Genomic DNA, 72089 nt, shown 5'->3' with positions numbered 1-72089 from the left:
GAGCACCATTATATATGCTTTGCTGACAGGGATGGATTAACCCTTTCTGTTGCCTTGAATCAAAACTGAAAATATTGCCCTCTGGCCCACTCTACTAAGGGCAACAAATACATATAAATAAATAAATAAAAATGCTCCCATGATATGTATCTTTTGGGGGTAAATAAGAAATCAATAGCAAGGAAAAAAGTTTGTATTTGAAGAACATAATTAAACCTTAGAGATTAACAAATTTATCTGAGCATAAGCTTTCGTGAGCTACAGCTCACAGCTCATGAAAGCTTATGCTCAAATAAATTTGTTAGTCTCTAAGGTGCTACAAGTACTCCTTTTCTTTTTGCGAATACAGACTAACACAGCTGCTACTCTGAAACCTATAATTAAACCTGCATGCCAATAAATACTATGTCAAGTAATGTTCTGCATTATGACTACACACTATTAACTATTCACATGTTTTGTTTTGAACACAATGCACACTGTATCCAATATACATTTCAGTTCTTATATTAGGGTTTTTTTTCTAGACTATAAATTAGAAAATGAATGCACAGCATCATCAAAAACAAGGCTCTATTGAAAATACCAAAAGTGAATTTAATCTATTCTAGGTCATCTGCTTCTTATTATAGACAGAGCTGGTAGCATAGCCTATAGCTAAGGTTGCCGGATACTTCCCATTATAAATCCTGTTTTCAATTGCTTGTAACTTTGCCAAGGTTTTACCACTGGTGAATCTGGTGGTTTAATCATTGGTTACCTGGCATAGGTTCTGGAATTGGGGGTGCTGCTGCACCCCCTGGCTAGAAGTGGTTTCCTTTATATACAGGGTTTACAGTTTGGTTCAATGCCTCTCAGAAGCCCAACTATGCAAAATGTTCCAGCATCCCGTTACCTGGGCAACCTTAACTCAAGCATTTCTTAATTTTTGAGCGTTTAACTTTGCAACCTTATCATCCCTTCAGTATAGTGGGGTTTTTTTACATAATTAATAATGTATAGCCTGTTTACTACTCCTCATGGTCAAAACACTGTACAAACATTATCTAATTAAATCTCACAACTTCCAGGTTGGAGAAACTGAGCCAGAGATGTTAAGTGACTTGTTCAAGACCGCAAGAAGCATTAGGACTCAGAAATCCGAGATTCCCAGCCTCATGCTCAATCCACTAGAACACGCCTTTCTATTAAATGTAATTCTTAAATCTGATTTTGTTCTCTTTGTTTTCCATAGTATTCATGTGAAGCAATGACCATTTTGCTGAGGTCACAGTGAAGTGTTATGTGGAAGCTTGTTTTCTGCTCCAAAACTGAAGTTTATAGACAAAGTTAATGAAACCAGTATCAGAGCTGTACCATCAGTTTCACAGCATAAAAGAGCAGAATAAACCATTTAGGATCAAATTTACCTGTGCAGCAGTTAGGTTTTCTATAGAGCCCCTCACTACAATACCTAACATAAAAAGATCTTCCTGAATCACCCATGTATTTATTATTACTAGAATATCTAATCCCCCCACAGACATTCTATGAATTTCCCCCCATAACACGCCTGGGAACCATTAGCTCCATTTTATATATATGAGGAAACTGAGGCACTGAGCATTTACATGATTTGCCCAAAGTCACACAGCAAGGCTGCAGAAACAGAATCCAGATATCCTGAGCTTTAACCAGAAGAATGTCCTTTTTCACCAACTGCAGTGCCTAGGGTACACCAGAAAAATAAAATTTTCCTGCTAAGGAAAGCTGTAATAGCAAAAAAAGGCATGGCTGTGAAGCTGCTCTACCTTTGTTAGAACCTCAAAACCCCCAGAAATGATTAGCAGCAGATAGAAAATTAGCATGTGCTGACATTTAATGATCTGCTGCCATATCTCATTCACAGAAAAGAACAGCTACAAAAAAGGTTCTTTTTCAGAGTGTACCCACTTGGAAGCAATTATACCTTTGCCGATATATTATATTCAAGATATTTGTTCTACTGATGAGGCCACTATACCAAAATGGATTCTAGATAGAGGATTGCAGCAGCATCTGGAAGGTCACTAGGATTTGGTAAGGCACAAATCACTAGTACAGCAATATAAACATATGTTCCCTGGCCCTATCAGGTAACTGTAGGTCACTGTTTCAGAGTAGCAGCCGTGTTAGTCTGTATTCGCAAAAAGAAAAGGAGGACTAGTGGCACCTTAGAGACTAACCAATTTATTTGAGCATAAGCTTTTGTGAGCTACAGCTCACTTCATCGGATGCATGTCCTTGTAGGATCAAAATGTATGTCCCTCATCCACAGTTCTGTACAGCACTTATAATAGTTAAATATGCAGATAGTTATGAAGCACTCAGATATAACTGCACACAATACTCTGTTTAGGAATGTACAATAACTAATATATTAGGAACAGTAAGTTTCAGAACATATCAAATTTGCACTTTCAGAAGTAGGATTATATCATGCAAGAATCTCACTCAGTATATACATATATGGATTTAGAGGATGCCATTACTGCTTATAATTTCAGGTCAAAATATCTTCTCAATTATGTGCCCTACCTGTATATTAGTGGGTGATATACAATATTTCATATAGCACTTATCTGTGAAAAGTGCTTTGAGATCGATGATAAGTAAGCATTACTGTCCCCATTTTACAGAAGAGTGAATGGATGCAGAGAGAAGTTAAATGATGTGCCTAGGCTCACACAGTGAGTCAGTGGCTAAAATGGAATAGAAGGCAAGATCTTCCCCTATTGTAAATCAGCACAGCACCATTTATGTTAATGGTGCAACACCAATTTGGCCCAGATTGAGGATCTGGTCAAGAATCCTGACTCCTAGTCTGCTCTCTTATCCACTATATTATATTGCCTCCAAACTGTTGGGGTCTAATCACTCATTTTAGTGCTCTCAAAAATGCATGTACCATAGTCTGTAAATGTGTAGCTCACTTGCACTTCCGTACATCCTTCAGAGCCATGTATATTTGCAACTACATGTATATTTTTTTAAAAGAACCCTCTTCAAATAAACCACATATGCTCACTCCCAGAACAACGTGTTTAACATATGTTTCACACACACTTTGGGGTTGGAAACACATTTGACAGAATAGGAAGTGATGTTCTGCTCATGCATTTACAGATGTGGCTTTTTATGGTCTGCATAGAATAGATTACCCTGTTTGTAGGAGATCCATTACATCCAGACCCCTTCTCCTCATTCAGGCCTTATAGAACCTCTTTACCTTATGATTGAACTGATCTTATGCCTTTAGTCACCTCATTTTCCTTAACTATCTACTAGATGTTCATGAACAAGGTACCTGTCAACCATAAAAGGATACTTACTATATCACACAATGCCCCATAATAGAATCATATATAATTTACCTATATTACCACTAGAGGTCAGACAATATAGCATGACGAGATGTAGTATCTATATATGTCCAAATACATCTAGCAAGAAAAGTATATTACAGGTGTAATGCATATATAAGAAGAAAAAGACTTCCTTTTCCCATCAAAAAACAAAATTGTATTCTTGAAACCTCATAACATTAGATACCAATATAGTGGTTAAGCAAACACAATTCTATAAAATATAAAGCCTATATGCAGTCGAGTATGGATCTTCTTTGAAGGTATAAACTAGCACAGCAAAGGTCCCAATCCTCAAAGTGCCTCAGATCTATCCAAAATTGAAAGAGTTAACCAATCATGGATTGCCATCACTATTGAGGTAATATTTTACTGGAATACCTTCCTTATACATTTAGCACAAGAAAACAAAATCTTCTGACATTTTTGTCTCAATGAGAAATGCAGCCCCAACCTTGGGGTATACATATGGAAGGTATCAAATTCTAATAATATCTGAAATCATGAACAGCTACTTCCCTGAAATACATTCTTAGGTTACATACTATCATACACTGCACACAAAGTGAAAAGAAGGGAAATATTTTTTTAAAATTTGGTACCAACTTCTTAATATGTACAGTTTCCTGTGGGCTCCTTGGTCTCTGGTTCTTGAATATTGCTTAATATCTGTAACTGATAACTCTGCCAAAACACAGCAGATAGATTTGTCTGCTATGAAGGTGATGTATGGTTTTAGTTAAGGCAAACCCTTATAAGGGTTCTCTATCCACTGTGTAATGAATCAGTTATGTTTTAACCAGGTTTTAACTTTAGTGGTTATTAGGCATACCAATGTATTACAAAGGAAATTTAGGTTTACTTATAATTACATAAGATGTAAAATAATAAGCAAAAGACCTGTGTATAAATGCTCAGTTCACATACATATATTACCAGTGATAAGACAGGCTAGTGACTTATTAATACTTGTGAGCTAGCCTTCATAATCTTGTTCCTCCTTAAACATTTCTAATACCTACCAAAGCGTAGGCCTTACATATTCCATATGGCTGCTCTAGATGTTAGAAATAGCATCAACTGTAGCAGGGGAATCACAAGACCCAACAATTCTGAACTTGTATCTGAACAGATAAACAAAAAGGAAGGCCTAAATGTAAATGCTGTGGTCCTGCCCCTGCACCCTGAATAGTAGTTGCTTGTATGAATAGCAATATGCAGTCACTGGTGAATAAGGATTGTAGAATTAGGCCCAGCATTTACAGTAAAAATCTTGTTTTGAAATGCTGCAGAATACACATCTGTTCTGTTCAGGTACTCTCTTATTCTTTTCAGAGTAGCAGCCGTGTTAGTCTGTATTCGCAAAAAGAAAAGGAGGACTTGTGGCACCTTAGAGACTAACAAATTTATTTGAGCATAAGCTTTTGTGAGCTACAGCTCACTTCATCGGAAAACCACTGAATGCACCCGATGAAGTGAGCTGTAGCTCACGAAAGCTTATGCTCAAATAAATTGGTTAGTCTCTAAGGTGCCACAAGTACTCCTTTTCTTTTCTCTTATTCTTGTGTTCCTTGATAGATGTTTCACATACACTGCATTGCAGTTTTATCAAAGCCAAGTCATGTGCACACAGCAAATGTCTCTGTAATGTTAATCCTCCTTGAATTCCTCCAAGGAAACCACCAGGTAAGGCCAAATGATTGGCAGTTTCCATGGAGAGATGCAAGCAGATGTCAAGCCGTAGTGAAACACACAGTTTGTCACTTGCCTTTGTCACCACCTCCACTGTGAAACCGCGCTGAGTTTGACACTGCACAGCAGTTTCTAGTTGGAGAGTAACACCTGGTGGATAGAAAGAGAAGCAAGGATTACAAAGTTTTGTGTAGGAAAATGCAAGCTTAATTATTAGCATATACAAATGTGACCTGAAATCAAATTTTAAAAGTGAACTGTGATTAATACTACTAACAGTCAGTTTGCTGCTCTGGGCTCCTGCAGAATAACGGAAGACACAACAACAACAAAAGAATGGCTATGCAATAAGACATGCACAACAAGTGGCCAGTATATGTCTATTTACCCTTTTATGGCATAGCCATGCCGCTTCTATACTCTTTCCACCCAGAGAGAAGTAGGTCCCTTGTTTTTAAAGTAAACTCATACAACTATAGTGACACAGTAACTTAGCATATTGATCTATGTGAACCAAGCATGAATGACAGGAACCTTCATCACTTCATAGTGGATGAGCAGCCAGTATTGTACAGAGTCATCCTTCTAGAGGAAATCTGGATACACGACCCCTCTGTGCCCCACTGAGCCCTCAATATCTCAAGGCTCTGCTGAGAAATTTTAAAAATGGCATTAGTTAACTATTACGGGCATATTTCTAAATATTTAGAAATAGGAAGAAAAAGCAGAATATGTTAACTGTACCAACGGCTCTTTATTGTAGGTTAGTGTACTTACTGCCACAAACGCGATGTCCCCAGCTTGTTGGGCATCATCCATGGTGAGGCCATAAGTGATCTGACAGAACACATTGCACATTCTTTGGCCATTCTGTTATTGTTGTAAGGCTCTTGACCTACTCTCATATAGAATATGGACATTATTGCTGTGTGAGGCTCTGCAATAGCGTTCCCAAGATATCATTTCACCAAGAGGTGTAAATTAGAGAATAATTTATTTAGCCCCAAGATTGTTTAGGATACAGCAGAGGTTCTCAAACTATGGTCCATGGACCACCAGCGGATAGTTCCCTCTAAGGTGTGCGCCTGGGTGGCCGCACACAAGAGAATGAAGGGCCACCCACCTAATTAGGTGCCTGGATCCTGGAGAAGACGCACATGTAAGGTGAGCTGGTGGCCTTGGGGGGGAATAGGGGGTAGGTGGGAGGGGGCCGTGGGGTGAGAAGAGGGGGTGGGGGGAATTTGGGATGTGCAGGGCTGTGGCAGTGAGAGAAAGAAGAGACTTTTCCCAGCTCCAGGGCTGCGGATACCAGGGAGAGATGGCCCTCCTCCTGAGCCTCAGCTCTGTGGCTGCTGTGGCAGGGGAGAGACAACCCCCCCCTCGTTCCCAGCCCCAGCTCAGGGGCTGTCATGGTGGGTGAGAGAGGGAAAGACCCCCACCCTCCTTCCCAGACCTAGCTCAAGGGCCTCCGCAGTGGGGCAGAGAGGGCACATCCATCGCATTAGAAAGGTAAGACTACTGACATTAAAATAGGAGTTGTGTGCTTTTATTTGTAGAACAAAAAAGGTTAATTATTATTAAGTTTCTTTATATAGCACTTTTATCCAAAGCGCTTTACAATAGTTAGCTACCGGTACAAACAACATTTGGAAAGATCATTAAGTGGTCCGCCGAGACCCTCAGCAATTTTCAAGTGGTCCACACACAAAAAAAAAAATTAAAAAAAAAAAAATTGAGAACCACTGGGCTACAGCATGACCATATTTGGCTAGAATGGAGGAGGCAGCATAGCATATGAAACAGCCCCAGAAAGATCTATGACTGGAGAGCATCACCAAATGTCCAGCAATGCCTGTGTAATCTGCACAGCCCACGTCATGAGCACACATGTACACCTACTCAGAAAAGCTATTCCCCTCTTCAAGAGTGTGAAAGGCGAACCCAGCCTATGCCGTGTATATATATATAGAGAGAGAGAGAGAGAGAGATGATGGTGAGAGCATTATAACAGCTCTGCCTCGGCTAACAGGGAGCACAGCCAATGCATTAAATAACAAGCAGCCTAGGAGAGTGGGAAAACTAAGGAAAGGAGGAAAACATATCAAGGAAGACAAAAATAAATAGGATATTTGAAGCCAGCATTTGAAGCCAGCAAAAGTTGCTGATTAAAAACTAACACCTGCTACTTAAAGTGACACTTGTGCTTGTGATATATTAGGATAGAAACTTCATGCTGAGAGAAATGAATGTTATAGCAACAATTTAGATTCCATCTCCTGTCCACATTCATACCACAAAGAGAGAAATATAAACAGAAAGGTTTGTAATAAAAAATTATGTAGACTCGGGGACAACAGTTGTGAAAGCACTGGATGAAATTCTGTTAGAATAGAAAAAAATTTCTAAATGCTCTATCAACAGCAAAAAGACATCTATGGGTTTGGCTAAGAACTCTCTTGACTTGTATATTTTCATATATGTTGTCCTTAGACATGAATGTTCTTCAACAGCAGAATACATTCTATTTTGGAAGCTAATTCTCCTTTCGCAAACATATTCTGACACATCTCTATACAACTTTTTCTCCAAAGATCAGTAGTAGTAATAATAACTGATTCTCCACTCCTAGAACTCAAGTATCTTGGCATATGACTGCCAGCATCTCCTATGTCACCCCTGCATTAATATTACTTTTCACTTACATAGCACCTTTCATCTGAGACTTATAAAGCACTTTACAACAGTGGGGAAGTATCATCATCCTCAGATTGCTAATGGGGAAACTAAGCCATGGAAAGGTAAGGTTGGAGAACAAAGTCTCCCTGGGGTATTGTGACTGATTGTTATTATTATTATGTATTGATTGTTAAATGCCAACAGTGTGATCCTCAGTGTCAAAAACACAAAGGAAGATATGGTCCCTGCCTTGAGGGACTTACAGTCAAAGATCCAATCATGTCAAAACACCTAAGTATATACATAATAACGTTTCTCACATAAGTAAACTGTTCAAGTAAGCAAAGTTATTCATATGCTTAAATGCTAGGCAGGATTGGGGTTTATGGGTCCTAATTCTGCATGAGGTTCTGCTAGTACAGATCCCCTGAACATGTGCAGCGGCCCATTGAAGTCATGGGTGTAAGAGTCCCTGCTATCAGGTTTGGATGCAGAATAGGGAGCATGGGAGAGGATGTTAGGCCCCTGCAGTTTTGCCAGAAATGTTCCTCATATATGACTCAGAAGTCTGTGCTTACTGGGACAATCGAAACACACAGTAGACATTCAAACTTGTAAAAGCATAGGCCAGGCGACTGTATTTGACAGAAATGCTCACAGCTAGATCCCTAAATATACTTCCAGAAAACTCAAAAGGCTGAAGACAATATAAATTCCTCTGCTAATATAGGGTCAAATTCAGGGGTGACATAAATGTTGTGTGTAACATATAAGCTAATCAGCCTGTCACACATTGAGTGCATGGAAGTGGGGGGTGTCTGGCAGGAAACACAACCAGCAGCAGGATATTAGATGATGTTGGAGAAAGCAAGCTTGACACTGGCTTATCTTGCACTTCTTTACACCCTTCTTTCAGTTTCTTTTTCTGCTAAAACCCACCCTTCCATTCTCTTATCATGTAAGTTACACCAACTTGCCCTCACTTTTCAAAGTGCAACTTTCACCACCATTTAGGCTTCCTCTGAATAAAGTGCACAAGGATGTGTCAACATTTTTCTCTTTGGCATTTTTTTCTACAAAAGGGCAGAATTTCGGCCATAATATTTTAGCATTTGGAATTCCTACTGAGCAATGTCAGTACTATAAAGTGTATTTTAATTTTTAAAAAACCCATATCTGGACTGTGTCTTAAGGTTAGCAGTTAGATGTTGATCCAGATATTGCTTTAAGTGTGGTGATGGTGAAAAGACTTATTGTGAAAATATCATCTTGTTACTTTACACATGTGTATAATCTTGTTACATTCCCTATGTGTCCAAGTCTTATTTGCTTACTGGCAAAGGATTTCACCATAGTCAGAATGGCAAAGCCAACAGAGCTGTGAAAAAGAGAGCTGCATTCTATTCCAACTCATTCATTATCAGCAAAACTATGAGCTAAATTCTTCTGAGTGTTACTTTCAGCTACACTGAACAATCACACACTTTACGATCAGACCTCTATCTCTCTGATGCAAGCCTGAGGCTACCTGATATTTAACTTTAATAACAACAACAACAGTGTTATAGCCAATTTAAAGAAATTATTCTGCAGACTGTATTGTACTTTCTTCCCTTTTCCATTTCAGAGAGGTAGCTCAGTGGACTAAGCCTCAGATTTTAAATACTTAGGTTTTATCTACCTTAGGTATTTGCCTTGATTCTACCAGTCAGTAAATAGTTACCAATATAGATGCATTGGTGCAAACCCTTAGTGCACAATTTGTAATAGTTGAGCTCATCTTGGTTTTGAGCAGGGGTAAGCTTCATTGGTGCAAGTCACAACTTTGTTTACACATGTGGTTTGCATTGATGCAATTACGCCAGTGCCTGGCCACTGATCACTGAAACCTGGGTAAATTCCCAATGCAGACAAGGTCTTATACATCCTGAATAATGCTTGTTTAACTCATTCCAGGGTCAAGTGATTTCTTCATTTTTCCAAGATAGATAAACTCATGGAGAATATATAATTCCCTATATGTATTCTTTTACTGGAATTTGTAGTACAGGAGTTTCCTTGGTGCAACCTTCCCCAAAAATGAAAGTCTCAAGGAATCCACTGGAAGAAAGAGCCATTCACACAGAGGCCCTGTGCCACATTGGTTCTTAGGAAACCCTATCTCCTCCAAAGACTTCATCCAGGAACGCTCACACTGGCTGCGGTACCTGGAAGTTCCCTCATCCCACTGTGGTTTCCACAGCACAGAGAGGCGAGGCACAAAAGTTAATACTGCTCTGTCATTACTAATTTTAATTTGGAGCCTTGGTTCCCCAAACCTTCCATGTGCAGATTCCGAACTCCTTGGAGGGGCTTCCATGAGGTGTTGGAGAAATGGAAAATTATGTCAAAGAAGCAGGACTTCCTCTTCCAGACTCCTTGGGTGAAGGCCTAAGCGGTTTTAGCACTTTCTACCCACAGAGATGGAAAAGACAATTTGGACCTGTGCTTTTGTAAACCTGAAATAGTCAAAGCAGTCTATCGAGCATATTGGCATCTACAAATGATATTGATACAGAAGAGAATCCAAGGCTGCAAGAATACTTGTTTCATGAGACGGTGGGTAAGCCCACCATAATGATTTAGGGTTTGATCCTGCAAACGCTTACTCACGTGAGTAGTCTCATTGATCTTACTGAGACTAATTATGTGAGTATTGATACACTCAATTTGCAGAATCAGGCTCTTATTTAGTAACTGCTTCACTAAGTGATATGTTATGGGGCATTAGGCATTGCCAAGGATTACAGGCAGTGAGAAGTAGCACCAGCCCAGGGAGGCACATGGACGTATTCGTTTCTATTTCAAGGAAGCAGAATACCATTCTTCTCTGCTGCAGGAGGGGAGCACAACTACTCTTACACTTCTTTATAGGGTGCAGCCCCTTACTTAGGGATTCATGGGCCAGTGCAGAGAGGGTGGGGCCATGGCCTCATCTCATTCTGGTCCCCTTTGTTGTGCCAGACACCCTTGTGGGAATAGAGTGAACAGTTCTTGACCCTCCAAATGCAATTCTGCTCTCAGAAAAGTGAGGAGAGGAGAACATTGTATACCCCCTCCTTCCCTCTCTCTATGCATATTATATTAGGGCCAAGCAAAATTGGACCCTATGAGTTTATTTCTAAAATGATTTAGATGAGGGGAGTGAATTTCCAAAGGATAAGATAAATTTATTTCCAACAGCAACAAACTCTATTCAATCATGTCATCAAAGATTCATGCAGCTGAAGAAAGGATTTATTTCCATTTTCTATGCTGATAAATTATGGGTTCAAATTAGTGGGAGAAAAAAAGTCTTTGTTCTGACCATGATGAGGTAAAACAATTGCTTGATGCACAAAGTGCAGAGAATACTTCCGCATTTCCTCTCCAGTGATTTTAATGGGGGACAAAGTGTGTCAAATCCGTTAGAAACGTAGCAAACTACCGAACGAAAATAATTATGTTCCCCAGTTTTCACACCTGTCAATCCTAGAACTCCGGTAACATTTTAATAACCGTACTGAATTTAGAGTGGTGTTAAGAGTTTAGCGTATTATTTCCTGAGATGGTTTGATTTCTCTCTCTTGAGAAAAGGATTTTACATGAGATTGTATTTTGCATTTATGTTTGCTTATTACCTCTTATATAACTATTGTCTTTAATGAATTCTATGGTGCTATGGCTCTAGGTAGTATATGGTAGGTTTCTTCCTTGACCAAACAGATGTAGTTCTCCCTTGAGCAAACAGGGCTTTTAAAATAAAGCATGGAGGGTACAAATAAGTGCCTGTGTCTCCTGCTTGTTTTTTTTAATTGGATAATTAAAACAGTTGGATAATCTTTGATTCTAGAAAATTTGAATAATTTATTGTGCTTATTTTATTCCTTCCTACCTTTATGATTTATTTATTTGTTGAAACATATTATTGCCCTTTTTTGACCTGAGCAGCTAGTCATCATTTCAGGGCCCTTGGGGTGTTCTGGTTGGAAGAAGAAATTGATGGAGTCTGGTATTTTCTTTGATATACTTTTATTTACAGAGAATGTGCAAAATCCTGTCTCTGAACGAATCAAACAGCAGGAAACAGTTTCAGTTGCTTAGAGCACCAAAAGCACCCTTTTCAGCCTGCACCCTGAACCAAAAACCTCTCCCCAGGTTTCTTCCAGGTTCAACCATTGTGCTTTAAGCTGCTCCTTTAGGTAGTCAGTCGCTCTCTCTCTCTCTCTCAGAGTTATTCTGTTCTGCCTTCCTTCCCACCCCACATACCCCCTTCCTACCCAAAATAATACTCAGCCAATGCTCCTGGGCAGGTTCACGAACTCCTTTTGTCTTAGGTGAGAATTTTCACTCAACTCATAACAGGGCTCCACTCAGCTCATGACAATATAAAGAAAAAAAGTTATTTAAGCTAGATATTTATATTTAACGAAAGTGAAATTCACTCTTGTGCAGAGGCCTTTGCACCACTTAAGTAACCACGGAAGCCCTCAAAAAAGGGTGTGAGTGGGAGACATAGCACAAGGATGAATTTAATCTCATCAGAAGTAATGGGGCTGGAAGCAGAGCAGCGTTAACTCTTGGCACAGCGACTTACCAACCTTCTTATGCCTGGCCTCAGCACCTTTCTGCTGCCTCCTCCAGTCTCATGGGGGATATATGAGAATTTCCCATGCTTCTTCCACATAGTCAACCTGCTACAGTCCCACTAATCCGTGCTCCCCAATTCTTATCTACCTGAAGTACATACACAGAGTAGGGAATGGCATTCAGATTAGATAAATGAGTGTAAGTGAACTGTTGTGTCTGCCTCATCATCTCATGCAAACGAAGCAGAGCTTCCAATTCTCTGTCTTTTGCATGGATTTTCTCTTTTTTTGCCCATTTTATAACAAAGTTGCTGTTTTAAAATATCTACACTTTTCCACGCGATAGCTGGAGAAGGTGCACTTGAAATATTTCTGGTTTCAAAAGTGCAATCTCCATATGGCACTGTTTGCTATATCAGGCTAGAAAGGGATGACTGATAAGAGGTAGGGACTGCCTCAAACACCACCTTATAAATATAAACTACAGTACTTGATTTCAAAAATCAGTTACATTTACAAAGTGACAATTTATCACGTCATTTCTAAAACACAAGCACTTACATTGTGTTCAGTGGTGTGGAAGGTAGTTTCTATAACCGGTAGACATCATCCCAGTCTATAAAGAGTTTAAAATCCATGAGTCAGATTCTGTAGATCTGGGCTGTCCCACACACTCTGTCATGGGCAGAACCCTAAGCCACGTGGGTCCACTTGCAGGATCCTGCCCTAAATTTTAGACTGGAAGCAACAATTGAGGGACAAAAGAAATTGGGGGGGGAGGGGGCTGAACGAGGATGTAAATATGATGTTGGTGTCACTCTGTGCACGATTTTAGCCACTTTATTTTAGTTTACATTTTAAATGGTTCACTTTTCTGGTTTTGTGCCAAGTATCTAGGAGTCCCTTGGACGAGGTTTAGGACAGTGGCTTGGCTGAGCAGGTGTTTGGAGTCTGTTCCAGATACCGGGGCAGCCTAGAAAAGAGCGAATTGGGTTTCATTTGCTGCTACTTGGATTTTATGAACTTCAGTTGCCTACAGAGTCTCTTTAGGGAAATCGGGCCTATAAGTCCGGGTTTTCTAGCAACAACAAAAGAGATTAGCATCCTTCTTTATTTAAAAAAATAACCAGGGCAGGGGCCGAGGTAGAGTTACAAGGGAGCAAGCACCGAGGCGGGGAGCCCGCGGGAGAGCGGCGCTTAAGAGCCCTTGAGCCAGGCACAGCCGGGCGGCAAGCGCTCCTTCCCTCGGCCTCCGGAGGCGCATGCTCAGTGAGACAAGCGAGAGTCGCCGGGAGGCGCATGCGTAGTTTAGTGGTCTTTCTCTGCTTAGGGTGGAAGGGGCCGGGCTCGGGCTGACCGAATGAAAACCGGAAGCGGAAAGGCTGCGTGTAAAACCGCTTTTCCCTTCCGTTAGGCGGATTCCCCTCCCCCGCCTCTGTTCCCGGCGCAGAGCGAGAGCTGCAGGCCCGGAACGTTGTGTTATAACCGCCCTAACTGCCGCCCGCCTGTGTCCCCTCCCTTGGCAGAGCGAGAGCCGGCCCGAGAAGGCTCCCTCCCCGCGCCCTGAGCCGCGCTGCCCCACCTGCCCCTCTCCGTGTGGGTGCTGGGCCCTCGCCGCTCCCGCGTCTCTGTCCGGCGGCCGCGATGTCTGACAAGGAGTTTATGTGGGCCCTCAAAAATGGAGACCTGGATGAGGTGAAGGACTATGTGGCTAAGGTAAGAGTCGGGCGGGGCCCTGGTGGGGGGCAGCGCCTTGACTGTGGGCTTGGGTGTAGTGGCGTGTGTGTGTGTGTGAGAGAGAATAGGCCTCCTCTAGCCCCACGTTGCCGGGGGCCAGGCTGGGCGCTTGCAGGGGTGACCGCGCTGTGGGGGGCGGCGAGGATGGAGCGGGGCTGGGAGCTGTTTGCAGCCGGGGGCGCGCCGCGCCCAGAGGCGGGGCGGAGGGAGGGAGCGAGCATCGGGGCACGCGCGCGGGTGGGGAGGTGTCCGTGCCTGGGGGGTTGCGCCCGCCCCCGGTAGTGGCCGTAAGTCCTGCACAGGAAGCTGAGGGCTAGCTCGGTGCTGGGCTCTCCTGACTTACCAGGACTGTCTCTACGGCTTTGGGCTGGTCACGCTCCTTTCCTGAGGATCGGGACCCCCAACAGTATAGAGGGGGTAATTCTAATCTACCGGGCATGTCTCTTAGATCTAGGAGAATGGTAATAAACATCTGTGCAGTTACTGTAAGACCTTTCTGTGCGCTTCAGGGGATGAACTCTGCCCTCAGGCTGTTGCAGTACCATTGAGGATTGGGAATTGCACACGTTGGAGGTGGGGGAGGGAATTTTGCCTTGACAAATCTTCAAGATGCTGTGGGAGGTAGATATGCTCTCTGCCAAGATGGTAGAGATGATTCTAGCAGAGTTTCTCAAACTCATAGCATGGACCTGCATCTTAGTGTCTTGCAGGCCATCTTTCCTCCTGACAATTGCTTACAGTAAATACTTCCCTAATCTTACATGTATCTTTATTGTATTACAGGCAATAAGTGTTTTAATTTCTCTGAGAAAGGTAATTGTCTTGATAATTTATCTCCTCTTAACTAGAAATGGGTTGGTTTGATTTCTTTGTTTCTAGTAGCTTTTGTAGGCCTCCAGGTTCTTCTTTTCAGTGAATATCTAGGGTATCTGCAAAAGCTGTTGAAAGGAGCCAGCACTGTGTGAATAGAGAGCTCTCCATGGACCACTGTTTGAACACCTCTGAAGAATGTCAGATATACATTGATGGTACAAGATGCTTTAGCAATCTCCAACATTAGGAGCAATCTTGAAATGGAAAGTAACTAAAATGGGGGAAGACCTGTTTTTTGTTTTGCTGCTGATTGAAAGCTGTTTATTCTTCCTTTCCACCTCAATTTGAAGCCACCTTTATTTTTTTATGTTGAGTGCTTCTGATAGAGCATACTAGCTAGTGATAGAAAGACTTGACTTAATAGATGTAGTGATTCCTTCTTTCTCCCCTACCTATTAGGGGTGGCCACCGATTGTTGTGAGGAATTTTTCTTCTCCTCTCTCCGGACGCACATTCTGCCTCTTTGGTCCTCTTCCTTCTGCTTATCAAGCGTTTGTCTGCTACTGTCCATTGCTTTCCCACCACTAGCATAGTGTAGTCCTCAAGAATCTTACCAGAATCACGTAAACTTCATATTGCTGTAGCAGAGATTTCTACTCTGTATGGGAGAATGCTTTTTTCTGGCTGTGCACTCAGAAAACTGAGTACTGTTCCATTTTCCCCCTTCATCTCAATCCTGGTGACTCCCATCAGCACTTCTGAAATTCTTCCAGTTACCCTAAACAAAACCATCCTTTGTTCCAGTTTGCTGCTGTTCTAATCTTAGTTATGCACATTACCTCCAATGTTGCAGTCGTGCCCTTTCTTTTCATGTAAGGAGCCAGTCTTCTACCATGTTAATAACTGATTGGTAAATGTTTTCATGCCCTGACAGAAAACTACATATCATGAAAGACAAGTGTCAGGGCGGGCTTCACCAGTGAGGTACAGAAACAAAACCTTGCTGAGAAGCTCAGGCTTCTCTCCACTCATGGCCTTGTCAGTTTTAAAGATTCTGTACTTTGGATGTGCTGTTCTCTTTTACGTCATCCCCTGGGCTGGCTTTAAGGTGTTCAATATATCTTAAACTACACACTTTCATTTTCTGCTTAGAAGTGAGAAGGAGCCATAGGCCAATTATGTCCTTGCTGTTGTTTAGCTGAAGTGTAGCAGCACTAGAGCCACCTCTCGGCATACTTGGAAAGACAACACTACATTGGCTTATGTTGAGTTAATATTTGGAATGTTATTGGTCTAACTGTAAAGATCAGAAATGTTCATTGTTTAAAATGAAAGCTTAAATTCTGCAGAAGTTGAGGGCTTAGGCCTCTGTGTTTGCCCGTGAAAGCTTCCCATTAGCAAGTACATTTTTTAAGCCTTCCTTAGTGTTTCCTTTATGCTTAACATTGTTATGTTCAGCAACTGCAGTCTTCTATTTTGACTCTTCTATTTCGACTACCTAATTTTTACTGGAGATGGAGGAGTTGTGCTTTATTGTATAGGCCAGGGGTCGGCAACCTTTTAGAAGTGGTGTGCCGAGTCTTCCTTTATTCACTTTAATTTAAGGTTTCGCATGCCAATAATACATTTTAATGTTTTTTAGAAGGTCTCTCTCTATAAGTCTATATATTATATAACTAAACTATTGTATGTAAACAAGACTTTCAAAATGTTAAGAAGCTTCATTTAAAGTTAAATTTAAATGATGATCTTACACCGCCGGCCTGCTCAGCCCGTTGCCGGCCTGGGGTTCCGTTCACCTAGGCCGGCAGCAGGCTGAGCGGGGCCTGCGGCCGGGACCCCGGCTGGTAAGGGGCAGGCAGCCAGAACCCCGGGCAGGCAGCCAGAACCCAAGACCAGCAGTGGGCTGAGCGGGGCCGGCGGCTGGGACCTCAGACTGCAAGTGGGCTGAGCCGCTCAGCCCGCTGTTGGTCTGGGGTTCTGTTTGCCGGCTCCTGCCAGCCAGGGTCCCAGCTGCCGGCCCCAGTCAGCCCGCTGCTGGTCTGGAGTGCCGGCCCTGTCGACGTAGAATAGGCACCTACCTTCTCCCTGGTTCTCGCCATTCTCTTCCTATCTCTGCACTGAGATGAGGGTGGGAGTGTGCTGAGAACAGGGCTGGGAGTGAAGGACCAGGTTGGGGTGCAGGGTCTGGCCAGGAGCTAGAATGAGGGAGGGGGCTCAGGGTTGGGGCAGGAGGTTTGGGTGTGGAGTGCTTACCTGGGCAGCTCCCATTTGATGCGAGGGGTGCAGGTGGGAATGGGGGGTGTGTGTGCAGGAGCTCCCGTTTGGTGCTCAGAGTGGGAGTGGGGATGTGGGGGGAGCAGGAGTCAGGGTGTGGGGGGGTGCAGGAGTCAGGGCAAAGGGCTGGGGGTGTGGGCTGGGATCGTGGGAGTGCTCCCAGCCCCCTGCCCTGAGCGGCTCAAGGCAGGGGGCTGGAGGGGATATGCCCTGATTCCACCACCTTCCCCAAGGTCCCTGGAGCAGAGAGCGTGCTGTGGCTCCGCTTTTACCTCCACCTCCGTAGCAAGGGCCATCAGCCGCAGGGGCCATCAGCCGCAGGGAGGGAGAGAAGGAGGGGCAGGATCCTAGCATGCTGGGGGAAGAGGCAGGAGGAGGGGGAGGACAGCAGCGTGCCATTAAAAATTGGCTCACGTGCCACAGGTTGCCGATCCCTGGTATAGGCCATTGGATAAGAAGCAACAGCAAATTTTTACTTCTTTGCACCCTTGTTCCTTGGCTGTCTATGGCTAATCATTTCCCTTTTCCTTTTGAAAATGAATAGTGTCTATTGGCTTCAGATATGCCTTTGCTGGAGATTGTAGGATGGTAAGAATTCTGTGTGATCTCTCCTTCCCGCCTTACCCACTCAAATTCTTAAAATTCCATTACAGGAAGGCCCCATGGAATAAGGTCACTACTGTTCTGTTGGAGATGGTCCTATGTGCAGTAATGTAGAAGTGATTCTCCCTGGGCAGAAGGGAACCCAAACAGAATGGGGAAGTGGAAGGCATACATAGGGAAATAAATATGACTACTCAAAAGAAGTGAATGGGGGGTTAGCTTTCTGGCAGGGGATATACAGCTTTTACAGGGCTAGGTAACTTTCCCCCTCTCTTGAAATAAACCTTGTGTCCACACAGAAGTACTCGTGTTCCTTTAGTAAACGATTTAGGTAATGACAGGTAATTGGTTAGTCTCTAAGGTGCCACAAGTACTCCTTTTCTTTTTGATTTAGGTAATGTTGTTGAGTCTGTTATTCTAGCCTTAATCACTGGATGGGTGGAAGTACCGGTGCAAACATTTTATAATAATCTTTTGATCTATACTTATCAAAGCTTCTGTACTTTGATGGCTGAGACGGACATCCTCTCCAGGCTGGCCTGGAACATCACCCATGTTATTCCCCTCTAAAAATGCTGAAGTTTATATCCTCATTTGGCAAACCATCTAGTTTACCAGCTGTAAGACAGATCAGCAGGTAGTTTGTGAAACTGGAACTCTCAGCCAGCAAACCAGAGTTGGCTCACTGACTGAGAGTAGTGTAATGGGAAGGTTGGAGATGGGCAACATTTCTAGGTGGCATTCAACTGGTGGGCATGGCTGGTGTGGGATTCTTGGTTAGTGAACAAAGGTGGCTCAGGCTGCTGTGGAGTGCAGCTAATAGCTGTGCTTCCTCCCCCATGATGGGCATGGGTACAAAGAGGGCCTTGGATTGAATTAAGACAGTGCTAGTGAGGACAGAAGACCAGACACACAAGTCAGTGAACTTGTTTTAGGAACACTGCTTCCACCAGTTGATTACAATTGTTTGGAGCATAATATTAGGTCTTAGAACGAGCGAGAACTTGGATCTTGCTTGCTAAGGCTGTCTCGATGTGATGCAAATCTAACACAAAAAAATTGTTCTAAAGCACTGGTGGCTGGAACTATTCTTCTAACTGGTATATTTAAACTTCTAAACCAGTTAGAAGAACAGTTCCAGCCACCAGAACCTTGTCATACATGTTGATCCACCTGGTTTAAACCAAGTTAGATCCCCCCCCCCCCCCCCCCCCCCCCCCCCCGGGGTGATGGTAGGGCGTATCTACCCTGGTGAAAACAGCCAATGTTGGCAGGTTTGAGAGTTACCTTTATCCTGCTACTTTAGGCTATGGCTACACTGTGCATCTTCCAGTGTAAGTGTGTAGCCGCTCTTTATCACTGGGAGAGAGCTCTCCCAGTGACAAAATAAAACCACCCCGAACAAGGGGCAGTAGCTTCGTCAGCAGGAGAGCAGCTCCTGCCAACGAAGCGCTGTCCACACTGATGCTTTTCGTCCTTAAAACTTTTGTTGTCGGGCGTGTCTTTTTCACAGCCCTGAGCGACAAGTTTTAATGATGAAAATGCAGTATAGACAAAGTCTTATATTGCTCTCCTTAACTTCCCTTTAGTTGACTGAAAGAGTATTGTTGACAAGCTCCAGAGGGAGCAATGTCAACACTTGAACAGAGGGAGGAAGTAAAATCTCATAAGGGGCTTCTTGAGAGAGAACGAACCTTGTCAGACAGCTTCTCCAAAAACAAATTGGAAAGACTGAAGAAAAGAGCATGATTTGAAAGCAAATTTAATAGAAAAAGAGTAGCAGAAAGAAGGGTTAGGGTAGAGGGGGGTGGGAAGTAGTGGAAAGGGTTGGCAGGATTTTTTTAATTTATAAAAGTCAAGGACAAAAATGAGAATGAAGAAATTAGTTCATATTTTCAATTCTTTTGAGATTCTGCTCAATGTATCCCCCTCTTCGTTCCCAGGACAAACAGAACTTAACATCATACAAGATATTGTCCTCTCTGCCTTCTTAGCGCCACATACTTGTTACACTCGGCCCCAAGTTTCAACATCTTGTGGTCTGTAACATGAGCCAAGATTTTCTCGTGTTCAGTAGTACACTCAGTTACATCTGTACCATCCCAGTTTTCTAAGGGGATGGGGGTTGAAAAACCTTTTTCCTATTGTGTAATCATGATGGAGTCTAATATTTGTTATTCTGTGGCTTTTAATATTAAGATACATTTAATTGTACTGGGCCAATGTAAAACAATTTTCTGCAGTACACAGCATTAATCATAGTGCATAATGACAGGTCCAGCCACAACTGGTATGATGTGGAGAAGTACATGTAAGCTTGTTTATAATATGAGAAAAACAAAAGTCACTCAAAGATGGGCAGTCGTATCATTCACTTTTTCTTAAATCTGTTAGGTTGTGGATGGCGAACTTAGAGTAGGACATGAATGCAGCAGTAAGGGAACATCAAGCAAAGCCCTGCAAATGAGTGTAGGAATGGACTATAGAAAAGTTAATACTAACCAGAAAAGTCCTGACAAAAATTTAAATGAAAACACCTCCGTGGGCCAGGTGGAGATAGAATATATAGGCTAAAGGTATTAACTCAACCCTGTCACTGTTCAACAGTAAATGTTAAACAAGATCTGGGGTTTGGTATACAGAGACCACAGCCTGCTTAGTACCATGGCATACACATCATTGTATCTTTAATAAAAAGATTTTAGAAAAGAAGGAAAAATAGGTAAAGCTTTGAAATGAAAGCATTATTTAATACTTTACATTTTAGTAACATCTCTTGTTCCCTTTCTCTTTAGCTGGAGAGAGTTTTTTAAAAGGGGAAGGGGAAAACCTTGTTGACAGTCTCTTAAATGGTGGTTACTGTCCTTTTTGGGAAAAGAAAAGAAATTAGTTGGTATGAGCTGGAGCTGTTGCTGTTGAAGTCTTTTCATCCCAGTTGGTGGTTATGATTCAGTTGACGGTTATAGGGATGGTGATGTTATCTAGCTCTGTCTCTCTGGCCTGGTCTGGTCAGGATACTTCTCAGGATCAGGTTAATGAAGGCAAGGGGACCCTGGAAATGGTGGCAGTGCTGGTCATGATAGCAAAGCTTATTCCAGTAGTCTCTGTCTGTCCTTTCTGTTCTTTTGTATGTGACCCACAAAATCTTTCTTTTAAAGACCCCAAAAGAGTGTGATGATTGGAATAGCCCATCCCCTCATTATTTTGTCCACCTATTAGGCCTACTATCTGACATCAGTTTTATTTTATTAACTTGTGGCTCCATATCATTTGTTTTTAACAAGCATAATTTCAATAGTCCTTGGAGATATCAATGTTGCCTTTTTGGTTTTCACTAATTCAGTTTGTCAGTCTGGTTTTTCTTGTACCTGTTCCCATTCACATTTGCTGTTATAGGTTGTGACATTTTATTAATGTACTCACAGTTAGGGTGAATTTGTAGGCCCAGTTGCCACAACAGTGCCCAGATGTCCTAAGGTCAAAAGCATGTCCTAAGGTCAAAAGGTTTGACTTAATTCAGGGAAAGGCAAGTTCCATAGCTGAAAGACCTTCATAGATATTGCCCTGCCGGAGACCATTTTTTCCCCTCTCTCCTCCCCCCACCCCCCACCCCCCCCCCCCCCCCCCCAAAAAAAAAAAAAAAGCAAGAGGACTACAGGTCAAGTGCCTCTTCTGTCTGCAACTATCGCTGTGTCGCACAGGGAAGTTGTAGTCTCTTGGGTAGGTAGGTCCCAGGTCATTGAGTTCTTTATTATAGGTCAAAGTCAATACCTTAAATACCAACTGGAAAGCAAGAGGTGAATGATGTATATCATAGCAATATGATATGCACACAGAAGTATTTATTGATTAACAATTAGAAAGCTGAATTCTGCACCAACTTCAGTTTCAGGAAGGACTTAAGATCTCTTCTAACTCATGTAGAGTACACTGCTTCAAAAGGCATAAAATAGCAAGATCCATATCCAAAATAAAATGTTTCAACTTTCTGGTCATACAAAGGTCAGTGTTGGCCTTTGCTGCCACTTGTCTAGCGACTTTCTTATGTAGTATCTATGTATGTGATTCTTAGACCAGGTAGCTGGCTTTCATCATACTCAAGGATGTCCTTAATCAAGGATGTCTAAATAATTTCCAGTTGGCTCAGTTGTTCCCTGATGGCCTTCACCAGCCATGAAGGACATGAGTCTTGAGCATTTTAGTAACATGTACTTAGCACCTCTCATAGCTCAGATTATGAAAGAAACTCAGAGAAGACTAACACACTACTGAGGTTTATTTCACTTGTCACTTTTAATAATTAAGAAAAATCAGCAATTTGAGGTCAATCAGGTTACAGTTCTTACATGGGAAGAAGCATCTTATAGGAAGATTTAGGGTCCTGTGTGTTTTGGGGGTAAGGGGTAGGGGTACTGATCCTGTAAAGGCTGTGTCATAATGCATGTGCATAAGGGGGCAAATTTAAGATTGCACGGGCAACCTAAATTCTAGCACTTCCTAACATTCAAGTGCTCGACTTAGGTAAGCATGAATGGGGATCAAATTTATGAATTTACTGAATTTAATTTATAGCTAAATATTTTTAAAGCTGAAATCTAAGAAGTTGAATCTGCCAATTTGATAAGTATGGGTCAATATATGAATCTAATTTAATTAGGGTTGACCCCTCTTTACTGAGTGAGGAAGTGTTGGCAAACTGATCATGATGATGCTAGATTCCTTTTAGATCAGGTCTTGAACAGTATTTCTCAAATTGGGTGTTTGGCGCTCTTAACCAACCAACAGTTTAAATTGCTCAAAAGCACTTAATTATAGACTCAACAGTTTATAGATCAAGTTTAGGTACACCAAATGTTCTAGGCATGTACTGAATATGTAACAGTCTTGTGAGCAGTAGTCTTAGACTAGGGTTGAGGTACGTAGTTACACCATGTAACAAATCACCAAAATGTCTGATTACTTATCAATTCTTTAGTACCTTTAATACATTTATCACCCTTCCAGTACTTCTCCGAGCAGTAATGCTATTTTAAGGCACTGTTAGGAATGGAATCCCTGTTTGAATTGTTTGGTATGAATTGGAGAAATTTTAAGTATTAAAAGTAACTGCTTAAAGCTGTGTTTTGTGGTTCTTACAACAATTTACTTAGCCATTATTTCCCTTTTATAAACCTGTAACATTACTTACAAAAAAGTCAAAATATGATTCATTGGATTCTCATCAGACAGCATGTATACTCACCAAGAAATATTCTGTTCTTTAAAATAACTGAAAGAAAATCTCTAAAATGAAATCTCACCACTACTTCTTCTCAGGCCCGGTAACTCTTGCAGGGGGGGAGATTTGGACCTCACTTCTGCTCCAAATGTCCAGTAACATTTCTAGTTTTGCTGTAGCTTCGGTGGGTTCATCAACTGTGGGGTCCACACAGTGGCCTCAAGTTTATATACTCTGTTTCGGGGTCCATTGGAGGAGGGCAGTCCACTTATTTTCTATTGGACTCTGGTTGGGACAGTGTTCTGATTTCAGCTCTGTTTCTTTGTCATCTACTGGATACCAATGGAAGAATCAGTGTAATAAGTTTCTTCAGTTCTTTTCTTATCAGTAGAGCACTGCAAATCCATAGATATCCGCATCTGTGGACCATTTTAGTGGATTGCAGATACAAGTTTTGTATCCACGCAGGGCTTTTATTGGAGGCCTTTTATGTTTAAAGTGAGTTAAAGATTGTATTTCAGTGTTAATCAGACTATTAACTGGAATCCCCATTCATAGCAAGTACTTTTAATATTCCAAAGTTATGTCCTGGTTATCTTTCAGAGCCTCTGAGCCCTTTGGGATACATCTAAAATGCAATAAAATACCTGTGGGTGGCCTTGATCAGCTGGCTGAGGCTGCAGGGCTAAAAATATCAGTGTACGCTTTTGGACCCAACTCAAGCCCAAATGTCTGTGCTACAGTTTTATAGCCCCCAAGCCCGGCAAGCCCAAGCGAGTTGATCTGGGCTCTGAGACTGTGCTGCAAAAATTTGTTTATTGTCGTGCAGACTTACCCTGTGTGTGTGTGTTTAAAGTTGAAGGTGGAGGAAGTTTATCTAGAGGTGGTGACCTTTTTGGCCATACATGCCTTATGCAGTTACTTAGAGATACAAAATGGTGAGGTAATATCTTTTATTGGACCAGCTTCTTTTGGTGAGAGAGACAAGCTTTCAAGCCACACAGAGCTGCTCTTTAGGTCTGGCTGCAGTTACTGAGAATCAGATTTAAATCAAAGTGACTTCAATCACTACTCTTTAATCATGATGTAAATCAGCAAGCAGGAAACCTAAATTTAAATTTATTTTAACCTTGTTTTGCATTTGTACTTTAGTTTTCCCCTAAAGAGAGGTTGATTCTCATTGGTTGATAACCATTAAAACATCCATCACTAATTTAGTCTTTACACAAAAGCTGGTACTTCTTGCTAACCAGGAGTATACACAGTATCTTTACATTCATTTGAGCCATTGTATAGTTCAAGATAGTTATTTGGATTTTTTTCAGTTTTACGTTCATTGAGAAAATGATGGATGATTCATTTCTTGCATACTAGATTAATTTCTTAATAGTGATGTGTCAGGCTGTATTTGGATGGAAATTGGAATTCAATTACATTCACAAAATCAGCATTTTATAACATAGTTAAATAAAGGTTACATTAAATGTGCTGGATACATAAGAAAACTAAGTTTATCAAAACATGATTTGCATTTAAAACTCCTTTATTAAACAAAGGAAGTATTGTCTGTAGTTAGTATAAAGTGAGGTATACTAGTTTTAATCTTGAAAGAAATGATAACCAGAAACAATCAGTTCAGTTCACCAAGTTTTTATTTATAGTTGGATTGAGGAGAAAAACAAGCTTTCCTTCACGGGTCACTTGCTGGAGGATTCTCTGCTCCTTGAAGTCTTTAAACCACGATTTGAGTACTTCAGTAGCTCAGACATAGGTGAGAGGTTTTTCGCAGGAGTGGGTGGGTGAGATTCTATGGCCTGCGTTGTGCAGGAGGTCGGACTAGATGATCGTAATGGACCCTTCTGACCTTAGTATCTATGAAGCTATGAACTTCAAGGTTATGGAACTGACTGGAATAAACTAGTTGTGATGGGTTCGGTCACAGAGCTCCCCCTTGGGCCTGTCACCTGATGTGCTGGAATTACCTCTGAGCCCATTTTCCCTGCCAGCTTGGGACTCCAGAACCATGCCTTGTTAAGCCAGACACACTAGCCTGCTGCAACACAGACCCAGGTCTGGTGCACGCCCCCAAAGTTGCAGACTTTAACCAAAAACTGCCCAGCAGGTTACCTGCCTCCAGCACCCAGGCACCCAGCTACCTATGGAATCCAAACCCCAAATAAATCAGTTTTACTCTGTATAAAGCTTATACAGGGTAAACTCATAAATTGTCTGCCCTCTATAATACTGATAGAGAGATGCATGGCTTTTTGCTCCCCCAGGTATTAATCACTTACTCTGAGTTAATTAAGAAATAAGTGATTTTATTAAGTATTAAAAAGTAGGATTTAAGTGGTTTCAAGTAATAACAAAATAAAACACTCAAGTCTAAGCCTAGTATATTAAGAGACTAACTACAGGTAAATCTCACCCTCAGATGTTCCAATAAGCTTCTCTTACAGACTAGACTCCTTCCTACTCTGGGCCCAGTCCTTTCTCTTGGTACAGTCCTTGTTAGTTCCTGCTTTTCACCTAAGATACCTGCTGGAACTTTCTCATGACTGGGACCACCTCTTTGTTCTCTTCCACCCTCTTTTATATCTTTGGCACAAGGCGGGAAACTTTTCTCTCTCTGGATCCCCACCTCTCCTTCTAAATGGAAAAGCACCAGGTTTAAGATAAATTCCACCATTCTTCCTGGGCTGGCTTACAGGTACACAGGAAGGCTTGCAAGTAAACAGAGCCATTTACAACCAATTGTCCTAGTCAGCAGAGCCATCAAGATTCTAAACCATCTCCAGTGGCCCATACTTTGCATAATTACAGTATTCAGAGTAGCAGCCCTGTTAGTCTGTATCCGCAAAAAGAAAAGTAGTACTTGTGGCACCTTAGAGACTAACAAATTTATTTGAGCATAAGCTTTCGTGAGCTACAGCTCACTTCATCGGATGCATGACATAATTACAGAAGTACCTCAGAGTTCTACTTTATATTTCTAGCTTCAGATACAAGAATGATGCATACAAATAGGATGAACACACTCAGTAAATTATAAGCTTTGTAATGATACCTTACAAGAGACCTTTTGCATAAGGCATAGTCCAGTTACATCATATTTACATTCATAAGCATATTTCTATAAAACATTATGGAGTGCAATGTCACACTAGTCATTGAACTGAACTACCTGAATAAACTGAAATAAGGAATGTTCTCTTTGCTCCTGCAGAAGAGGCTATTGCAGTCAGAAGATGGTATAGTCTTCAACAAACTCTTGTTCTAGGTGCTTAGCCACTGACTTATACCAGTTCAGTGATTTGACTTTCTTTAAAACTTTGGCAGCAAGCATGTATTGCTTAATATTATTTTTATTTTATTTAAATTACTTTAATAGATTAGATATTAATATAGGTTGTCAGTTTTGAATAGGTTTATATTTAAAAAGAAAAACATAGTACATTTAAAAATTTTTTTTACTAAAAATCATAGTTTTTTTGGTTTTTTGTTTTTTAAATTCACCTTGTTGTTGGTTCCTGCTTTTGTGCTTCTACCATGAAAGCCTTGTAGGTTCCTTCATACCTGACCCAAATTGGAATATTTGGAAGTACATGGCTTTACTATATAGCTAGCCCTTCTAGTCAAGGAGGGGTGAATGTTTTACAAGAGGATGTAATCTTTTAGAGCCTTGAATGGGGGTTGTAATAAACCATTAACTCCATTTCACTTGAGATGCAGATAGCAAATTCTTGTTAACAGTAAACTTTATTGCAAGATTTTATTGGAAAATTGATATTGTACATACAACAAATATATTAAACAAGCAAAATGACCTTTCTTAAAAAAAAAAAAGTTTCCCATATGAGTTCAGACCTGAAAATTGTACTCTTTCAGTTATTGTGAATGGTAGTAAAGTCCATAGTCAAACCCTTTCTTATATTCACACCTGGTTATCTGTTTTCAGTACCGAACTCTGATGAAGCTTAAGTAGTTTCTTGTGGATTTTCTATCTATATATTAATATTAAGCTGTGATACGATGATAAATTTTCTAAACTACTTAAACACGCCTGAGACATTGCTGTAAAACTGAATTCTCTAATTGGTTACATCAAATGTCTACTTTGGATAAAAGCTAGTATTATTTGGATATTACTGTTTGTATTGCCCACGTTGTTTGTTTCCTAAACTGGAATGGGGTTCAACATTAACTGTGTAGACCCAAAAAGAAAAGGAGTACTTGTGGCACCTTAGAGACTAACAAATTTATTTGAGCATAAGCTTTCGTGAGACCCAGGAATTTGTTTTTGTGAATAGCTTTTTCATTTCATTCTGTCTTCATATGATTCCATGCATGTAGTCACACTGAAATTTAATTCCCCATCTGTGAGCATTAATCTCGCTGAGGAATAGTGATAATTCAATACTGTGAATAATCCCTTTGTTATTGGTAACACCAGGGAATACCCACATGAGATTTAAAAACAAAACCAAAAAATTCCAAAATCTCTTGACAAATGTAGAGGACAATATGCATATTAACTAAAAACCGGTATAATTCACTTCTGGATCACACTGTTCTCTAACTTTTACCTGGTGTTTGGATTTGAGGTACCAGTGGAATATTTTAAAGGGTGAGTAAGATCCAAGGAGTCTTGACTCAGGTACAATTTTGGATAACAAGGAAAAGTCGTCATAAATTGAACGTACTACTATCACTCAAGGAGTAAATTCCTAGAGAATGGAGAAGTGAAGAGTAGAGAAGCTTTTATAAGGGATTATATTCCAGAATATTAAGATACTGTATTTTTTCACGTTGCTCAGATTTGGTAATTTACTAAATCATGTTGAGAAACTTGTTATTGATATAGTCATTTATATTTACATGTTTCCCATGTGGTACAACTCCTCCCCGCCCGCCAGAAGTCTGACATTATTCTTAGATAGACACTTAATAGTTTTTTTTAAGAAGAAACAGAGTTCAAAGATAAGTGAAATCATTAGCTTTGTCTGGGACCATACTGATTTGTGTTTGGACAATTAAAAGGCATGCATTTTCTAATTCTCATTATAACCAGACATTTGTTTGCCACACTGCTATCTGATGTAGTTTCCCATACATTTTTGTGAAAATGGCAGGGGAGCTAACTTTCTGTAGACAAGAAGGCTACTTTTCCATACTGGTAGGCTGGGAACAGATCAGTAACGCTGATACTGGAGCTAGCTTGCTCAGATCTCAGCTGCTTCCTGCCTCAAATATGTCTGTCTGCCCTCTGGGCTTGGAGAATTTTACTAAATTGTCATCTGGCACCCAGGTGGACTGAAATATCATTTTCCACTTAGTATGTCTCTGCAGGGATAAACGGTCCAAAGCTGCAACAGTGCTTGGTTTTTGGTTACATTCTGTGCTAACTTTGGACAGCCACATCACTAGCATATAGAATTACCAGATGGGCAGCTCAGGGTTGTCAAAGAGAATGGGAACTGCAGTATGCTCAGCTGATATGTCAGGTGTGAAGATTTTCTTCCCCATTCCTCAAAAATGTTCAGTTATGATACTGTTAGATTCAGAAAAAAGTTCATGGCTTACAGAAAGTTTACATGTAGCCACCTCTAGTAACTGCACTTCAGAATCTTATTTGTTGCTCTACTTCTGATACTCAGAATTATTTTAGCTTGTTTCTATTCTGCTTTCTGTTGCTCTTCCTGTTTCACCCAAAGAGTGATACTTTAGTTCTTTTGAATTCTCAATCTCCTCTCTAACTCAGAAGAAAGTCTATGATAACAAGGTTTATTGGACAAAGGATTAAATGGGAATCCTTGAGTTAAGACATATCTTTAAGTAGCTTGAGAGAAGCTAGGCCACTGGTCCATGGATTCCCATGTCTTACCCAGGCATTTAAGTTCCAGGTGATCTTCTGTCACACGGAATCAAAAGAAGAAATGGGGTAACTGTCATTCTTCTACACTGTACAGTTGCTGGGGGTGGGCTGTTTTGAGACTTTGGCTATCAATTCAACAAACTATTTAATTGGTAATCAGATTTCTTGAACAGTCTTTCCCAACAGTAAGTCATTCCTTTTCTCTCCCTCACCCTCTCCCTCTCCCTCCTCCTCCTCCTCCTTTTCCCCTTATTTATTTTGGTCAGTGTTTCATTCCTCAGTCTATTGATGCTTCTCTTAAATATGGCTCAGGGAATGAGAGACCATGCTTGGGCTTAACTGTTATCACTAGGCCACCTCTTTTGGCTTGCTCCTTTTTCTGTTCCTGAACGCAACACTTACCTAGAAATGCCAGAATAAAATCTATGATAACCTGGTCAGTCTCACCCTGTTCCTGCTGTGCCACAGAGGAAGCACCATATGCAGGAGAAGTATAAGGATGTTCCACTTTTGTCAGATCTCATTTTTCCTCTAAATCACATTATTTTCTTGTTGCATATTGTTTCCTAGCAGGAGTGAAAAATGTAAAATTGACCAAGTTAGTATTTCACTCCATAATTGCACTGCAGGGAAAAATATTATATGCAGGAATGAACTTGAGTGGGGACTCAAAATTGGGGGTAAGGGGAAAAATACATGATGTCTGTAGTGTTCCAAACAATTTAAGCCCTTACCCATGTATTGGGCACACACATAGGGCTTGTCTAAATTAGCAATGTTAAAGCGCTGCCATGGCAGCACTTTAACATGGCTTGTGTAGTCCCCTCTAAAAAAACCACCTCCATGAGGGGTGTAGCTACCAGTGCTGGGGGCATAGCTGCCGGTGCTGGTGCACCGTCTACACTGGCTCTTTACAGCGCTGAAACTTGCTGCGCTCAGGGGGGTGTTTTCTTCATACCCCTGAGCGAGAAAGTTGCAGCGCTGTAAAGTGCCAGTGTAGACAAGCCCATAATCTTTTGCAAACTGAGTAGTTTTCATTGCAGTTTAAGATGGGTGCCAGTCACTTGCATAGTAACATGAAAAAACCAAATTACCCTCTACTAATTTGATTATCCCATACTTATCAAATCTTTGTAACAACTGGTGATCTAAAGGTGATGCATTGTATCTTAGCTATACTGATATAACCCCATAGTATAGATGTAGCCTACAGCAATTGAAAGGGTATTTTTGTTGCAACAGTAACACCATTTCTCTGAGTGACAGTAGCTAGGTCGATGAAAGCATTCTTCCATTGACCTAGCTGTGTCTATGCCAGGGGTTAGGCCAGTATAACTACGGCGCTTGGGGGTGGATTTTTCACATCCTGGCATGCAAAAGATATGTCAACCTAAATTTTTAACTGTATACCAGGCCTTACTTTTCTGGCTTGCAAATGTAGTGTGACAGGTTTCAGAGTAGCAGCCGTGTTAGTCTGTATTCGCAAAAAGAAAAGGAGTCCTTGTGGCACCTTAGAGACTAACCAATTTATTTGAGCATCCGATGAAGTGAGCTGTAGCTCACTAAAGCTTATGCTCAAATAAATTGGTTAGTCTCTAAGGTTCCACAAGGACTCCTTTTCTTTTTGTAAATGTAGTGTATTCAGTGCAGCTGAGAGGCTGAGAATGTTGCCACAAAGGAAACTTACTGGGGGACTTAATTTCACGCTTTACTTTAAACAGTCTTGTTATCGGCTAATCAGACATGAATAATAGATTTATGTTGCTATTCCAGCCAATACTTTAAACTTTGAGCCTGTGTTCATTGCGGCTCTTTATTTATCAATAAAATGTTGTTAATAATTGACTGAGTGGTACTAATTAGGTATCTATTTAAGATTTATTCCCTTGGAAGTATTTCACTAAATATTCTAACCAGGTGAGTTTCAATTTGCACTCAACACCAATGCTTAAAGTGTATGGGCTTTATTTTCATTTTTGAATTATGTGTGTGTAAAATTTCTACTTTGTTTTCTGAAGTCAGGAGAGCGGGACAAGCTTCTAGAAGCTCTCACTAGAAAATGTAGAGTTCATCCTTGTTCTATAGAAATACTCAAATGCTTTGCAGGGGTTTTTTTGTCTAAAAATGCTGATACAACAGCCAAAACACAGATGGCTCAGTGGTTCAGTTTATTTAGCAGTTTGTTTCTTTAGGTTGATACAAAGGGTTTCAGATTACATTTGATTAGAGTTGGGTAAATTGGATATTTGTTTACCATTGACATTACAGCCACCAAAGTAGACCTTTTGTTCTCATAAATCAACAGAAGTGTAATAGTGCTTAGTACTTGTATAGTACTTTCAAAGCCTCTTTACGTGCTTTTTTTTTTTATAACAAACTATCTCAAGATTTATTAACCAGGAAAAGGCAATAAGAGAGTTATTTACAAAGTTGAAGCAGATAAACATACTCATACAACTGAGTTACACTCAGGTTTCAAAAGGTAATAAAAGCTTCTATGATAACCAAGCTCTATATGTCCTTTAGGGCAAACCCATGCCAGGTACTGGGAATCTTTGGGGAAGCTTAGTAATCCTTGTCCCTCAGAGTCCAAGCAGCATAAAATATAAAGTTTTTCCTTCTTAGGGCCTTTTATTCCTCTCCCCCTTCTAATTCAAGTTGCATATTCAACCTTTGGGAGGAATTCAGTTGCATGTCTCCTCTTAGTGGAAGGAAGTGGGGTAGGGGGAGCAAACAACAAAGTATTTTGTCCTCTGATGTTCCACAATGGTTCCTCTGGTGTTGATGGACCACCTTTTGTTGGGCAGGAGAGAACACCTCCTGTGCCAAATTAGTATTTCACACTTGGTAATGCTTCTCTCCTGACTGGTGGTCTACAGTTACAGATCAAACACTTACAGATCAAACACTTAAATATTACCTTATGACACGGGATACAGATATTATAAGCGAGATTATTGCATTGCAGTAATTTACAAGCATTCCATAAAGTCTAAACACTAAAATATTTTATAACATACCTATTTTAACAGTACTAACACACAAGTGAACCAAACTGGCTCAAGCTATGTATTTGTGAGTGTTCAGTTGAGGCCTAGGCGCCTTGGCATTAGTAGGCACCTGGTCTGCTAGGCCAAGTAATTTTAACTTGTCAATTTTCCTGGGAATTCAAGGCCTTGTATTGTCTTGTTTTATGCTATGCCTGTTTTCCAGGCAAGGCATAAGTGCGAGGCTAGACATGGGTCTTACTTGCTTCTGACATAATAAAAATGCCTTACACATGAGTACTAGCACTTATACTGATGCTACACCATGTGAAGATTTGGTATGTTGTTTGCAAATAGGTATGCAATCTTCCTGTATGGATGTACTCTAGGAGTTCCTGGCTCCCAGCCCTGTCCTCAGTCACCTCGACTGCACTGCCTAGTGAAACTAATTGGAGAAAACAGGCTCTGAATCTACCCCAATAAACACTTGTCTGTATTCACCTTTTCACTGCCAAAAATACATTTCTTGACTCTCCATATCAGAACAGGTTTCAGAGTAACAGCCGTGTTAGTCTGTATTCGCAAAAAGAAAAGGAGTACTTGTGGCACCTTAGAGACTAACCAATTTATTTGAGCATAAGCTTTTGTGAGCTACAGCTCACTTCATCGGATCCTTTTCTTTTTGCATATCTGAACAGTCTCCTCTCACCCCTTGTCTGTCTGCTCAGTTAATCTTTTGAGCCTGCCCTACAAGAACTCTGTGCCTTGTGGTAGAGGCTGCTACTATTTTCACGTCTATTCTTTCCTCCTATGGAAGGTAGAGAGTCTGTCCAAAGTATTACTCCTGGAGGAATTCTGTCCCATTGTGCATGTGCAGAATTCATGTCCCACGCAGACTTTGCTTCCCCACAGAAAAATGACTTTCTGACAGGGAAGAAAATGGAAGCTGCAAGAGTGATCACGCACCACTCCCTAGCAGTACAGGTACATTGTTTCAGGCACCTGGCACAGCTGGCGGAGAGGTAAATCACCGTGGGGCTCGGGAATCACCCCAGCCAGTAGCTCCTACCCAGTGCCAGGATCAGCTGCTTGTCCTGGCTGGGCTGGAGGTGGGAGAACACTGGACAACTTCTTCCCCTGCAAGGAGTGGCTGGGGCTGTGTCAGACTCACCCCCAGAAACCTCTCCCAGCTGCAGGAAGCTCACCATTCTCCCCTGCTTCCTGCCCCCATCACTCCTTAGCTGCAGGGTAAGGGGTCACTGTATGGGTAGCTGCTCCACCATCTGCCCAACCCTGGTGCATCCAGACTTCCCATACCCAGACACCCCTGCCAAGCCTCATCCCGTACACCCAGAACCCCCCTAGCTCTTCATACCTGAACCCCACCTCACTGAACCTCAACCCCTGCATCTGGAACCCCCTGCTTCCAGACCCCCAGACCTGCACCCAGATCACCCCCCACTGAACCCCCTGTACTCAAGCCCCCACCCTGAAGAGCCTCACCCCCCCGCACCACCCTGAGCCCCCCATCCAGACCCCCATGCCAATGACCCCTAATTAGCTGCATCCAGCCCCCCACCCCATCAAGTCCCACTCCCCAAGAATCCCACCCTCCCTGAGCCCCAACCACTTTAACCTGGAAGTCCCTGCATCTGAAACCCTCCCACAACAAGCCTCTGCATCCAGATTGCCCCCACAACTAACCCCCACCCCCAGCTGAGCTGCCTACACCCAGAATGTCCCACACAGAACCCTCTCACCCACACCTGGATTCCCCACACTCTGAGCCCCATCACACTTGGAGCCTGCCTGGTTGAGACTCCCTGCCCCACACCTGGTACGCCTTGCGCAGAGGGGCAGGGCCCCAGGGTGTTTGTGGGGCAGGCCCTGGCCTTTGCTGTGTCAGGGTCAAGTGCAGCTTCACTGCTGAGTTCATGTCCCGGGGGTGGGGCTTCAGGATGATCTCCCACCTCCATGTAGCCAATGGTCTGTGCTCCCCACTGCCATGCTGGAGCCTCCACATTTATTTATTGACAAATAAAACTTGCAGAATTTTTTTTGACACAGAATGCCCTCAGGAGTAAAAGTATTTCTCAAGCCATAGGTGGAGGAGGGAAGGAGCACCTGGGTAGAAGAGGAAGTAAGCAGGGGTGGGGGGGACCAACCTCCTGTATTACTCATAGTTCGTTCTTTCTACTCCAACTTGAAACTAAGCTGATTTTGTCAGTGTCATTGCTTCCTTCCTTCCTTGCCTTGCTCCACCCTACCCACAAGACACAAGAATCAGAGATCAGTGAAAACTGACTCGACCAGCCAGTTTTCACTCTGTTGTAGCATGTGGAACCACTGAGCAGCAACACAAACAATGGATATTTTTAAAATGCACACGTAAGCGACGTCTACAACCACAAGTGCTACAGCAGTACAACCATAGCATCATAGTTATGCTTGTGTCATACCATAGTGTAGATTAGTGGTGCGCAAACTTTTCCAGTTGCGCCACTCCCCTGTACCATTAACAAAATCTGTTCGTGCCCCCGTTTATTACTGCACAGCCAAGGCTTCCCCCAGCTCCACTACTGAGGAAGAGCGGGACCAGGACCGTAATGGGGTTGGGGAAGGAGCTGATCTGGGAGTGGGGCTGGAAGCATGGTGCTCCCCCCCATGTCCCCCCCCACCCCACCTCCATCCCCTCAAGGGTGCTGGCCTGGAGGCAGAGCAGGACTGGGGGCTGAATGGGGTTGGGGGAGGAGCATGGCTGGGGGCGGAGTAGTGCTGGAAGCATGGCGCTCCCTCCCCATCCCCCATGGGGGCTGGCTCAGGCCCCGCCACGCACCCACCAAACATTTTAGTGGGGCGTGACCCACAATTTAGGGGCCACTGGTGTAGATACACACTACTGTGATAGAAGGCGTTTTTCTGTAACTGTAGTAAGTCTGTGTCCCTGAGTGATGGTAGCTAGGTTGATGGAAACATTCTTCCATTGACTTGTCTGCACTTAAACCGCAAGTTTAGGTCAGCTTGGCAGTGGTGCTTACGGGTGTGGATTTGTTCCCATGGACTCAAGGTCATCCTTTCCTAGACATCACTCTACTCTAAATCCCCATCAGAGTGCTGTTCTTTGTACCGACACCAGTAGCTGAGGCATCTTATCCCTCCAGAATCTGACCCTCCTGTTACAGATGTTCAGCAGACAACGGAGCAGACGGACTCTATATTGCCTCCTCTCAACACTTACTCTGCACCAGATGAGGCCACTGTCTTGGAACCATCCTCCCCAGTACTAGATGTTACAAAATGTACCAGGAATTTATGAAAAGGTAGCCACTTCCGTACATATTCAGATTGAACTGGTTCAGGATAATCCACACAAATTAGTGGATATTTTGCATTCTGCAGGACGTACTAGAGTGGCTATGCCTATTAAAGAGGCCACTTAGTCCATGAAAATTCTTTGGCAAACTCCCTATTCTGACACCCACTTCCAAGAGAACAGATAAGAGGTGCCAAGTTCCCCCACAGGACATGAGGTTTTTTTATTCACATGAATGCTGTGTAGGTGACCGTTCCCATTTTTAGGCAAAATTGATTTATTCTTTTGTTGCTGGCATGTGTGATCCTCTTTGTATGGGGCGGGGAGCCTACCAATATCCCACAATGAAACAAAGCTAAGACACCGGATGTACCCTCAACTCTCTTACCCACACCTCACCATTCCTGCACCCACTGTACACTGCAGACTGGCCGCACCACATTTTCAACATACAAAATTCCACATTTGCTGCTGCTCCACTCAGAGTCTAAATTTGTCATCAATAAATGTCTTTTATTTTTCTCTCATGCTCGGTCAAGGGGGAACATATGGTTTGTAGTTCTTTGCGATACTAATAGAAACTATCATCGGGGGTGGGTGTGTGTGAGATAGATATAGAGAGATAGCATATAGCATAAAACCAACTAATGTATAACTGGGAATTCAGAGAAATGGCAGAGGAAAAACATTTTGATATAACCTGTAGCTTTAATTTATTTCTTATAGTTCCTGTTGGACAAAGTGCACCCTAATCAAAAGTTTGAAGTACTCAGGGTTTCTTACTTAGCTTTTACATTAGAGATCTCAAAGGTTTTAGGTGCCAATTTTAAAATCAAATATCCAAAGTTAATCCAATATTTACCAAATATTACTGCCCCTTGGCCTTCTTGATATAGTCATCTGTTGAGAGTGGAAAAAGAGTTGGAAATACAGCTCAACTTCAGTGTTTAGCACTGAAAGCTTTCCTTGAAATTTTATTTCATTGGATATCTAACAGATTAAACAAAGATCTGTGAAGAAGATTTAAAATTTTCTAATCTTGACTGGGAATTTTTGGGGAACATATAAATTAGAATTTATTACCCATGGTTTCCTCTCAAATTTCTTTCTGTAGAGAAGTCTCATTTAATTAAGAAAAAGAGCTGTTCTTACTCTGAAGGTACATCAGTGAAGTCATATTACTTCCTTGAAGTGACTAGTTTATCCAGTAATCTAAATCATGCCATTCCTGTCACCAGGGATCTTGTTGCATTTGATGATTATTAGTGAGAAATGGAAGAGGTGGTATGTGGAGGCGAACTGGTACTGCTTTTTAGGATTTGAACAGGTAACCCAGAATCCAAAAAAAATATCCTTTAATTACTTCAGGAGGGGTTGGATGTTCGTGTTAAGACATTTCTTCAGTTTTATTCAAGATCACAGCTTCCAAATAAACAGTCTTTTAGTTGCACAGTGGTGACATTTTAAAGGGCACTGAGCCAAAATGGAAAGACACTAGTCTAGTATGGTTTAATAGGTTAGTAGGAAAATAATAAGATTTTAAATTATCACTTAATTGTGTTACTTGGAATTTATAATTTATCATTAAACTTACTCATTGTGCCTTCTTAATGGGCTGTTGTCACACTGAATTGTAGGGACAAAGACAAAATCTAATTTACTTCTACAATTTGAGCTGCAAAAGAACTGAAGAATTAAATTAAATGATTGGACTTAATCAGAAAATTATTCAAGCACAGATACGACAAGCCTGTCCTGGGAGCCTTTCAGTTCTAACAAATGAAAGAATGGGTGCTGGAACTGTTAAATTCCCAAACTGCCTAGTACATTTCAGAACCTTGTCCAAAACTGAAAATCTCAACCTAACCTCACTTATTTTCCCCTCAAGGATGTATTGTTAAACAGTTTTAATAAGCATACTGTTGGCCCACATTCTTGTCAATGAATAAACAATCTGAAATATATTTTGATAATGAATTGCCACATTCCAGAAACCTGCTGGCTGCTGTTGTCAAAGAATGGAGAACTGTAAAATGAGACCTGTTAACTTTGAAAAATTGGAATGATTTCTGAAAGAACTTGATTATTTGTTTAGTTTTGAACAGAGGCTTTCAGGAGTCCTGTCGGGGAAGGGAGGGGCACAATGAAGGATAGAGTACTTGAACTATAAAATGTTCAGTATTAATATAATTTTAAAAGGTTACCAAGGTTGTAATAACCTTATATTGACAAGTTGCTTATGAAGTTCTCCTAATTCTTGTACCAGAAGAACAATTTTACTTGAACTTTTTCCAGCGGGTTTACCAATTTCTCTGAAAAGTCTATGAATATATAAAAGGAGCAGATCTGAAGGTGAGTAGTGTGTTGACATTGGTGAGTGGGTTTTATTGCTATTCCTTGTGCATCAACAAAATTGTTTAGTGCATTTGAGTTGGTTATACTTATGTGTATAATCATAATCAATAAATCAGTAAATGTTAAGGTAGAGACAAGTCAATATATGGCAGGTTATTACAAATGGAAGGTGTGGCACAACAATGTAAACTAATGGCACCTTATGCTACCATTTATAGTTAAATTTATGTGGGTAATATCAGCTCTAATCTAGCATTCGCCTAAAAAGTGGAATTATATCGGATTATTTGTTCCCGATTAACTACGTGTGTACAAGTTTTCATTCCAGAAAAAGTGTGTCATCCCAAATTAGCCTCTTCTAAAGTTACTCTAATGCCAAAAATACAAAGGCATTCACTACATTGTTTTATAATGGCGTGGGAATGAGAGATACAAAGGTGAACGGACAGAGCTTAACTTTCTCTGTTTTGGAGGATCCTAGTTATTTGCATACCTTTCTAACCATGAATATTTATGCTGAGTTAGCCAAAACTGGCAGCAATCTGGCTAATTTATATTCACTATGGAACCTACTAAGCCATTGACATATCCAGAGTAATGATTCTCCATGAAGTTAGTTGCCTAAACTTTCCAAGGGAAAGATAAGGGAGGAGAAAATATCCTTGTCTCATGCTATATTGAGTATAAAGTGCACTCTTATTTTATCCATAAACAATCAGTTTAGAGTGCCTGAAGATGCATGTGTCCAGAATACTCCAGCTGTAATTATGGCACAGCATCAGGTGTCCATAAGTAAGGTTGCAACTGGTTCCATTACAAGCCCAATTTTGGCCACCTTTTAAAATTTACAAATTCCGTTGGCCTTAAAATGGGCAAACTGGGACAGAAATACAACTTATTTTTACCAAATTCCAAGCAAATTTGACAACGCTTTCAGAAATAACTCTCTAAAAATTGTTTGTTTCAGACAACTCTTCCATTTTCCACTCTATAACCAAAACCGCACAAGAGTGAGAATTTTGTTTGCTGGACTCCCCATGAATGAGAGTTAATGTACAGAACCAAAATTTTAGTCAATATTTGAGTTAGAAATTTTGATCAACTCTTGAATTTAAATACAGCTTTAAATTAGTGACAAAGCAATGTTTAACTTGATCTCTGGAACTCCTAGGCCAACGTGGTGGTGGTGCCGAGGTCCAGCGGACTTCCGCTGGAAGCAGAACAAGTTGGGGCATGCTTTTGTGAACATCATGAGATTTGCATGGTGGGAGTAGAGACTGGCAGGGAATTTTAATGGAACCTTGAATTGCTGCTGCTTTTGAAGTATCTTTTTGTGAACACCTGAAGGACTTACACAGCAAGGCTGTAAAAGCCACTATCTTCCCTTAAGCGCTAAATTCATTTGCACACTGATTCACTTAACACATGGTACCTGTCAGTGTTCAGAGGCTAAAGCTTTCAGTTGTTGCTAGGTGACAATGACCTGGTTTTATTTTGGGTGGTGTACATCAGCTGAGGGAGGTACAGCTGGTATATTGCAATAATTAGTTTTTTGTTTGTGTTCATCTAGTGAATTCACAGGTGAATACTAACCTTGGTCCTGTTAAAGGAGTAGCATTAATTATCCCTTTTCTTTCACCCTGATTTGGTTGGCTGTTTTCAGTACATCCTTAAGTTTACAGAAAATGAAAGATACTTCAAAAACTGCCATTTAGGTTTTAGATTGGTGTTGATCATATGATGCTGACTCTCTTCTGCAGGTGTCCAGGCTCCTCATTATAAAGAGCCTGAAGACCTGTAAAAGCTGCTAGAAACAAGCAGAACAAGTTAGCCTAGCTATCTCTATTGGTTAGTGGGGGTCATTGGTATGGTAGCTGCCATACGAAAGGAAAAGGGGGTGGAAATAAGAGCCATTCTTGGCTGTTACTGGAGCTGCCATCCACCAACAGAAGAATGCCCAGAAAAGGAGAAAATGAGGCAGCTAAGCAGCATGTACAGTAGGGTTAGAAGGCTGCACAGTTGGTTTAGAGGAAAATGGAATCGAGCTGCATGAAAATATGTTCAGAGGGAGGGGAGCAAAGGGAGATGGGGATGATAAAATGAGAGACTGACTATCTTCAAAGAACAAACGTTTATTGGATTACATATGTCTTAAAAATACCCAATACTTAACTTCCTAAGTAAGCAGTTGTTGTATTTGACATACAGATGTTGTTCAGTCACGAGAAGGGAGGTAGACTGCAAGGCAATCTCTGGAATGTTGTCTACATCTGAAAAAGCAGAGGGGCTCCAGTCTCTTGGGTTTTTTCTTGAGTGGTAACTCAATGTTTTCTGAGATGTTGGACCTTCTTTTTTCTTTTTTTAAAGGATATTGCATAAATAAGGAAATCTGACATGTTTTACTTTGTTTTTTATAAGGGTGAAGATGTCAACCGGACACTGGAAGGTGGGAGGAAACCTCTTCACTATGCAGCAGATTGTGGGCAGCTTGAGATTCTGGAATTTCTGCTATTAAAAGGAGCTGATATTAATGTATGTTTAGCAAATTGCAGGCAGACTTTGACTTACATTGTGTGCCTTGTGTAATTGTTTGGGTTAGATGTGTAAAGAGCTTTTTGTGAAAGACTCATTGTGAAAGACTGAGGCAAATGTATCAAATGAAATATATCAATTTCATATAATAGATCACTGAGTGAAATGTTTTAAGAACAAAACAGAGGCTTGAAGCTTAAACTGACATTTACATATACATTTTATAGCATGTAAATTACACACAGTGCAGAAATCAAGTTCCATTTGCTAGTTTCCATTAAAAATACAGATTGTCTGGTCAGTGAAAACCAGGATTCAGCAGTCTCATCTGGCCTTTTTGAGAGTTTAAGATATCGTGAAGTTGTTATACATTGCTATACTGGGAGAAGATTCTTGTTTAAACTTAAATTATGACAGAGTGGTGTCTGAGGCAAACTTTTATCTCCTATTCAGCCAGAGATTTGTGAGGACTACAGCTAGCACCTGTAAACAGTACACTTCAATCATTCTGCACACTTTAAAACCCCCAAACTTTAGAAAGTTGTTTGGAATTGACCAGTTAACTTACAAGTCTCTCTTCTTTGTTTCTTTGTGTTGGGGAGAGGTGGACACTTCCTTTTCGCTTGTGTTCTCTTTTCTGCTTTCCTTTTTGTTCTCTTATATCTTGCTGTGAACCTGTAGCTATTCTGTATAGTTTGGCATTAATATATCTCTAACTATTCCCCTTTCACCCTGGGGGGACCTAAATGGACTTTCCAGCAAGACACACAAAACAAATTTGGTGTTTTGTAGTCAAGCTGTTGTGGAGATATGAGCCAAGAAAGTTTTCCAGAAAGTTATCAGTCTGCAACAGGAAAATCCTTTTAAAACAGTAACTTTGAAATTCCTGACTTTTATTGTTTGTTTTTTCAGGAGGGTGGGCACATTTAAAAAATCAGCTTAGTTTTTTGTTAACTTTTCATTATAGTAAAAATCAATGTACATAACGTAAAGGCTGAAATGTTACCTTTTTAAATACAAGTGTGAACTTGTGCTTCAATAATTGCCTTGGTTCCTGTCTTTACAGGCTCCAGATAAACATCATATCACACCACTTCTATCAGCAGTCTATGAGGGTCATGTCACTTGTGTGAAATTGCTTCTGTCAAAGGTGAGACTTAAATAAATGTTTACCCAATGCTTGCTCTTATAACTTGCTCATTGATGAAGTTCAGTACTCTGACTTTAACAGTAACAAGGTGGAACAAAAAGAAAAGGAGGACTTGTGGCACCTTAGAGACTAACCAATTTATTTGAGCATAAGCTTTCGTGAGCTAGAGCTCACTTCATCGGATGCATTCAGTGGAACAAGTGGGTTCAAAATAACTGAACAGGATAGTCATTCATGTTATCAGACCAGAGGCTGGCACTTCATTATGCAGAAACCAATATTTGGTGCTGCTGCTTACTTGCTGCACATGGGCTAAGGGAGCAGGTTAAAAAAAAAAGTGATTGTCTGCTCATTTTATGTAAGATTACCATTTGGCATTTCGTATTTTGGTAGATGCAACACTTGGTTGCTTTTTCAGAGTCCAGCATATTTGCTGGAAGGGTGACCAGGGAAAAGTCCTATTTAAAAATTTCCCTTTTCTCTAACTGTTTTTAATTCTGAAATGTCTTTTGATCCCCCTACTCTTATTTGGGCACAGTTATCCAGAGCCCCACAGTCTGTATTGGTTGCAATAGAAATAGAAAATCTATTTAGTCAGTAGAATTTAGTTTATAATGAGAAGTGATTTTACTGAACCTTTAAGATCACTGTCAAAATGGAGTACAACTTTCTCAGTTGAATGACTTGCAGGTGTAGATGTACTGTCAGGCTTAGCATCTTTGCTGACATCCCACAGTTTCTGTAACTTCATTATTACAGAACTGATGTACTTTCAGAAACTATTAAATGCATAAATTAAGATTGCTCTAAATTTATTCCTGATACCAACTTAATGAATGAAATCTGAAATCAGTGCTATTATGATCTCCCCCTTCCTGGTGCATACCTTGTTCAACACTAGTTCAGCCTTTTACCCCTTAGCTTCCTCTCAGGACACATGCCTGTAAAATATCAGGTGATCTTGGCTGCTTTTCCTAACTCTATTTGGAGGCCCTGCAGATCTCTTCAAAACCTCATCAGTTAATTCCACCTTCAACTTCTGGATTTGAAAAACTATCAAATTTGTAATTACTTTTATTAAACACAATAGCTTTCACTAATCCTTCTACTACTTACTCCACTAGGGAAAGCGTAATCTTATAAGAGCCCAGCAATGCTTCCTTTCCTGATCACAGTCCAGCTCCCTACCTCGTCTATGATCCATCTTCTTCAGGAACCAACCGACAATCCTTCAAATTCAAAACCCGCAAAGTTCCGAACAGGCAGTCTGGGTGGAGCTTCCATTCAGGAGTCCGAGCTCCTGTGTTTTTGTGCACCCAGCTGCATATATTCTTTTTTGGTCTTTGTTCCACAACTTACCATGGTTTACAATTTTGCTTAATGCTTATCTGCAGCATCTCACTATACAATTTCTATTCTTTGGGGAATTTGCGCAGAATTCATGTCCCCCACGGATTTCTTTGCTTCCCTGCAGAAAAATGACTTTCTGACAGGGAAGCAAAGGAAAGCTGCAAGAACAGTTACGCACCACTCCCTAGCTGCGCAGGTACATCGTTTCAGGCACCCAGAGGAGCTGGCAGAGAGGTAAATCACCGCAGGGCTGGGGACACCCCACCCAGTGGCTCCTACCCCTGAGCCAGGATCATCTGCTAGTCCTGGCTGGGCTGGAGGCAGGGGAGGACGGGATTTCCTCTTCCCCTGCTAGAGTGGCTGTGTCAGACCCACCCTCAAAAACCTCCCCCAGCTGCAGGAATCTCCGTATCCTCTCCTGCTTCCTGCCTCCATCACTCCTCAGCTGTGGGGATAGGGGTCACTGTATGGGGAGCTGCTCCCCCATCCACCCAGTCCCCATTCATCTGGACCTCCCATACCCAGACACCCCTGCCAAGCATCACCCCGTAAACCCAGAGTCCCCCAGCCCTCCATACCCAAGCCCGCCCCACTGAATCTCAACCCCTACAATTAGAGCATCTCTGCACCCAGGTCTCCAGACCCCCACCCCTGCACCCAGACCATCTCCCCTCATACCCCCACCCTGACAAGCCTCACCCCCATGCACCACCCTGAGCCCCCACATCTAGATCACTACACCATTGACCCCCAAATAGCTGCACCATGGCAAGTATGATCACAGCTAATGGAATATGAATTCTAAAAGAATACATGAATATTAAGACTACACGTCTTTGGTTTTTATCACAGTAGTACTGCCTAGTTAATTTCCTTTTTAAACTTTTCTGATGTGGTGAAGTAATATAGCATTTCTCATATACAAGTTACGGAAATGCAGTCTCAATGAAATTACTATAAGGTGAGTGCACAACAAGTTGAAAAATGGTACTCAAAATAGTTATCAATGGTTCGCTGTCAAACTGGGAGAGCAGATATATTGTGGTTCTGCAGGGGTCAGTCCTGGATCTGCTACTATTCAATATTAATATTAGACTTGGATGATGGAGTGGAGAGTATCCTTTAAAAAAAAAAATCTGCAGATGACACAAATCTGGGAGGGGTTGCAAGCACTTTGGAGGACGGGATTAGAATTCAAAACAAGCATGACAAATTGGAGGATTAGTCTGAATTCAACAAGATGAAATTCATTAAAAACAAATGCAGAGTATTATACTTAGGAAGAAAAAATCAAATACCCAACTACAAAATGGGGAATAACTAGCTAGGGGTAGTACTGCAAAAAGGAATATGGTAGTTTATAGTCATTTGCAATTTGAGTAGTCAGTGTGATGTAGTTGTGAAAAAGGCAAGTGTTGTTCTGAAGTGTATTGACAGGAGTGTTGTATGTGAGACGCGAAGGTAATTGTCCCACTCTACTTGGCACTGGTAAGACCTCAACTGAAGTATTGTGTCCAGTTCAGAGGAGAGCAACAAAAATAATAAAATTTCAAAAATCTGACCTATGAGAGAAAGTTAAAACCTGGTAATATTTCCTTTTGAGAAAAAGGAGAATGAGGGGGGATCTGATAAGCCTTCAAATATGTTAAGGGCTGCTATAAAGAGGATTGTGATTAGAGGACACAGAGATCAACCAAAGATAGGACAAGAAGTAATCAAGTTAATCTTCAGCAAAGGTTAGATATTAGGAAAACTTTCTGACTAAAGGGTAGTTGGTCTCTGAAGTAGACTTCCAAAGTAGGTTGTGGAAGCCTCATCAGTGGGGATTTTTAAGAACAGGTTGGACAAAAACCTGTCGGGGATGGTCTAGGTTTACTTGTCCAGCCTGAGCTGAGACAGGACCGTGATGACTTTTTGAGGTCCCTTCCAGCCTTGCATTATTGTGATTCTGGAAGGGGTGTGAGATTTTCCTTAATTAGCCAAAAGCTTCAGGTGCATTTTATCCAAGTTAAACATTGACCCTCACTGTTGTCCGAGTCAGGCTTTTTCATAAATATATCACTGTCCACCTGGTGGATGATAGAGTTGTGACTATACGTTTAGAGTCCTGAAAGCAAATGTCAACCAGTTCTTACACAGTAACAGATAACCTGAATGCTGGATATGGCCATAATGCCGTTACAACCTTGTATGTGTACCTCCAGATTAATTATAAATCTGCAGTACCAACTTTGTGTAAACAGCAAGTTTACCGTGAAACTCATTCACCGAAGCTTACTGCGCTCTGTTTTGCCCAACACAATGCAGACACTGGTTTTCATCAGCCATTGTTAGCTCATGACTTAAAAGAACTTCATATTTTATGACCAAATGTCTTAAATAGTATGTTTTTCAATACACCAAATCCGCCTAAGATTTTTCTGGCTGTTCGTGTGAAATGCTTACATTCTAATAAACAAGCCCAAGGCAACCAAGTAATTCAGGGAAAGTAGCACCAGTTTTCTAATTCTTCAGGCAGAGTTTAGTGTTGCCACTGTTCCCTATTCCCTCAATTAGCTAATACCAATGGAAGCAATGGATTCAAATGTTGCATTTACTGGGACTCAGCTGAAGTTGAATTTTCTGACCAGATCAGTTAAATGTCTGAGGCGGTGTTCTCTGTGATCAGACAGACCTGTTCAATGTATTAAACACCTTAGGACCCTCGTCCAAGTGACACATTGCCATGGTTTGTCTGTTCTGTGGTCTGAATTACTCATGCTCTTGAAGTGTAGTTACTTAAACTGTGAAACGATCTTAAAATGTAGTAAAGTCTGCATGTGACTAACTTAAAGCTAAATAATTTATATTTTGAAAAATGACTGGAGGAGGGAAGGCCATTTTACAGGCTATAGATCAAGCAGAGAATCAAGAATATATAGGAGTTGTGAAATGGGAGACTTCATACTGGGGTTTAGAGTGTGCAAAGCAGAGTTTCCAGCTTAATAATGGCTGGATCTGACACTGTGTGTTAAGTTTATTTTGAAACACTTCTAAAAGACTTCACATCAGAGCCCACAGAGGACTGACTGCTTAGCTTTTGTGTGTGGCTAAACAAGACTGTCACGTTCATTACGAATCCAACTTTTATTTTGGTTGTGTAATATTTTCTCTTGCGAAAGAGATCCTTTGATACGATTCTCCTGTGTCCCTACCATCAAATCTTTCAGGGTTGTGAGCTGGAGTTGTATTTAACTGCCTCTGCAAAAATAGTGAAGTAATGTTGAAGAAAGAAAGTAAAAGAGCTTAAATAATTCCAAATATAGTAAAGAAGTGGATTTAGAGTTTGTAAAAAAAAAAAAAAAAAAAAATACAATGGGAGGGAATCCATTCTACCCTGTCTGAAGATCAAATGTTCTGTCAAAGCTATAAGTGGCAAATAGGTCGCTATACAAACGGTGTTCAGAACCTGTTATTCTGTTGGAAATAGACATAAGGTTAGCTTTTGAGATGGAGGGCCTCTTTTTCAGCTGTCAGCTTGAACATAAGAGAACACTTTCACAAAAAATGAATTTTTGTCTGGTAATCCTATGTAATTAATGGATTCCTTTTCCTTGGGTGAGCTGAAGGAAGTTAGGTCAAGACCTTTGAAGACACCAGGGGGTAGAATTGATGCTGTCCCAGATAACCCAGCGGGGGATGGTTCTTCCAGAATAGTATAAATGTCAGCTGGAAGACCAATAAACTTGTCGCAGACTGGTGAACAATAGTGACAGATTTGCCTTCTGGGCCAGTTCTCCATAAATTTAGTAATCCTGCTGCTACGAAAGATACTATTTTAGCTGCACCCCCCACTGTCTCAGCATGCTACATTTCAGTTACTATTGCCTATTCAGGTTGAAAACGTCTCTTCTGTTGCTTGATTTTTGAATCCCAGCTGACTCAATCCCTAGAACTTGATATTCCCTACCCCTTTCTCCACACACATTCAATATCAGCCCTATTGTCAAATACATAATTGGAGGGGAGAGGATCAGAACTTAAACATTATTTAACAAGGTAGTTATTTTCAAGATGAGGACATTCTAAAATGTTAACTTATGCACTTCCTGACTTCTTTGCTCTGAGCTGTGCTACCTTAACATTGCATAACTAATGTTTTTGCATTTAATAATGTGTCTAAGTGGATAGTTGATATAAGTAAAGGAACATAACGGTTTAGTGAAGTAAGAAGAATATAGGCCACTTTCATACCTGTACCTGAATTGTGGTAATTAAAATAGAATAAGAAATCCAGTGAAGAATAACTAGGAAGTATCTAGTAAGTGAAAAGATGCTGAAGCATGTGACCTATAAATGCCCCCATACCAATTAATTTCCTACCACTTGCTGCAGTATGTGGGTACTCAAGATTTTATTTAAAACCAGAGGTTTTTACTGTGTCAGTACATTACTTTTTATATAAGACTCTGAGAAGACCTTGGTTAGAGTATGTTCTGTGCACCAAGAACTGCTCAAAGAGAGTGCAAAATGTATGCTACTATGAAAGTGTAGTTTATAAAGAAGAAAGTTAGGCTTAGTCAAGGTGACCTACAGTAATCGAAAGCTTTAAAAATTCTGGAGGAGAATGATTTAACCGGTGCAGGAAAACTGTTTGCTCTTACACAGAGCATAAAAACAGAGCTTTAAAGATTACTCTATTTGGCAGCAGTAAAAGCATTTAGGCACAACTTATTCGCATAGGCTACTAAATGTATAGAAGAAGTTAAGGTCCATTGAAGCAAGAAGCTGTCAAGCTGTGATCCATCAAGATGAGATCGTAACTGCAAAAATGTTGACCGCCTCTTGAAATTGCAGGACAAAAAGTCTGGACCATTTGGTTTTTAATACTTCACAGTTAATCAAACTACAGTGTCGAAACGTTGGGAGACATCAAAAGAAACCTTGAGCCTTGCAAAGTTTGTAGTTAGTGTATGCAGGTAAGACCCAATTATATCAAATGCAGAGTTATCCAAAACTATCTTGGCCCTCATAATTGAGACTTCTGTAAAATTTGTACTGCAGCCTACATGTGTATACATAACTCTGAAGTCTAATTGGGGTTTATCTGTAATATTTAGCTATGTATTGGAAATCTGAGCTTGTCTGTGGCATTCACCGATGTAAAAATTCCTGTACATCATAGCTGACTGCTTCCGATACAGTCTTAATTAGAATTTTATTTGGCCTCTGTTAAAATAGGGTTTCTCCAAATTGTCCAGTTCGTGTTGGCTCTCTCACTAACAGTCATTGTGGGTGGGTTTTTTTAACTCCTAAAATTAGGAGAATGCTTACTTAGTTTTTGGATCTAGTCCCTTTTGAACATTTATAACATGGACATCTGTCCATTAATTCACCTTCTGGAGGCATCTGGCATTGATCGATAAAAATCAGGGAAACTAACTTGAGGCTGAATGTTTATCCTTCACCTGCCTTGTTAGAGTCAATAAGACACGTACAAATAATTGTTTGGTATTGCCTTCAATAACTGGACACAAGGGGGAAGATGGAGGGTTTTAAGTGAAATTTAATTTTTACCTCTGAATTTTCTACCTCTTGCTGTTTTTCAACCCAGCCCTTTGAAAGTTTTAAAAGGCATGAAAGTTTTACTTTTTTTTTTAATGAAAATATTATGTGAGGTACAATTTCTTTAGTGGGTAATGTATGAGAGTCTACATTTTAAACTTCTCCTGATTAGACATGGTGTACCCCTTTAAAGCTGTCACGTATCTTGGCAAAACTCAGTATAACCTCTGGAGGGACAAAATAGATAAGAATATCTACAGAAGTTGTGAATCAGAATTGCGTTGTACTGCTGCGTGTGAAATTTACATAGCAACTGTCCAGTCTTATCTGCTCTTATTGTTAGATGTACAAAATATTACAATAAGCTGAATGTAAATAGGGTTAACAAATGTGCAAGACAACATAACTAAAATACTAGTTACTGCAAAAAACACTTTTTTAAAACAGCTTACCTCATTCACTATGCTAATGCTAATGATGTAGCTCTTGGCTCACTTCATATACTCTAGGTGGCAATGGCAATATAATAGTGTACCAAGTTTTAAAGATGGCTAGCCCAGATTAAAAATTTCTAACTATTAGACATTTACCTACCTACAGGCAGCCACTGCTGGCTCTGCTTTGTCCTCTCTTCCAGTTAAATAAGGGGCTCCATTTCTTTGCCTCTCATCTGCTGCAGGAGAATCATTTTCCTGGCCCTCCCTAAAATTCTACAGCCAGCACTGGTCCTGTGATCAGAAGTCTGGTGTATTGCACTTTTTGAATAGGCAGAAGTCTGCTTGCTATGCCTATAACTGAATGCTACATGGTTTCTGATTCCAGATTGAATAGAGCAAATTGCTGACTTAAACTGTTCTGTACTCTGGTCCCGTTTCAGTCATGGAAAACATTTAAAAAATATATATATATTTCCAAAAGAGCATCTTGATTTAAATAAGGTATCTTACTGAATTGCTCCTACGAATGATGGAGTAACTACCCAAGAGGAAACTAAAATCTTACTCTGGAAAAAAGTCTGTAAAATCAGTGACATAAGAGTTTTTAATGTTAAATGTTTTTGTTTTTTAGTAGTGAAAGTTCTCCCTCAGTCAGTGATGGACCTAAATCCTAAAGCATCTGGGAACCTGACTGAACCGTAAAACTCAAACTCAATATGATGGGGACATAAGTGATCAGTTCATGAATGTTTTTTTGTTTTGTTTTTTTCTGGGCAGGTGAAGGAGAGGAGGAAGGAAAGTTTATTTAAAACTTTAATTGCTTTTAACTTAATGTTCTATAGGATTCTCTTTTTTAAAACTAGACAGTTAACCACTCAATAAGTAATACCTATTCCTTATATGAGAACGTGTCCACTAGGAGACAACAGAAGGCAACACTGTGTAGAGCTGTAGCCCGCAGACTAGATTTTTAGTTTGTTTTATAGGCCCATAGATAAAATAATTGTACTATCACTTGCTGAGGAGACTGACTTCCTAATAATAATAATAAAATTGGAGGTAGTGCTGACAGCTGAAACCATAGTACTACATCCCAGAAAATACTATAACTGTCATAACCATGCCTATCTGCAAGTCTTATCTTAAGAAGCAGTGTTTTATGGAGTGACTGGTGGCAAATCCACAGGAAAAGATTGTGGCTAAGTTTCCATTAAAAGCAGAATTTTCTGCTTTCTAAAATCCATCTCCACCCCCTCTCACGTTCCATTCCACCCCACCCCCCACAAAATCTGCCCACAAAGCTGTGTAAGTCAAGAGCTAGGATAGAATTTATGGGGAAAATTCCAAGTAATTTAAACAGTCTTTTGTGAGATAAAGCACATTTTAAGTGGTTTTTTAATAGCTGGAAACTTTTTTGTAAGATCCTAGAGATAAAAATGACAATTGAGAGAAGACTTCATTTGACTAGTTTGCAGGAGATATAGTACATGGTACTGTAAAGGTCAATAATTCATGTCCTTAGGAACACCCATGGATCACGGGCAGTCCCTACTCAGCTGAACTGGTAGCTTCATTCACAACTTTGGCACAGCTCCCTGCCTGCTTCAAACCTACCAGGGTACATAGGTACAGAAAGGGGTGCTGGTCTTGAAACTCTTGACAGGAGAATAGTTAACAGTTCAGCTGCTCAAGTTAACAGACTTTCTGTAATTCAGTTAAGTCCCTGTCTGATGTACCACAGTTGGTTCATCTGACTGGAGGAAGTGGTTGGAGGAAGGAGGGAAGGGGACAGATGCATAAGCAGTATTGGAGGTTACAGTCAACGGGACCCTTTTGTAGTGTTCCTGGAACTCAGCTCTCTTAGCCCCGAGTCTTCAGTAACCTCCCTGCTGCAACTGTTGGTGGAGATGGAGATTCTAAGGAAGATTAGAAGGCAATCATCCTCATCAAATTTGAGATGTGAAGGGCAACGGACCTTCTGAGGCCCTTATCAGAATCCCATAGAGCCCTGCAAATCCACGGATATCTGTGAAGGGCTCTATCCATTTAGACACTACAAAATCACTACAGCCTTTTGGATTCTTTTTTTTTTTTTTTTTTTTTTTTTTTTTTTTTTTTTTTAACATTAAAGCAAAGTAAATGTCTTCTCCCTTAGATTACATATTTAATTATTTACATTAGGTGTTGAATACCCATATTCAGGAAAGATACAAAGAAAATAGAGCATTGAGTGCATACATCCTTAACGCTACATCGTTTCTTTTTAGAATCTGTTCATATTCATAAAGTTTAAGCTATCTCTGGGATTCTGTGTTGGCCCTGATAAGAATGGAAAAGCAATTTTGCAGCATTTGGTTGGCCTTGCAGAGTAACCATCAGTAAACTAGATGCTTGAAATTTCAGTGAACTTATATCTTTATGGACTTGAAATGCTCAGCGGAATTTCAAGTGGGGGCTAAGAGAACTTTCTGGGAGCAAAAATATGTAATTGGCAATTAGTCAAGTATGTCACTTTTAATGCTGCTGCAGTTGCTGCTTCTTATTCCTGAGGGCATTTTGCGCCAAAAAAAAGAAAAATTATGTGCACAATCTTTTAAAATTCTGCTAATTTTGTGTGTCAAATATCGAGGCTCCATCATGGCACTGAGGAGCACGGGCTACTGGCTGCACAAAGGTAGGAGATCACTGTGCAGTTTCCCCTGGGACACGGACTCAGCAGTGAGGTTGCACCCAACCCTGACACAGCACAAGGACTGGGCCTGCCCCAGAAACACCCCAGGGCCCTCCCCTCCATGACAGGTGCACCAGGTGTGGACAGGCAGGATCAGCAAGGCAGGATCCAAGTGTGGAGGGGCTTAGTGTTGAGGGATCCAGGTGTGGGTTGAGGGGGTTCTGTGTGGGACAGTCTGGGTGTGGGCAGCTCAATGGGGGATCCAGGTACAGGGGGGATTCTGGATGCACAAGGGCTTGTTGGGGGGGGGGGGGGCGGTTCGGGGGGTCTGAGTGTGGGTGGGTGAGGCTTGGCGGAGGGTCTGGGGGGGGTCTGGATGGACAGGGGTTGGGTGAATGGGGGAGCAGCACCCTGTACTAGGATCCCTCCCCCTGCAGCTGAGGGGCTATGGGTGCAGGAAGCTGTGTAGAGGGGGAGTTTGCAGAGTTTCCTTCAGCTGGGGGTGGGTCTGACCTGGCCCCAGATGCTATGCAAGGGAAGAGGAAATCCTGTCCTCCCCAGTCTAGCCAGGACTAGCAGCTGAGCCCGGTGCAGGATAGGAGTCACCATCCAGGTCTTCCCCAGTCCCGCCTCCTGCCCCACAGTGATTTACCTCTCTCCCTGCTACCCTGAGCCCCTAAAACATACTGCTGGGGAGGGCCTCATGACCACTCTTGTGGCTTCTCTTTGCTTCCCTGTCAGAAAGTCATTTTTATGGGGAGAAACAAAGAAATCTGCAGCGGACATAAATTCTGCACCAATGCAGTGGCGCAAAATTCCCCCAGGAGTAACTTCTGGTCAGTTCTTTACCAGTACTGACATTGGCTACGAGGGAGCATTCTCTCTCAGGCTTTGATCTACTAATGTAGTTGCACTGAAGTTCCTGGGGGAATGAAAATATAGAATAAAATTTACTATAGTGGTTTTGTACTTACCTTTTAAGAAGTGCAAAAATGTTTTTCATGTGTTATGGAAGCATGGCCTTTTGCTTAAGGTATTTGAACTTTTGGTTTAATACATCAATATATCTTAAGATGGTGATATTCTACAAGTACAAGCATTTTCATGTGATATGAAAGTCAAATGTAATCAATAATTAAGTAATAAATAATCTATCCAAGAGGCAAAACATTTACATTTCTTTAATGTGCAAAATAAAATACAAAAGAACCTACTGATATTTAGCATGAGATTTGTGAGTGATTCAGTATAAAGCTGATAAGACTCTCGCATAAGGCTTATGGCACTGAGACACTTGTCTCCTGAAGTGCATGGTTTCTGTTCCCTTTCTGCATGGTTTCCCCAAGCCACATGCTTCTGCAAAAGTTAGGGGTGTCTGTTTCTCATAGTCGTAGCCCTTTAGAACTCCTGCATCAGTGGAAACACTCGACTGTGTTTCCATTCAGACTTTTTTCTCAAAAAAGTAAAAATTGATTTGCTCAGTTTGATTTATTACTTGCAGCAAAGTGAGGTTTATTTGGAAAATTTTGAGATTGCAGGTGATTGAGTGTTCTCAGGCATTGCTGTCACACTAATCATAGTGATTGTCTGCAGTCTATTACAGGCATGATTTTGACAGATTGGGTTCATTAAATGTTTTCACATCAGTTGTCTTTTTCTGATGGTTCAGGCCTGTCTGATATCACCTAAACCACAAGCACTGATAAACCATCAGGAAGTTGCCAAGCTGAACCTGAGGGACAAAAGTAACATTTTCTTTGGGATTACTGGTAGATAGGGCCGAGAACCCTTCCGAATTGTGTTAACCCTAAAACCTTTAAGGGTCAAAACTCACTAACTCTTGTTTAGTGTTTCTAGCCCCTCTGTTTGCAACTAGTTATGCAATTTGAAAACAGATTTAAGTGGCAAGAATTAGACTTTGTGGTGGGGGACATTTAAATGTATGCAAACTCCTTTCTGTCCATTACAACAGTAAAAGATAGTTTGAGGGAGAATGCCAGTTTCTCTGGTACAAAACCAAAATGGTGGGTTACCAAAATCACTCCTTTTATTTCTTTAAAATACTGGTTATTTCCCATCAAAACTCTCATAGCTAGCAAAGCATAGCTGGCTAGGAAATACTAATCAGAATAGTAGATACAAATCCCACTGTTTTATGCCAGGCTCCTGAAAATGTTCTAAATTAGTATTTTGATTTGAAAAAGTTGTATCTAGGGGAAAAATAGAACTGTATTTGCCTATTTTACCAAAAGGCAATTGTGGTCTTATACTGTCCAATACCTAAACAATGGATAGTAATATAGCTGATGTGAAGTTTTAAAGTAGGAGTGTGAAATGTTGACATTCTGAGATGCAGAGCACACTTTGGGGGTCAACATACTTGGCTTCCCGCAATGAATTAGCACTTTGTCATACCCATTTAGAAGGAAAATTGGGCTGCTGAAGTAATCCTCTTCTTTTGTGGCACAGCAAGACCTTTCTGCCAGAGCATGCACCTAACATTAACTGTGAGACTGCATTTTCAAATGCGTTTGAGACATGACCTGAGATGCAATTTTAAAAATAACCTTCCGAGCAGTGATACTCAAACCTCAGTGGCTCAGGAGCAAAAATAGCTATCAGTGTTACGCAAAAGAGCCACAGTAGTGTGAATTCATTGTTTAGTTTACTATAGTACTATATTTAAACAGTATGATGGGAAATATTTAGTGATTATTTTCATATAGAATATAAAGTAATACTAAAATACTTAGTCAGTCATTTTGCTGTGAGAATAATTATATATTCTCACAGCAAAATAATAAAATAATACCAGGTCAACTACAGTCAGTTAATAACATAGTAAAAGCATCCTAATTGGTTGTTAATTAAATCAGTGTTTTAATATTATGAGCTGCAAAGAGCCACAGGAGACACATTAAAGAGCCACTTGAGGCTCACGAGCCTCAGTCTGGGTATCACTACAACAGAGGGTAATTTTTTTTGTACTTCGCCTTTGCCAAGATGTGTGCGGTAAATTCTCAAGATTTGCATATAAATAAAGTTACACTAGTCGTGACATGCATGCTTACGAACTCCCTGGCAAGAAAGTTTGATCTCCCTAATGCTGTTTCTGACTACTTCAACCTATATTTAACAAAAAACCTCTTGTTTTTGGAGGCATAAAAGTTGGCTAATAGCCAATAGGTTTACTTGTCAAAGCTTAGTTTCAAATCCTTGTTGGGTCTCAACTGAAAATTAGTCTGGCCTTTTCCTTCTGTGTGGGCATGTGGCTGAATCCCAGTTTCTCAAAGATCTTTCTACTCCAAAAAGTCTTAGGGCTCAAATAATGACAGCTTCGTAAGGTTGAAGTGCCTTGGCAATAATGGATGGATAAGCCTTACACAGTTTCTTGAGTTAATCTTGGTTCAGACCATCACTGAAAGTCCCTTACTTGTGAGCCCTAAACTTGCCCACATGTGATGTGGTTTTTTTTAAAGCTCTGTTTCTTCAATTGCATGGAATTAGGGTTATACTGAAATACGGTAAATCACCCATGTGATTTCTGTTGAATGCAGAAAGATATTTGATGCAAAAGTAACGTGTGACTTCAGATCGGAAAATTAAAGGAAAAAATGGACTAAACTGTAGCTCACGAAAGCTTATGCTCAAATAAATTGGTTAGTCTCTAAGGTGCCACTAGTACTCCTTTTCTTTTTGCAAATACAGACTAACACGGCTGCTACTCTGAAACCTAAAACTATACTGCAGTTGTTTGGGGAATCAGAACTTGGGCAAAAAAATTGAGAAAAGCAGGGCAGTTTTGTTTTTGTTTTGATTTTTTTTAAATCAGTGGAGAATTATGAAGCACAATCTGTTAAATGTTTCAGACCTCTGAGCTACTAAAATGCAATTAGGGATTGTGCTAGGCACAGTATACGTGTCATGAAAACACTGTACCTTCCCCAAAAAAGTCTAAGGATGAAATGAGACAGGATTAAATACAGTAAATTCCTCAAGACTTGTTAGACAGTACCTGTTTTTTCTTCCCCACTCCACTGAATCTAACCAGAGGAAAAGGATAATTTGTCTGAGGGACTATAACAGCTTTTTCTGAGATTTTAAGAGGTTGATTTTCTTCAGCGCTACTCTATTATTTAACCAGAAGGTGAGGAAGTATCCTCAGACCTTGGGAGTTCCAGCAGATCATGTTTGATGCATTTCATGTAATCTGTCTTGAGACTCCGTACCAAAGTGAGTCTCATGGGGCAACATGTTCTGTTGCTGCCAAGTTAAATCTTTTTTTTAATAGAACTGCCATTTAGATTATTACTTTAAAAAAAAATCTTTTTCTCAACAATGTATATTTTTAAAATTAAGGGACATACTTTAAATCTAATGGCTTTTCATAGAGCTCTTAAAGAATTCGCAGGTCTGTAATTGTTCTAGATGACTACTAAGGTTACAAAGCAGTTAATAAATGCCAAACCATATTAGTGCTCTAAATAAGTTTCCTTCACAGTTAATAAATCACTCTCTGCACTCCAACTCAGAGAGAGTGTGGAAGGAGTATAGCTTTGCAAGTCTGCCTTTCAGCTTGTGGACAGCTCCAGTAGGTAACTCTTGTAGCATCACAGAACACAGCATTGCCCAGATCCGTTTGTCTTTTACGTTCCTGGTATTTACATGTGATTTAGACATGAAAGAAGCCTTGGTAAGAATAACCATTAACATAAGAACGGCCACACTGGGTCAAACCAGAGGCCCGTCTAGTCCAGTATCCTGTCTTCTGACAGTGGCCAGTGCCAGGTGCCCCAGAGGGAATGAACAGAACAGGTAATCATCAAGTGATCCATTCCCTGTCGCTCATTCCCAGCTTCTGGTAAACAGAGGCTAGGGTCACCATTCTTGCCCATCCTGGCTAATAGCCATTGATAGACCTATCCTCCATGAATTTATGTAGTTCTTTTTTTAACCCAGTTATGGTCTTGGCCTTCACAATATCCTCTGGCAAGGAGTTCCACAGGTTGAATGTGCGTTGTCTGAAGAAATACTTCCTTTTATTTATTTTAAACAATTAAGGTTTTTGATATAACTTCTTTCATCCAACTGGATCCTGAACTTTATTTTGTCATTTAAAATTTGATGCATGATGAGGCAGTGGTTTTCCCCAGAAGGAGAAGTCCCAACTCTTGGGGCTTACATTGACCTAATTATGTCTGTGTACACACTACAGCTTTGCTCCTGCTGATTGCAAGTGCCCTACTACAGTGACATAGTACCTCCACCAGAAGCGTAGGGCTTATGTTGGTGCAGTTAGGATGACAGTGTCCACGTAGACACTGTGTTACTTACATTGACTCTTGGCTGTCATTCTTGTCAATTTAACGGCTCTGTGCTGCAGCCGTGAAAGCCAGGCTATCACCAGGGTGGGTGGGTGGCTCCAGCTAGAGCCTGGCTGCCCATAGGCTCCCCATCCCATTCCATGCTGCCAGCCAGGCTGCTGCCTGGAGGCTCCCGCGGGGATCTGTGCTGCTGTGCATTTGGGCTCACTGTGGAGAGCCCTGATACTGCCCCCCCACCCTGCTCTCAGCTCCCCACAACCATGCTCCCGGTGGGGAGTTCTGCATCCAGAGTCCAGACAGATCCCAAGCAGCTGCCGGGCTACCGTCAGGGAGCTGAGTGGGAGCAGCCCCCTTCACTGCCCCTCCTAAGTCGTTGGAAGAAAATCTTGACTCTGAATCAAATCTCCGTCTGTTGAGCAGAGAGAGAACATCTGTAATTGGTACAGAAGATCTGAAGGAGAAGACTAACACAAACTTTGCTGTTTTGTAGTTCCTTTTGGTTAATCTCTAATGTGTTCTAGCATTTCAGTTGGGTTTAGTGTGCAGGTGTTGGTGGCTTGTGGTAGACAGGAGGTCAAGCTAGATGATCTGGTGGTCCTTCTAGCCTAAAACTCTGACTCCGCTTGTTCACCTATAACACCTTGTTTTCAGTCTGGAATGCAAATTAATGCATTCAGAATCCACTTTACTGTTGGAAGCAAATGGCATCCTTTGTGCTCTTTCCATTGTAATAATACTTTTATGCCCACGTACAAAACTAAATGTTTCTGCCCTGAAAACTTATTTTATTGTCTTTTACACTACCTAGGTACTACGTAGTTAGAAACAAGAGCTCAGGACTTGGTCTGGTCTGTAACTTAAAAATTTGGTTTCTTTGCCAAAACTTCTAACCTTCCTGTTCTGAAGAGCATTTAACTGTTTGTTTGAAATCTAAGCAAAATTGATTCAGAACATTATATGTGCAGGAAACATTTTAGTCAATGTCACTGTCAATGTAGATAGCCATAAAAGCAAACTGCTAAATCTTGCCCAGATGAATTGTGACAAAACTCTCAAATGTATGTAATGAATTGATAGTATTCCAGTTCGTACTCAAGTGTAATTTGGTATGGCATCATGAGAATCCTGAAAGTCTACTGCCCTTGAACATATTTAAAAATTCCCTCTTAAACATGCACATGTGCTACCATTACTGCCCCTAATGCTTCCTTCCAACACGCAAACAGAATGGCTGCGGTCTTGGTAACTGTACTCTTTTTGGGTACAACTACACTACACTAAAAGACCCATAGCATAACTGCCCTGGGCCAGCTGACTCTGGCTTGGGGGACTTAGGCTTCAGGGCTATAAAATTGCAGTATAGACATTTTGCGCTTGGGTTGGATCCCTATGAGATCCTTCGCCCTCGCAAGGTCTCAGAGCCTGATCTGCAGTCCGAGCCCAAGTGTCTACACTGCAAATTTTAGCAGTGAGCCCAGGTCAGCTGACCCAGGCTCTGAGACTCTCTGCCATGTGTTGTTTTTTTCACAGTGTAGACATACCCTTCCTGTACCCAATAGTGCTTTCCCATGTGCTGGGGGCAGCAAAGGCATTATCTTCAGCTGTTGTGCATTGAGTACAAAACAGATTAATCTCTCCTGCAAGCAGCCCTCTCCATAGTCACGGCAGAAAAGTAACACAAAAAATAGGAATGGAGACTGAAGATACTACTGAGTCTGGAAGTACACTAGTCCCTCCCAGTCAGTGTGGAGGCATATTAAAATGGTATGGGAACATTTCCATTTTTGCTGAGTATGCTCTATCTTCTCTGTGTATAGAAAATTTCGGTCTCTAGTCCCATCAGTAAAAGTACTTGTAGAAGAGTGTCAATCTTTATTAGAAAAAGGTATTCTCTGAGGGATTTATTTTGCGCTTTTCATAACTTGTGTTTTTCAAGTTGTCATAACTTGAAATGCCTTGAAATGATATCAAATCATATTCAGTTCAAATTTAGTCTTAAAATAAAATATCTGTTTTCATATTTGTACTTCCAGAAACTCCAACCTAGATTTGTCTAAGACAGTACACTTTTCAGGTGACAAAGTTCATGCAGATTTGTAGGGGTTCATATTATAAACTCCACAAAGGATTCAGGTAGTCCTGCAGAACCTTTCAGATACTATCCAGTCCTGAAAACTTCACTGTCGGAATCTAATTCTGTCTGTTGACTACACTTTACTTTGCTCCAGTTTTATTGTTCTACGTAAAAATAATTAGTTTTGGTACAGAAGTGCAGTTGCTTTGTAAAGTATAAAGGACAAGTACATTTGGTCTTACTATTGCTTTAACGACTCCATTCTTGTTTTATTCTTACATTTAATAGGCACATTTTCCAGCTGTTGTACAATTAAGGGGCTCATGGTGTTAAAAACAGTATTATCTTTCAATGCCACCTGCTGCCGTTTCCTCAAAGTGGAGCTGAACTACAGCAATACCTTTAGTTGTTGAATATTGTAACTAAGGAGTAATTTTACTCCTTATCTACTAGTTACTTCCACTGCTAAAAGCAGACTATATACAGAGCCTGGATAGTGTAAAGAATCTTAGCACTTTACTGACTTCCAAAATGTATGTGTATTTCTGAAGTTTTGTCATGTTCATCTTCCCTAGAAGTGTGTTCTTGGCTTGATTGAGGTGGTGTGAAGTATTAGCTGTATGGCAAGTTACTATGAACTTCCTCAGTCCAATATCTCGGAAAAGTGTGTCATGAGTGTTTTCAAAAAGCAATCCATTTGGCTCTCAGCTTTTGCAGCGTGTCTGTCCCCATGTGTTGGAAAGTAGCAGAATGTATGCAGACCTTGCCTTAGTTACCATTTGGGCTTGACACCAGGAAAATCAGTTTCTCTAACTTATAATTCAGTGCATCTCACTACATTGGGCACACCTAAACTTTTACCATTCTGAGTGTTTCTAGTGGCGTTCCCCAGTAGTGACACAACTTTCACTAGAACCTACAATCTTTCAAAATGACATTAACTCTGCCCATTGTGTTGGCACCTAGCCCAGTGGGGTCTCTGGGTGCTACAAGATAAAGATAACTTCTTATAGGCTGGGTTAACATGAGTAAATATGGGGGAAGCTTCATTTCTTGGAAGACAGGATTAGGAAGGTAAATAGATCAGCGGGCTGAAAACAGAATGTTTGTGCTAACTATGATCGGTGAATGGGTAAGTGAGCTAAGGGACACATATCAGAGCTAAGATAAAGAAAGAAAACACCCAGTGGGACAATCAGGTAATGATTGAAATAAGTTGGGAACATAAAGATGAGGTAAAGGGTAAATTATATATGGACAGTGTTGTGGACAGAGCATGCTGTTTAGGGATTGGTTTCTGTGAAGTAACCAAGCCAATCCCATAACATGTAATACAATGTATAGTACATGCAATGTAATATGTAAGTGTGTATATAAAAGAAGAGATTTGCTGTGTAATTTTGGGTGTGTGGTACACCCTACAACCACCCCCTATGCTTGAGTCTGATCAACTCAGCGTTACAGTGCTGTATGCCAAATAAACTAACTTGAGTTGTGGAACTGGAGTCCAACTGAGTTCATGGGGATCTGAGTGGAAGAGGTCTTGGGGGAACCCCAAAACTTCTGTGGTACACAGTAGATGCATTTTGTTGCCCTAAGGGGCATGTGGTGCACATCTTTGGGTGGCACAAGCACACTGATCTTACAGATGCTTTCTTAGGTTAATGCTGCTAGCATGTTAGAGTAGAAAGGTGAGGAATGAATGTCTTTCTCAAAAAGAGGAAAGAATGAAGTAGACCAAAGGGCAGAAAAGCTGGCTTAACATTTTTAATCTGTTCACTTCAGATGGGGAAATAAGTGAAAACTGTAGAATCACCTTGCCCGCATTTTGAAAATGCCTTGTGGTTTTGAAAATTGAAAACTTGGGTTTTTTAGGCATTTTGACCTAAACTTATGACTGTTTGTTTTTTGCATTGTGCGGAAATGCACGACAGGAATCTTTCCTTCAGGTGGAGAGACCATTCTTATAAACCAGAGCACTTATTTTGAGGAAACTTAGTCCTTTATTAGACTGTAATATCATAGGTAAAATGTAGTGGGTTTTATCCTACATGTGATTAAACAATTTTATAACTCACACTTTAGATAAGAAACTTATCTAGGTTTGCTTTTTTGTAGTATTGAAGTAGTGTACTATAGCAAATGCAAAATTAATCTTACTAAATTATGCTTATATTTACTAACAGTTTTAATAACTTGTTTAGAATTTATAATAAACACTGATCAGATTCTCTCAATCATTTGAACACACCAGTATTTTTTTTTTAATAGGCCAATAGGGATATCTCTGGTTAATCCTTTACCTAATTAACAGTCAGCTTGCAAGCTCTTACAGCATGTCATCTTGGGAACATAATAATCAGGGTTCAGACTCAGTCAGAACAGAATGTCTGAATGGCACTAAAAGATGACCTTATAGCCATGGACGTAGGCAGAATTTCCATGCTCATACTGCTCGACCTCTGACAGAGTAAACAGCAAGGTATTGCTAACCTAGCTACCTGATGTAGCACAGCACTGCAGTGGCTCCAGTAGTTCCTCTCCTAGGAGAACTAAGTGACGAAGGGTAACTGCTTCAAATGCACTTACTTGAGGAGTCCCAGAGGGATTCATGCCATCCCCCGTTGTTTAATATCACATGGGAGATGCCATATACTCAGCTGCCAATGACATGACACTCAAGTGTGCTTCATTCACCACTCATGCAGCCACTGCCACAGCTAAGATGTCACAGGGCCTACTAGGGATCACTGTTTGGATGAAAAGTAGCTGGTTCAAGTTGCACTAAGGCAACAGCATTGTTGCTGGTTAGACGGGAAAAATGATCTCAAGAACTAGCAAATATTGTCCCCACCTTCCATTTAAGGCATGCAGCATCATTGATCAAACTGGTGCAAAATGTCATACAGGACCCAGACGTCTCACTAAGCTTTCATGACCAGGTGGTGTTGGTGATTTAAAAAAAAATAAAATAAAGTCTTTCAACTCCAGCTCACTAGGAAATCTGTACAGCTCAGAGGAAGGGGCCTGCTCATGCTGTTACAGTACTCAAATTACAGTTGGTAGGGAAAGTTTACATTGAATATACGGACATTGCTTTAAAAATGAAGTACAAGAATGTACAAATGTTAACTGTGCTGCCTGTCCTGCAGACATAGTGAGTGTTGTCCAAATACTAAACCTCAAACTCAGGTTCCACCATATGTAGTTTGCTGAAGGTTACATAGCAATTTAGTGTCAGAATCGGAGTTAGAACTCAAGTTCTTGGCCCCTATCCGCAGGCTAAACCTTTTGAACAGTTCCTCGTCTCCTGGAAATAAGTATTGAATTTCCAAAGGAGACCAATTAATCTAGCACTCATTTCTCTATTTGGGATTTTGCATCAAGTTGGTGATACTGGAAATAGGGCTAATAAGTGCCTTTTTAGGAGAAATCCTACATTGTAGACCACTAATATGTGAGCGGTTATCTTCCTATCTTGAGATTAGACTTGGGTTTGTTTTTGTTTTGTTTTGTTTTGCGGGGAGGGGTTACCATTTAGTGGGGGTAGTTTAAAGAAACATTTAGATTGAAGGCCTTCAGGAGTTTGCTTTCAAGTGCAGTATGTTCCTAATTCTTAATCATGTAAGTGTGGTCTTGTGTAAAACTTATAACATGGTTTCATTTTAGCAAGGGCCTTATTTTATGTTCACTTAGAGATATCCGTATCCTTGGTATGAGATTGATTTAAATCAATTTTGCAAAAAGTCAACCTAATTTGAAATTGTGTGCTATTGCAGTTTTAGATTAAAATATATGAGCTAAATTGAAAATGCTGTTTAAAATGCTACCAGTCTTAAGTGAGAGTATTTTATATGAATTTCACAAACCTGCTGAATGTAAAATAAAACAAAAACAAACTATTAACACTGTACTTACTATGATTCTATTCAATTGAGGGTTACCAGGAAAAAATGTAAGCACAAAATTAAATTACTTTAGCGAGAACTATGAAGTATAGAGATGTAATACACTAAAGTTGAAATTTGTGTAAATTGCAATCAAGTATATCAACAGAACAATACTAGTGTTGTAATGCAACATTTTCAACTATAATTTGAGAGCAAGAATAAGAGTCTCATTATCCAATTTTACTCATTATTCAGTTTTACAATTACGGTAGGCTGACCATATGTCCCATTTTGGCTGGGACGGTCCCTTTTTTTTTTTTAGCCCTGTCCCAGCTATCCTGACTTTATTGGCAAAAGTGGGCGTTTGTCTCATCTGCTCTTGCCAACTTGAGTAGTGGCAAGAGCAAAAGGGACAAATGCCCACTTTTGTCAAAAAAGTGGGATGTGGTGCGGAGGTACGTGCAGGGGGTGAGCGGAGATGCCAGCCCTACACAGGATGGGGAGGCAGAGCTTTGGTGTGTGCGTGGATGGGGGGGAAGAGGAGTTCCAGTGCATGGGCGGCAGGTTAGGGTTCGAGTGACCAGCAACAGTCTCACCGGGTGGGAGTGGAGTGGTAGAAATATATAGAGAGAGAGTTCATAATCTTACATAGAATTAATAATCCTACAGATTCCCAAATTATCACAGGTGGCCTAATGACAAAGGATGTTAACGGGGCCCTGGGACTTGTCTTTATTGGTATTGATGAATATTAAGTGTAAAACTTAATTTTAGGTTTTATGTATGGATTTAGTCTACTAAAAAAGAGGAACAACTAAATGTTTCCAAGTGCATAATAGCTTCTCTACGATACAGCTAAAGCAATGATTCTGTATTCTTCTACACTTTTCTTCCATCAGTATAGTCTTAGTATTAAATTTAAAAAAAGTATATTCTTTAATTCTAAGGATGAGGGTAGTAAATAGAATTAAAGATGGAAAAGTTCTGGTAGTCTCTGAAATCCTTTTATTTCCAGAGTAATTCTGTTCACTGAGCATACTTCCTGGCACCTTGTCCAATCTAACTTTTACTACCAATGGGTCTTCCTCCTCTTCCCAGGGAGTCTTTTCCACAGTCTCATACTTCATTTTTAGGCAGTGTCTTTCCTGAATAGCTTTTCCTTTCATCCCATTAGTTCTTTTACTCCACCTCCACTTCCTTTTGTATTTCCACCATTAATCTGCATACTTACCATGTCCTCTTAGTATTTTAGCTAAGCTACCCATAATTTGTCCTTCGTCTCCACTTTCATGCGCAATGTGACTACACAAAATGCAAAGTAAGTATAATTAACCACACAAGGTGCAAGGCAATGGAGATGGGTCCATTCCACTTCTAACTTTTCTGTTATCTCTACTTCCAGATCTGATATTTTTGTTCTCTTTTTTGAACTTCCTCTAATATCTTTTTGGTCCTAGTGTCTCTAGATGTACACACTATTGCGAGTGTAGTTGAACCTGATATGTAAAGAAAAGGTGCTGTTGCTTTCCTTCTTGGAAAGATGTTGCTTTTGGTTATTCCATTTTATTCTACTAATTTTATGGCTTCACGCTTTTAGAATGCCATTTTAAAAGTCTATAAACAAACATATCTTCCATACTGTCTTAACCTCACCTCCTCCCCCCTTCACCGCCAAACTATAGAGTGATCACCTACTGCCATGACATGACATAAGGGAAGGAAAATTGGACAATTTTGTAAAGAAAAGGGGTGGGGGGGGAGTGAGACGAGTAAGTAACATTGAATTGCAGTGTGGAACAGCCTATTCATATTCCTGTAGTTTAGGACTGACCAGATGAAAACTCTGTAGTGTGCTAGGTTTGGGTCTTATACATCAAAACCATTTAGTGCCGTTCATTATCTTTGTTTCCATTTCCTAGAATATTGTGGAAGTCTGGGTAGTAAAGCCACTATCATCCAAATTTCAGTACTTACTTAATTTTACGTTATTTAAATAGTAAGCTGCACTGGGTCTTGTAAAATTCATTTGGCCATCATTAATGACCTAATATATCGAAATTAGGACAACGTTCTGGTGAGCAGGCTTATTGAGAATTTTGATGTGATGGTGGACGGTATTATTCCTTACTAACTTTTGTCATGTTTAATTGATTCCCCCTCATTGTATCTTAGTAGGCTTTTTTGAAATTATTTGTATTGTTTTTGAGAATATATGAGAACATTACTAATTTATAGAAATGGGGGAACTATAGTGACTTATTGAACTTTGCATCATAGCAAGTATGTGAACAAATAAAAAAAAGCATAATGAAATACACTGTTTTTCATCCAGTTTCTGATATCTAATGGGCTATGCTAGTAAATAGTATGTACTATAATTCATAAAATAGTTTTAATGTGACCTTTCTGCAGCACTCTGTACCATTCAAAGTGGAGTGGCAACCATTTTTGTGTATTAGCTCAACTTCAAAACCAAAAGATTGAATATATTTAGCTATGAAACTAAGTAGCTTGTGGTTTCTAACTGAGAAATATACAGCATGTAAAGGAAATTTGTGAGCAATTTAGTGAGTTCAAAATAGTTCTCCAGTGTGACTAATGACTAGTGTGCTAGAACCACTTCACAAGAAACTGCCGATATACCAAGATGCAAACTCCTTTATTAAGTGACACATCTTCTCATGTTTTTACAGGGTGCTGATAAGTCTGTGAAAGGCCCAGATGGACTAACTGCCTTTGAAGCCACTGACAACCAGGCAATCAAAGCTCTTCTTCAGTGATGGATGGACTGATATAACTAATGTCTTTTCTGTGGCCTCACACTGCTGCCTGTCTGTCACTCTTTGTATCTTCCAGCTTCTTCAGCTAAATACTTTGGGGGGAGGGGAATTCTCAATGAATCAAACTAACTAGGGGTCTCGATCAAAACGATAATCTGTTTGGAGAGAATGGAAATCTGTATAATCAGTGTCCTTCAGGGTTTGTTTCATGCACAATCTTTTTTCCATTTCTAGTGAAAACAAACTTCTTCTGCAGGAGGGAGAAAGAACTTGCACTTAATTGGGTTGTAGGCCTCCCTGATTAGTTCTATTAAGTTTTGTGTTGAAAGATCAATTTAGACAAAAGTACTGTATTAAGTACTCTAAAACTCTAACTAAGAGGCAGTAGTCCAGTGCTGTTAGTGTGGGCCATGATATAAAATGTAGTAATTGAGGCAGTTGGGTTGCTTATCTCTTGATAACTATATCCTTCTGCTTTAAAGCATATGTTGAAATACTGAAGACTTCTGATACTAGTTAAAGGAGCTATCTCCACCTTGACTAATCAGATGCCACACTAACCTTTTTTGACTCCTTGTAAATCAGGAAAGACCAGTTTAGGCAAGACCTTCTTATATTAAGAACTCTGTAATCCAAAAGGCCTGCCAAGGTACCTTGGGAAGATTGAACTTCAGGATTTCCCTCCCCCACCCCCAATGTGTTCTAGTCCAGAACTGACCAATCTGACTTACAATATTTTGGGGTCTGATAAGAAACGTCACTGCAGTTTACCCTTTTGGATTGTCAGTTGGAATTTCCTCATTTACCATGTCAATGTAAACAATGTAGGCACATATGGTGAAAGCTCCAGGCCCTCTGGTACCCAAGAAGAATTTCTCTGCTACCTTAAATGATTTAAATTTAGTGCTGCTGGTAATTATTTAGATGTTCTCACTAGAAACTAATATCAAAATTGCTAAATGTTTTTTGCTATAGTTTCAAAAAAATAGTTCTGTGAAGAGCTTTTCTATATTCTACTGTCAGGAAAAGGAAGACTTAAATACAGTTTCACTGAAATCTGTAACTACCACAAGAGGAAAGGTAAGATTTTTTTTTAATGAATTTCCTACGATTCCTCATCAACTGTCTGAAAAGGAGCTCTTTTAATGTCATGACTTCATTGAGAGCAATGGGCTTCTTCTGAAGCTCCTGCTACGTTCCTACAGCATGTATGATCCCGCAAATATATTTAAATTTCATCTGGAAGTTAATGTACTAGTAAATATTACAGCAGTAGAACTGATAACTAATGGAAGCAGATTTAAGATTGTAAAAAGGGATTCCCACCCCATTCCTCCCATGAAAGTCTGAGCTTTTGATTTTCATCTTTAATTTGCATTAGACACATACCAGCTCACCCAAACAATTCACAGTACCTTTTTTTTTTTTAAGGCATACATTATGTAAAAGAATATATTTACCTTTGGGATGTCAGTATATGTTGCTTTCAGGCATTATGGTAACATGCAAAAAATGTGCATCATGTTTAATGCAGAGTATGTTTAAACAAAACAAGGAAATCTTATTTTGATTTCCCATGTCTGGAATTGAGGTGATGTCAGGAGGGTGAGCAATACAATATTTGGGGATTGCCATCCAGATAAATACATACTGAGACATTTTGGGTTCATATTTTAACCATGTTGCATAAAATTGAATGTACTTCAATTATAAACAACCCTGTATTTAGAATGTAAAATGAGAACAAACCGAGTTATACATATGCAGCATCCCCACAGGATAAAAAAATCAGGAATACAGTCATTCTGGCCAATGAGAAACTGTAGTGAGCCATTATTGATAGGTTTCTTGGATTTATGGGAGGTATGGATGGCAAAGAAGAGTGGAAAGATTAGAAATGTTTTAAAAACTGTAATCAATCACTGAGTAACTGATAAATGAACGAGCACACTTGACTAGCTGTTCTTTATTAAGCCTTTTAAAATAAAGAACTCTGTAATCTATCTCTAATCAATGCTGGACTATCATCTCATTACGATAGTGTAGACTCTGAATACAAATTCTGACTTTCTGTAAGATATCACTGAAATTATTTCTATATTGGCATAAACTAGTCTCTACTTATGCTATTAAAATACTAGTCCAAATTGCAGTTTTCTGAAATCTTTTTTTAAAAATGTCAAGTTTGTAGTGAGTAGTGTCAACAAATTGTGTATCTGGCCATAACATAACCTCGTATTGTCCTTTTCTCTTTGCCTTAGCTTCCCCGCATTGCGCCGCCGCCCCCCCCCCCCCCCACCTCCTATCAAGTGATCATAATTGTAGCACTGGATCATTTGAACCTTCTTTGTACTAGTTCTTCTGGTGATACAGTAGAGGCTATTTAGCCTTAATTTCCTGCAATTATGAAAACACTTGAATTTTTCTTGACCTATTTCATGTGGAAAAAAAACTGCAAACACTCTCTAACAAGAAAAGTGTGTGTTTAATTTGACTATAATATGAATCCAAGCTACTTTGCCAGAATAGATAAAGGATGATATTTAAATGTATGTTTTTACTAAAGAAGAAAAACTTGTTTGCTTTTTGCACTACATGAAGGGTTGTCATTTTTGTCCAGGTTTTAAGAAATATTAAACACTTTTGTCCATGCACAAAACAGAAAGATTATAGGTTTGTTCATTCACTTCCTTTTCATCACATTATGTGAGAAATTGCCTGGCTACCTGTTTCTAACTAGTCCTTCGATGGGTCAAATTGTCAAACTGTAGATTCTTTTACACACAGGAAACTGTAGAATAATCAAACACAAAGGCTTAGATATCATGTCAAAGCCAACTGGAAGTGCATACATTTGGAAATCCACTTAATTTTTATTGCTCTCCCTTTCAATTTGCGTTGAATGTTTTAGAACTAAAATGTATCTTGGTTTTTACATCCTCTGCTCCTCTTCCTTATTTAAAATAAATGCTTGAGACTTAAATGGAGCTTCCTCCTCCTCCTTTAATACAATATTGAATGCATTAATTTGTCTGTAGAAGAGGCTGGTAAGAGTGGAGTGTCCTAGTTCAAGCAATTGCAGTGTTGCATGCAAAATTTCAAAATGAACTGTCTTAACTATATTTTGTAAATGAAGAAACAATCATATCTTTCTACGTAGTGATGGAAGAAAATTAATGCTTTGTGCATTTTGATATTTGACTTCCTCTTTTCACCAGTGTAGTTATTTTGACACAGTTGGGTTTATCGTTATCATAGTTCATGGACATCAGAATGCTCAATGATACTGTATTTTTAAGTTTGTTGCAAGAATGAATGAATGAAATAAACTTGAATTGTGCTACAGAAGAATCTGCAGCTTTATTTCCCTACACACTCTTCCTAGATGTGTATTTTGTTAATCTCTACTCATACCTACATAGCTGTTTAGCTCTAGTAGTTCAGTGTAACTGGCACTGTGCAGAGTAACTTTAGCTATATTAATACAAATGTGGACAAATCTGAAGGTTGGTTTACATGAATGCTGTAAATGGATCTAAGTTATGCTAGTTGATGTAACTTAGGTCTTTTTACAGTGGTGTCTACGCCACATTCTGTCAACGGAAGACACCCTCCCATCAACACAGCTGCCGCCTCTCGAGGATGTGGAGTGCAGACATCCACAGGAGAGCGCTTTCCCATCAGCTTAGCATCTTCACCAGACCCGCTAAATCGACACCACTGTATTGATCACAGCAGTGCCAATTTAACTGCTAGTGTAGACATGGCCTGAGAAACCAGTTTTGCTCTTGAGTGACCACTAATCTTAAAATTAGCTACGTAATGATTTAGAGCACACAAATGGTGTCTCTTCTCCTACCCTCCCCTTTCTCTCCCCAAACCACCACCTCATAACCCCCCCCCCACCCCAGAAAAAAAAAAGTTTGGGACTGAATGAGCATGGAGACTCGCATAGATTTTCACTGGTCAATAAACAATTCATCATATTGAGATTTGCTGCTTTAACAGAATGCTTGCATTTGCACTGGCTTCGTCTTATTTGCCTGAAATGCAAATAGACTCCACTTCATGTTTTGTGACCACTCAGACCTTCAGAGATTAAAAGGAATATTAATAAATACAGGAAACCAGAGACTGATATGGAAACAAAGTGCAAGTGTACTTTCCAAACTACAGCAGACCCTAGCTAGAGCGCGGATTCGCATATAGCATGGTCGCTGCGATGGATCTCAAATTTAAATATTTAAATTGGAATCCATGATAACGCAGTCCCCACTATAACACAGTTAACGCGGTACCACACATGGATCCCGAACGCCGTGTTCTAGCGAGGGTCCAGTGTATATCAATGCCCACTTTGAAAGAAATGTTTTATTAATCCTTTGCTCCCAGAGCCTGTACTTTCCCTGTTAGATAGTAATGCATGGTGCTAAAGGCTTGCTGTCCTTGAAATCAGTTTACTGTAATTGCCTTCTAGAGTTGATTAAAAGGACCTTGGAGAAAAACAAACTTTTCCTGACTCTGTGCCTCAGTTGTCCTTCAAGAGTAATGCAGTTCCTTCCTTCCTCAACTTTGCTGTCCAGAACAGTTGAGTGAAGAGCTCATTTACAGTAGTAGGTATAGCTGGAGTGTATGTAGATGTTGCATATAACTTCACATTTTATATTGATTTCTGTATCTATCTTTATAAGAAAGCACAGATAACACAAATTTTAATAGTTAATACTATTCCTTGTAGCAGGAGAAATCTAGGTCTCATTTAAATTTTGTCCAAAACAAATTCAGTTTTTAAATGCATGTACAGTATTTTAAAAAATTTACGGTACAGAGTAGTCGTTTTTATAATGAAATAGAATATTGTTATAAAAACTATAAGGGACAAACTAGGATTCCAAAATGAGAAGCTTCACTTAAAGACTTGGGTTTTTTCTGTAGTTTTCAAATTTGAAATCATAAACTTTTATCTGCTAATGCTGTATGTACAGCCTGCTTCTTAAAAAGTGGTAAATACATGTGGGAAACATTCACCACACATTAGCATTCCAAAGCAGTTCAAATGGTGCCACTGCCAGTGACCATTCATAATTGTATGGGTATGTATTCAGTCATTTGACATTCAGATGTTTATAAGATAACTTGCAGAAACTTAACCCACGTCAGCCTTTCTTCACCTGGCTGAGGAAGCCAGAAGCTCATTTTCTGAATAAACATACATGTGTTATCCTCTTTGGATGTACTCCAAAGTGTATTTTTATGCTGGTAACTAATATCTTGAAAGGGCCCTGTTACTGGAAGTTAATTTTAACAAATAGTGCCAGTCAACCCAAAGTGCTTTTCTACTCTACACCAACAAAATACAGCCACCTTTGGGAAGGACAGCAGCCAAGTTACTGGCCCACATTTTTCGGCAGGGTTTCTCAACCTTTTTCTTTGAGGCCCCCCCCAACATGCTATTTAAAAACTCCATGGCCCAGCTGTGCCACAATTATATACAGAAAAATAGAAGTCAGGGCCAGTGTTAGGGGGTAGCAAGTAGGGCAATTTCCTGGGGCCTCATGCCACAGGGGCCCCGTGAAGCTACGTTGCTCAGGTTTCAGCTGCAGCCCCGGACGTTTCAGCTCCATGCGATACAGTTTTGGCTTTCCGCCCTGGGCCCCAGTGAGTCTAACGCTGGCCCTGCTTGGCAGCCCCCCTGCAACATGATCATGCCCCCCTGCCCCTCCCCGGGGCCCCAAACCCCTGGTTGAGAGCCACTGATATGGCACAATGTGAGGAAGGAGAGAATTTGTACAAGGGCATTTTTAACTTCTAAAAACACTACTTTTCCTCAATACTCTTGCACTAATAGTAGAATATTTCAGATTAACCTTATTGCTTTTCCTTCAACAGCTTTTTTCCTTGAACAAAGTATTGGGTACAGTGAATGCAGATGGATGGATAACAAGTGTGTCTGGCATGGGGTTGAGGGCAGGGAGGAATTTAGTTTTGTACACAATCCACATCTGGAAGGCCACTGAGGCTAAAAGTTAGATGTGGATTGTGTACAAAACTAAATTCCTCCCTGCCCTCAACCCCATGCCAGACACTTGTTATCCATCCATCTGCATTCACTGTACCCAATACTTTGTTCAAGGAAAAAAGCTGTTGAAGGAAAAGCAATAAGGTTAATCTGAAATATTCTACTATTAGTGCAAGAGTATTGAGGAAAAGTAGTGTTTTTAGAAGTTAAAAATGCCCTTGTACAAATTCTCTCCTTCCTCACATTGTGCCATATCAGTGGCTCTCAACCAGGGGTTCGGGGCCCCTGGGGAGGGGCAGGGGGCCATAGATTGCTTATAAAGGGATATATTACTCACTTTAATAGCCAAATTTACCTCAGATCTTGAGTTAAAAAAGAAGCCCCATGGTGGTCATGTGGATTTAAGAATAAAATATTAAGGAGGAAAGTAGTTCTTAGAGCAATATCACTGTGAGTCCTTCACTTGTAGGTGTGGCAGTGCCCCCTGCACCTGGGACAGGAGATCTTCATCAGCAGTGCCCATCTCACAGCACATGCACCCCACCCCTCCCGCACTGTGAGTGGGACATATATAATGCTGTGTGGTCTGACGGCCCCCAGTTCCTTCTCTACTGCCTTTGGTCTGGGACAGAATCTGCAGCAGAGCCCACTTCTATTCCTTTACTAGATAGTGCCTTACCTGTTAGTGTAGTGTGGTTAGTATTTTCTTCTTTATCTGTGTGTGTATGTATGTATGTATACAATTTTTTTCGTATAAAATCTTTATAACTTTACCTTCAGTT

The 72089-nt window shown here is 40.5% G+C and overlaps 1 protein-coding gene across 2 annotated transcripts; it reads left to right on the top strand.

Moving 5' to 3' along the window:
• Positions 1-13545: 13545 nt before the first annotated feature.
• Positions 13546-68636, top strand: MTPN (myotrophin). 2 transcript variants are annotated; one of them, XM_027834473.3, is made up of 5 exons: positions 13697-14074; positions 14879-14908; positions 39955-40068; positions 41135-41218; positions 65202-68636. In XM_027834473.3, exons 1-5 carry the CDS (start codon positions 14003-14005, stop codon positions 65286-65288), a joined length of 387 nt encoding a protein of 128 aa, XP_027690274.1. In that variant the 5' UTR covers positions 13697-14002; the 3' UTR covers positions 65289-68636. The 2 variants fall into 2 exon arrangements, with proteins under 2 accessions (XP_007072367.1, XP_027690274.1); XM_007072305.4 differs by lacking the exon at positions 14879-14908 and having other exon boundaries at positions 13546-14074.
• Positions 68637-72089: the final 3453 nt, after the last annotated feature.

This window comes from Chelonia mydas, chromosome 1 (assembly GCF_015237465.2).
Source record: "Chelonia mydas isolate rCheMyd1 chromosome 1, rCheMyd1.pri.v2, whole genome shotgun sequence".
Lineage (NCBI taxonomy): Eukaryota > Metazoa > Chordata > Testudines > Cheloniidae > Chelonia > Chelonia mydas.
The sequence above is the reverse complement of the archived record's forward strand: the minus strand, read 5'-3'. Positions and strand labels throughout refer to the sequence as shown.

Coding starts and splice junctions, on each gene's coding strand:
- MTPN (XM_027834473.3), top strand. CDS start 14,003: ATGTCTGACAAGGAGTTTATGTGGGCCCTCAAAAATGGAGACCTGGAT. Junction 14,075..14,878: donor TGAAGGACTATGTGGCTAAG/GTAAGAGTCGGG, acceptor ATTGTATTACAG/GCAATAAGTGTTTTAATTTC. Junction 40,069..41,134: donor TAAAAGGAGCTGATATTAAT/GTATGTTTAGCA, acceptor CTGTCTTTACAG/GCTCCAGATAAACATCATAT.